We start from the raw sequence: 72,089 nt of genomic DNA on the forward strand, positions 1-72,089 counted from the left end.
TGTTCTCTGAATTCTTATATGCATGATTTGATATCTTTGCAAGTCTCTTCAAATTATCAGTTTGGTTTGGCCTACTAGATTGATCTTTCTTGCAAAGGGAGATGTGCTTAGCTTTGGGTTCAATCTTGCAGTGTCCTTTCCCAGTGACAGCAGGGGCAGCAAGGCACGTATTGTATTGTTGCCATAGAGGATAAAAAGATGGGGTTTATATCATATTGCTTGAGTTTATCCCTCTACATCCTGTCACCTTCCCTAATGCGTTACTCTGTTATTATGAACTTAATACTCTAGATGCATGCTGGATAGCGGTCGATGTGTGGAGTAATAGTAGTAGATGCAGAATCGTCTCGGTCTACATGACACGGACCTGATGCCTATATTCATGATCATGCCTAGATATCATCATAACTATGCGATTTTCTATCAATTGCTCGGCAATATTTTGTTCACCCACCGTAACATATGCTATCTTGAGAGAAGCCACTAGTGAAACCTATGGCCCCCGGGTCAACTTTACATCATATTTTCCCGTCAACTAGCCATCTTTGTCGCCGTTCATTTTGCAATATTTACTTTTCAATCTATACAAAAAATACCAAAAATATTTATCTTACTATCTCTATCAGATCTCACTTTTTTAAGTGACCGTGAAGGGATTGACAACCCCTTTATCGCGTTGGTTGCGAGGTTCTTGTTTGTTTGTGCAGGTACTAGGCGACTTGCGTGTAGTCTCCTACTGGATTGATCCCTTGGTTCTCAAAAACTAAGGGAAATACATACGCTACTTTGCTGCATCACCCTTTCCTCTTCAAGGGAAAACCAATGCATGCTCAAGAGGTAGCAAGAAGGATTTCTTGCACCGTTGACGGGGAGATCTACGCTCAGGTCAAGACATACCAAGTACCATTCACAAACTCTTATCCCTCGCATTACATTATTTTCCTTTTGCTTCTCGTCTTCCTCTCCTCCACTTCACCCTTGCCGTTTTATTCTTCTCTTTTCCGTTTGCTTCTTTTCGCTTGCCTCTTGTTTGCTTGTGTGTTGGTTTGATTGTTAGTCACGATGGCTCAAGATAATACTAAATTGTGTGACTTTTCCAATACCAACAACAATGATTTTATTAGCACACCGATTGCTCCTCTTACCGATGCTGAATCTTGTGAAATTAATACTGCTTTGCTGAATCTTGTCATGAAAGATCAATTTGCTGGCCTTCCTGGTGAAGATGCCGCTACCCATCTAAACAGCTTTGTTGATTTATGTGATATGCAAAAGAAGAAATATGTGGATAATGATATTGTTAAATTGAAGCTATTTCCATTTTTGCTTAGAGATCGTGCTAAAACTTGGTTCTCTTCTTTGCCTAAAAATAGTATTGATTCATGGAATAAGTGCAAAGATGCTTTTATCTCTAAGTATTTCCCTCCCGCTAAGATCATCTCTCTTAGAAACGATATTATGAATTTTAAGCAACTTGATCATGAGCATGTTGCACAAGCTTGGGAGAGGATGAAACTAAGGATATGTAATTGCCCTACACATGGTTTGAATTTATGGATGATTATACAAAAATTTATGCTGGATTGAATTTTGCTTCTAGAAATCTTTTAGATTCGACCGCGGGAGGCACTTTTGTGGAAATCACTTTAGGAGAATCTACTAAACTCCTAGATAATATTATGGTTAATTATTCTCAATGGCACACTGAAAGATCTACTAGTAAAAAGTTCATGCGATAGAAGAGATTAATGTTTTGAGTGGAAAGATGGATGAACTTATGAAGCTGTTTGCTAATAAGAGTGTTTCTTCTGATCCTAATGATATGCCTTTGTCCACTTTGATTGAGAATAATAATGAATCTATGGATGTGAATTTTTTTGGTAGGAACAATTTTGGTAACAATGCGTATGGAGGAAATTTTAATTCTAGGCCGTTTCCTAGTAATTCCTTTAATAATTATGCTAATTCCTACAACAACTCTTATGGAAATTTTAATAAGATGCCCTATGATTTTGACACTAGTGTTAAAGAGTTTATGAATTCGCAAAATAATTCCAATGCTTTGATTGAAGAAAAATTGCTTAAGATTGATGAGTTGGCTAGGAACGTGGATAGAATTTCTCTTGATGTTGACTCTTTGAAACATAGATATATCCCACCTAAGCATGATATCAATTAGTCTCTCAAAGCCTTGAGAATTTCCATTGGTGAGTGCAAAGAAAGAACCGCTAGGATGCGTGATAAAAAAGATTGCTTTGTGGCTTATGTTTTCTTACATCTGAAATAAATTATATTATCATGGATCATCCAACATGTTGAGCTTGCCTTTCCCCCTCATGCTAGCCAAATTCTTTGCACCAAGTAGAGATACTACTTGTGCTTCCAAATATCCTAAAACCCAGTTTTGCCATAAGAGTCCACCATATCTACCTATGGATTGAGTAAGATCCTTCAAGTAAGTTGTCATCGTTGCAAGCAATAAAAATTGCTCTCTAAATATGTATGACTTATTAGTGTGGAGAAAAAAAGCTTTGCACGATCTTGTGATCTGGAAGAAATAAAAGCGAAGGACTCCATAATAAAGGTCCATATCACAAGTGGCAATATAAAGTGACGTTCTTTCACATTAAGATTTTATGCATTCAACCATAAAAGCACATGACAACCTCTGCTTCCCTCTGCGAAGGGCCTGTCTTTCATTCTTGTCTATTACTTCATATAAGAGTCATGGTGATCTTGACCTTTCCTTTTGACATTTATTCCTTTGGCAAGCACAATATGTTGGAAAGATCCAGATATATATAGCTAATTGGATGTGAGTTTTCATGAACTATTATTGTTGACATTACCCTTGAGGTGAAAGGTTGGGAGGCAAAACTAAAAGCCCCTATCTTTCTCTGTGTCCGATTAAAACTTCATACCCATAAGTATTGTGTGAGTGTTAGCAATTGTGAAAGACTAAATGATAGTTGAGTGCGTGTACTTGCTGAAAAGCTCTTATATTGACTCTTTTTGATGTTATGATAAATTGCAGTTGCTTCAATGACCGATATTATAGTTTGTTAATTTTCAATGAAGTTTATAATTCATACTTGAAACTGTGAATGAATTGCTACTTTAGCATAAGAAATCATATGACAATATATATGTTGCTGTTTTAATAATGATCATGATGCCCTCATGTCCGTATTTTATTTTATTGACACCTCTATCTCTAAACATGTGGACATATTTTTCGATATCGGCTTCCGCTTGAGGACAAGCGAGGTCTAAGCTTGGGGGAGTTGATACGTCCATTTTGCATCATGCTTTTATATTGATATTAATTGCATTATGGGCTGTTATTACACATTATGTCACAATACTTATGCCTATTCTCTCTTATTTTATAAGGTTTACATGAAGAGGGAAAATGCGTGCAGCTGGAATTTTGGGCTGGAAAAGGGGCAAATATTAGAGACCTATTCTGCGCAACTCCAAAAGTCCTAAAACTCCACGGGAATTATTTTCAGAATATATAAAAAATATTGGGCCAAGAAAGTACCAGAGGGGGGCCACCCACCGTCCATAAGGGTGGGGGCACGCCTCCCTGCCTTGTGGGCCCCCTGGCAGCCCTCTGATGCCCATCTTTGGCTATATGGAGTCTTTCGTCCTGAAAAAATCATAAGCAAGCTCACGGAACGAAACTCTGCCACCATGAGGTGGAACCTTGGCGAAACCAATCTAGGGCTCCGGCGGAGCTGTTCTGCAGGGGAAACTTCCCTCCGGGAGGGGGAAATCATCACCATCGTCATCACCATCGATCCTCTCACCAGGAGGGGGTCAATCTCCATCAACATCTTCACCAGCACCATCTCATCTCAAACCCTAGTTCATCTCTTGTATCCAATCTTTGTCCCAAAGCCTCAGATTGGTACCCGTGGGTTGATAGTAGTGTTAATTACTCCTTGTAGTTGATGCTAGTTGGTTTATTCGGTGAAAGATCATATGTTTAGATCCTTTATGCATATTAATACCCCTCTGATTATCAACATGAATATGATTTGTGAGTAGTTACGTTTGTTCCTGAGGACATGGGAGAAGTCTTGCTATAAGTAGTCATGTGAATTTGGTATTCATTCGATATTTTGATGAGATGTATGTTGTCTCTCCTTTAGTGGTGTCATGTGAACGTCGACTACATGACACTCCACCATTGTTTGGGCCTAGGGGAAGGCATTGGGAAGTAATAAGTAGATGATGGGTTGCTAGAGTGACAGAAGCTTAAACCCTAGTTTATGAGTTGCTTCTTAAGGGGCTGATTTGGATCCATATGTTTCATGCTATGGTTAGGTTTACCTTAATACTTCTTTTGTAGTTGCGGATGCTTGCAATAGGGGTTAATCATAAGTGGGATGGTTGTCCAAGGAAGGGTAGTACCCAATCACCGGTCCACCCACATATCAAATTATCAAAGTACCGAACGTGAATCATATGAACGTGATGAAAAATAGCTTGACGATAATTCCCATGTGTCCTCGGGAGCATTTTCCTTTATATAAGAATTTGTCCAGGCTTGTCCTTTGCTACAAAAAGGATTAGGCCATCTTGCTGCACTTTATTTACTTATTACTCGTTACAAATTACCTTATCACAAAACTGTCTATTACCGATAATTTCAGTGCTTGCAAAGAATGCCTTACTGAAAACTGCTTATCATTTCCTTCTGCTCCTCGTTGGGTTCGACACTCTTACTTATCAAAAGGACTACGATAGATCCCCTACACTTGTGGGTCATCAACCCACCATAACATATGCTATCTTGAGAGAAGCCACTAGTGAAACCTATGGCCCCCGGGTCTACTTTACATCATATTTTCCCGTCAACTAGCCATCTATGTCGCCGTTTATTTTGCAAACTTTACTTTTCAATCTATACAACTAAAATGACAAAAATATTTATCTTATTATCTCTATTAGATCTCACTTTCGTAAGTGACCGTGAAGGGATTGACAACCCCTTTATCGCGTTGGTTGCGAGGTTCTTGTTTGTTTGTGCAGGTACTAGGCGACTTGCATGTAGTCTCCTACTGGATTGATACCTTGGTTCTCAAAATCGGAGGGAAATACTTACGCTACTTTGCTGCATCACCCTTTCCTCTTCAAGGGAAAACCAACGCATGCTCAAGAGGTAGCATGGCCCTACATTCTTGTCCATCTGCCATGCTATACTATTGGGCCATGATCACTTTGGGAGGTGATCACGGGTATACACTATATACTATTACATACTTATGTTACTGTTCGGATATGGGGGCTGAAGGGGCAGGTGGTTTGCTACCTCTTGAGCTTGTGTTGGTTTTTCCCTTGAAGAGGAAAGGGTGATGCAGCAAAGTAGAATAAGTATTTCCCTTAGCTTTTGAGAACCAAGGTATCAATCCAGTTCGAGATAATGCACAAGCCACCGAATACCTGCACAAACAAACAACAACTTGCACCCAACGTGACAAAGGGGTTGTCAATCCCTTTATGGTTATTTGCAAAGTGAGTTCTGATATAGATGGATAAACGGTAAAGTAATATTTTTGGTATCTTTGGTTTATAGACCAAAAAGTAAAAGATAAAGAAAGTAAATAGGAAACTAAAATTATAGATCGGAAACTTATATGATGGAAAATAGAAGATTTTAAGATGGAAAATAGACCCCGGGGGCATAGGTTTCACTAGAGACTTCTCTCAAGATAGAAAATATTATGGTGGGTGAACAAATTACTGCCAAGCAATTGATAGAAAAGCGCAAACTTGTGACGATATCTAAGGCAATGATCATGAAATAGGCATCACGTCAGTATCAAGTAGACCAAAACGATTCTGCATCTACTACTATTACTCCACACATCGACCGACTCCTACCTGCATCTAGAGTATTAAGTTAATAAGAACAGAGTAACACATTAAGTAAGATGACATGATGTAGTAGGATAAACTCAATCAATATGATGAAAACCCCATCGTGTTATCCTCGATGGCAACAATACAATATGTGTCGGTTGCCCTTCTGTCACTGGGATCGAGCACCACAAGATTGAACCCAAAGCTAAGCACTTCTCCCATTGTAAGAAAAACTAATCGATAGTTCGAAGAGACTTGCAAAGATATCAAATTATGCATAAAAGAATTCAGAGGTGATTCAAATAATATTCATAGATAAGTTGATCATAAATCCACAATTCATCGGATCTTGGCAAACACACCACAAAAAAGTATTACATCTAATAGATCTCCAAGAACACCGAGGATAACATGGTATTGAGAATCAAAGAGAGAGAATAAGCCATCTAACTACTAGCTATGGAGCCGTAGGTCTGAAGTAAACTACTCATGCCTCACCGAAGAGGCAATGGTGTTGATGTAGAAGCCCTCCGTGATCGAATCCCCCTTCGACAGGACGCCGGAAAAGGCCCCTAGATAGGATCTCACGGGTACAGGAGGTTGTGGCGGTGGAAAAGTGGTTTTGTGGCTCCCCTGGAAGGTTTTGGGGTATTTGTGAATATATAGGTGGAAGAAATAGGTCGATGGAGTCACAATGGGCCCACAAGGGTGGGGGCGTGCCCTCCGTCCTTGTGGGTCCCTCGTGGCCTCCCTAATGTGTACTCCAAGTCCTCTAGATGTCTTCTGGTCCATGAAAAATCATCGCGAAAGTTTCATTCTGTTTGGACTCCATTTGGTATTCATTTTTTGTGAAACTCTAAAACTAGGAAAAAACAGGAACCGACAATGGGCTCTCCGTTAATAGGTTAGTCCCGGAAATCATATAAAATAGTATATTAATGCAAATATAACATCCAAAACAGATAATATAATAGCATGGAACAATCAAAAATTATAGATACGTTGGAGAAGTGTCAAGCATCCCCAAGCTTAATTCCTACTTGTCCTCGAGTAGGTACATGATAAAAACAGATTTTTTTTATGTGGAATGCTACCTAACAGACTTATCAATGTAATTCCCTTTATTGTGGCATGAATGTTCAGATCCGTATGATTCAAAACAAAAGTTAAATATTGACATAAAAACAATAATACTTCAAGCATACTAACAAAATAATTATGTCTTCTCAAAATAACATGGCCAAAGAAAGCTTATCCCTACAAAGTCATATAGTCTGGCTATGCTCCATCTTCATCACACAAAATATTTAAATCATGCCCAACTCCGATGACAAGCCAAGCAATTGTTTCATACTTTTGATGTTCTCAAACTTTTTCAACTTTCACGCGATACATGAGTGTGGGCCATGGACATAGCACTATGGGTGGAATAGAAGGTGGTCGTGGAGAAGACAAAAAAGAGGGAGATAGTCTCACATCAACTAGGCGTATCAACGGGCAATGGAGATGCCCATCAATAGATATCAATGTGAGTGAGTAGGGATTTCCATGCAACGGATGCACTAGAGCTATAAGTTTATGAAATCTCAAAAAGAAAACTAAGTGGGTGTGCATCCAACTCGCTTGCTCACGAAGACCTAGGCAATTTGAGGAAGCCCATCATTGGAATATACGAGCCAAGTTTTATAATGAAAATTCCCACTAGTATATGAAAGTGACAACATAGGAGACTCTCTATCATGAAGATCATGGTGCTACTTAGAAGCACAAGTGTGGTAAAAGGATAGTAGCATTACCCCTTCTATCTTTTCTATCATTTTTTTTATTTGGGCCTTCTCTCATTTTTTGCCTCTTTTTTTCGTCCGGAGTCTCATCCCGACTTGTGGGGGAATCATAGTCTCCATTGTCCTTTCCTCACATTGGACAATGCTCTAATAATGAAGATCATCACACTTTTATTTACTTACAACTCAAGAATTACAACTTGATACTTAGAATAAAATATGACTCTATATGAATGCCTCCGGCGGTGTACCGGGATGTGCAATGAATCAAGAGTGACATGTATGAAAGAATTATGAACGGTGGCTTTGCCATCAATACGATGTCAACTACATGATCATGCAAAGCAAATATGACAATGATGGAGCGTGTCATAATAAAAGGAACCGTGGAAAGTTGCATGGCAATATATATATCAGAATGTGTTGGGAATATGACTACCAGGTATGACCAGCCCAGGAGGGGCCGGGTCAATCCTCATGGCGGGTTACTAAAAGATGCTCAATGAATATACAAGGTGATGGTTTATTATAAGGCTTGTAGTAGGCCCAAGCCCAGAGGCGGCTTAAGGCCCGTAATTGTAAACCGCCATGTCTAAGTAAGACTTGTAAAGAAAGGCATGTAAAAGAAGTCACCAAGCCGGACACGTTGTATGAGCCGGCCGAGACTCTGTAGGCCGCCAGGCGTCACCCGTGTATATAAGGCGACGACCCGGCGGCGGCTTAGGGCAAGAAACAACAGATCGAGAGCCAAGCTAGCGTATTCGCTCCTTGGTTATCGAAACCTAGCAATACCACAACAACTGGACTAGGCTTTACCTTCACCGCAAGGGGCCGAACCAGTATAAACCTCTCGTGTCCCTTGTCCCGATTAACCCCTTTAAGCTTCCTAGTTGCGATGGCTCCACGACTAAGTCCTTTCACTAGGACATCTGCCGTGACAATTCCACGACAGAATGACTATGGAAATGCCATAATAGGTAGGTATGGTGGTTTTTTTTGAGGAAGGTATATGGTGAGTTTATGGTACCGACGAAAGCTACGCGGTACAAGAGAGGCTAGCAATGGCAGAAAGGTGAGAGTGCGTATAATCCATGGACTCAACATTAGTCATAAAGAACTCACATACTTATTGAAAAAATCTATTAGTCATCAAAACAAAGTACTATGCACATGCTCTTAGGGGGATAGGTTGGTAGGAAAAGACCATCGCTCGTCCCCGACTGCCACTCATAAGGAAGACAATCAATAAATAAATCATGCTACGACTTCATCACATAATGGTTCACCATACGTGCATGCTACGAGACTCACAAACTTTAACACAAATATTTATCAAATTCACAACTACTCACTAGCATGACTCTAATATCACCATCTTTATATCTCAAAACAATCATAAGGAATCAAACTTCTCATAGTATTCAGTGCACTTTATATGAATTTTTTTATTATATACCTCTTGGATGCCTATCATATTAGGACTAATTTTATAACCAAAGAAAATTACCATGCTGTTTTAAAAGACTCTCAAACTAATATAAGTGAAGTGCAAGAGTTCATCAATTTCTACAAAATAAAACCACTACTGTGCTCTAAAAAGATATAAGTGAAGCACTAGAGAAAATTTGCCTAGCTCAAAAGATATAAGTGAAGCACATAGATTATTCTAATAGTCTCTCAAAATATGTGTACATCAAGGGTGATTGTGTCAAACTAAAAACCAAAGACTCAAATCATACAAGACGCTCCAAGCAAAACACATATCATGTGGTGAATAAAAATATAGCCTCAAGTGAAGTTACCGATAGACGAAGACAAAAGAGGGGATGCCTTCCGGGGCATCCCCAAGCTTAGGCTCTTGTTTGTCTTTGAATATTACCTTGGGGTGCCTTGGGCATCCCCGAGTTTAGGCTCTTGCCACTCCTTATTCCATAGTCCATCAAATCCTTACCCAAAACTTAACAGAAAATCTCATAAGCTCCATTAGTATAAGAAAATAAATCACCACTTTTGGTACTGTTGTGAACTCATTCTTTATTTATATTGGTGTAATACCTACTGTATTCCAACTTTTCCATGGTTCATACCTCCGATACTAGCCATAGATGCATCAAAATAAGCAAACAACACGCAAAAAACAGAATATGTCAAAAACAGAACAGTCTATAGAAATATGGCGATTTAGAATACTTCTGTAACTCCAAAAATCCACAAAAATTAGGACAGCCTAAGCAATTTGTTTAGTAATCTTCCGCAACAAGAATTAGTATTTTATCATGCCTCTGCTAAAAATGAAAACTAATCTCCTGAGCACAAAAGTCTCTGTTTTTCAGCAAGATCAAATCAACTATCACTGTAAGCTATCCCAAAGGTCTTACTTGGCACAAAAAGTAACTAAAACATAAAGACCACCTCTAACCAGAGGATAGATAAATTATTTAATGCAAAACAGGACCTAAAAATCAAGAACAAAAATAAAATTGGGTTGCCTCCCAACAAGCGCTATTCTTTAACGCCCCTAGCTAGGCATAAAACATGAATAGATCTAGGTATTATTATCTTTGGCATGCAATTCTTTAATCTTACATCTATAACCATTAGGAGGATCTTCAATTTTGTTAATGACCAAACTCTTAGGCAAGAAATCAAGAAATTCACTTGTAGCAATTGGTTCCTTAATAATATCGAAAAAATTGGGATGAACACTTATTGTTTTGAGATCTTCATTTCCCTAAATAGAAGATTCACCCTTATTCTTAGGAACGTAAGTAAACTTGGAAATTTTAGTAGGAGGAAGATTTGGAGTACTTTTAACGGAGGAAAAAGCGGAACCCAAGTTGGTAATAATATCTTCTAGTTTGCCAATTCTAGTAGAATCTTGATCTACCTTTTCATTAACTATGGGTTCCTTTTCCCTAAAATTCTTTAAAGTAACTCCACCTTTAGATCCATATTGAGTAATCTGATTATGAATCTTTTTATCCAAATTTTTAATCAACTCTACAGTAGCAATTTTATTCTCAATAATATCAAGTGTTTGCATCACATGTTCCATGGTTAAAACAGTTCCATTAATCAAAAGAGGTGGGGGGCCTAGAAAATCTATCATGGAATTATAAGAATCAAAATTATGGCTACCCAGGAAATTTCCTCTGGTGATGGTATCTAGAACATATCTATTCCAAGGAGTAATACCCACATAAAAATTGCGAAGAAGAACGGCAGTAGATTGCTTTCGAGTAGATCTATTTTGAGCATTGCAAATTCTATACCAAGCATCTTTTAAATTTTCTCCTTCCCTTTGTTTGAAGTTGAGGACCTCATTGTCGGGAGTGATACAAGGATGGGAGGACTAGCCATGATGGTAGGATAAAAGATTTAACGCACAAGCGAACAAAGAGAAAAAGAAGAAGACGAACGGAAGAGGGGCGAAGAAAAAGCAAATATTTGCGAAAATCATTTTAGAAGTGCGGGAGAGGAAAATGAGAGGCGAATGGCAAATAATGTAATGTGAGGGATGAGAGTTGATGATGGGTACTTGGTATGTCTTGGCTTGGTGTAGATCTCCCCGGCAACGGCGCTAGAAATTCTTCCTGCTACCTCTTGAGCTTGCATTGGTTTTTCCTTGAAGAGGAAAGGGTGATGCGGCAAAGTAGAGTAAGTATTTCCCTCAGCTTTTGAGAACCAAGGTATCACTCCGGTAGGAGACAATGCACAAGCCACCGTACCTGCAAAAACAAACACCAACTTGCACCCAACACGACAAAGGGGTTGTCAATCCCTTCACGGTTATTTGCAAAGTGATATCTAATATAGATGGATCAACGGTAAAGTAATATTTTTGATATTTTTGGTTTATAGATCGGAAAGTAAAAGATTGCAAAGAAAGTAAATAGGAAACTAAAGTTATAGATCAAAAACTTATAGGATGGAAAATAGAAGATTATATGATGGAAAATAGACCGGGGGGCATATATATGTTTCACTAGAGGCTTCTCTCAAGATAGAAAATATTACGGTGGGTTGAACAAATTACTGCCGAGCAATTGATAGAAAAGAGCAAAGTTATGATGATATATAAGGCAATGATCATGAATATAGGCATCACGTCCGTATCAAGTAGACTGAAACGATTCTGCAGCTACTACTATTACTCCACACATCGACCGACTCCTGCCTGCATCTAGAGTATTAAGTTCATAAGAACAGAGTAACGCATTAAGTAAGATGACATGATGTAGCGGAATAAACTCAAGCAATATGATGAAAATCCCATCTTCTTATCCTTAATGGCAACAGTACAATACGTGTCGGTTCCCCTTCTGTCACTAGGATCGAGCACCGCAAGATTGAACCCAAAGCTAAGCACTTCTCCCATTGCAAGAAAAACCAATCTAGTTGGCCAAACCAAATCGATAGTTCGAAGAGACTTGCAAAGATATCAAATCATGCATAAAAGAATTCAGAGGAGATTCAAATAATATTCATAGATAAGCTAATCATAAATCCACAATTCATCGGATCTCGGCAAACACACTGCAAAAAAGTATTACATGAAATAGATCTCCAAGAACATCGAGGAGACCATGGTATTGAGAATCAAAGAGAGAGAAGAAGCCATCTAGCTACTAGTTATGGACCCGTAGGTCTGTGGTAAACTACTCACGCTTCATCGGAGAGGCAATGGTGTTGATGTAGAAGCCCTTCGTGATCGAATCCCCCTCTGGCAGGACGCCGAAAAAGTCCCCTAGATGGGATCTCACGGGTACAGAAGGTTGCAATGGTGGAAAAGTGGTTTCGTGGCTCCCGTGGAAGGTTTTGGGGTATTTGAGAATATATAGGCGAAAGAAATAGGTCGGTGGAGTCAAGAGGGGCCCACAAGGGTGGGGTGCGCGCCCTACCCCCTGGACGTGCCCTCCGTCCTTGTGGGTGCCTCGTGGCTTCCCTGACATGTACTCCAAGTCCTCTGGATGTCTTCTGGTCCGAGAAAAATCATCGCAAAAGTTTCATTCCATTTGGACTCCGTTTGGTATTCCTTTTTTGTGAAACACTAAAACAAGGAAAAACATGAACTAGCACTGGGCTCTCGGTTAATAGGTTAGTCCAAAAAATCATATAAAATAGCATATTAATGCATATAAAAAATCCAAAATAGATAATGTAATAGCATGCAACAATAAAAAATTATAGATACGTTGGAGACGTATCATGGTTCCACCCAGGTAGTGGTGGGCCTGGGTTCCCGACGGCCCCCGAGTGTTACTTTGTGGCAGAGCGACAGGGCAGGTTGAGACCACCTAGGAGACAGGTGGGCCTGGTTCCTGGTCGGCATCTGCGGTTACTTCAAATAAAATGCTTAACGAGATTGGGTATTTGATCTGAGTTGGTATTGACCTGTACGCACTAACCACCGCGCGGGAACGGTTATGGGCACTTGACGTCGTAGTATCAGCCGAAGCCTCCTAGACATCATCAGTTGAGCGGCGCGCGCTGGATTGGACTGGAATGCCTGCTCTGGTATTAGGGAGGCTAGGTCTGCTTCTGGCCGCCCTCGCAACATGCAGGAGTGCAAAGGGCAATGGGCCCAAGGCCCCCCGCGCTTAGAATTTAGACCAGCGTGCTGACCTCTTTGTTAGGCCTAGGTAGTGCTATGATGTGTTGATCTTTTGAGGTCGGGCATGACCCAGGAAAGTGTGTCCGGCCAGAGTGATCGCGCATGTTGGGTAATATGGTGCACCCCTGCAGGGAAGATTGATCTATTCGAATAGTGTGTCCACGGTAACAGGACGACTCGGAGTTCTATTTCGACCTCATGAAAACTAGAACTGGATACTTAATAAAACACACCCAGCTAAGTTCTAGAGATAACCCGGTGATCGCTTTCCCATAGGGCGGCGAGGGGAGGATCGCCGGGTAGGATTATGCTATACGTTGTTACTTGGTGAACTTACCAGCTACTCTCTTCTACATGCTTCAAGATGGAGGTTTCCAGAAGCGTAGTCTTTGATAGGACTAGCTATCCCCCTCTTATTCTAGCTTTCTGCAATTCAGTCCACTAATACTACCTTTTCATTGATACCGATGCATATGTAGTGTAGATCCTTGCTTGCGAGTACTTTGGATGAGTACTCACGATTGCTTGCTACTTCTTTTTCCCCCTTTCCCGGTTATTGCGATCATATGATGCAGTCCAGGAGCCAGAAGATCCCGAGGATGATTCTACGTGGATTTCAACTTTGAGGTGTAGTTAGGAGGTCCCAAGCAGGAGGCCTTGCCTTTTCGATCATTGTTACTTTTGTGCTAGCCTTCTTAAGGCAAACTTGTTTAACTTATGTCTGTACTCAAATATTTTTGCTTCTGCTGACTCTGGTGTATTCGAGCCCTCGAGTCCCCTGGCTTGTAATATAAAGCTTGTATTATTTTAATTTGTGTCTAGAGTCGTGTTGTGATATCTTCCCATGAGTCCTTAATCTTGATCGTACACATTTGCGTGTATGATTAGTGTACGATTGAATCGAGGGGGTCACAAGTTGGTATCAGAGCCGACTTCCTGTAGAAATCCCCCTTTCCAACTCCTTGCCGAAGTTGATTATAGTCATTGCAAAACTTTTACTAACATGGTTGTGTGGCTTACGGGCCCACATCGCCATTGGGTGGTATTAGGATCTTTTATTCCTCGTCTATACTCTAGGACTATGATCTGTCTTCTATTCGAGTTAAATGGTTTTACTAACTCTAAATCTAGGTTCTCATAACTACTTCCTCTCAGAGAGCCACTTATTACAAATGATCGCCTGCTGAACCAGAAGATTCCAAAGATACTCTATTATGTTCTCTCGAGACTTTGTGCCATCAATTTTGCAATTCCCTTCCATTGTTAAACCCCTATGGATAACCACATACACTTGCCATTCATACAATCATTCCCCATTGATCTTGTTATTACAAGATACCCCAAAATTCTCTCTATTGTTCCAAGAATACTTTGTGCCTGCTACCTTTCAGTTCTTTGTCACATGAATACCCCTACGGATAATTCCTCGCACTTACCGAATATCCGCTCATCCCCAATTGTTCATGTGTTTCACAAAGGTCTTCAAAATACTATTTGATCTTCTAAAAATCCTGAGCAGCTTATTGCTCTCGAAATTCTTGCTTGCTTGCATATGGTTAATCTCATAAGTATAGTATTCTTATTGGCATCCTGGGTCACTATCATTTTGACTCCACTGATTCAATAAGTTGCGAATGCTCGCAATCCTCAATCAGATCAGAGAATTCATCCTGCCAACTCAACCTTCATTTTAAACATGAGCTGGGTCTCGACTTATCCATCCTTAATTAGAGTGTTTGCTTCTGATCCCTTGATTTGAAAATCATAATTCCTTTGCATTTGAGCTTTGAATTAGTCAGTTGTTTCTATAGTCCAATGCCTTTACATTGTTTCTTCATCTAGTTGTGTGTCGATGCTCAGATCAACTCTGTTATAGACCGTCAGATCCTTTGTAGAACTATCATCCAATAGTGTCCTTCGTTTGCAAAACCCTCTAGCAGTTCTTTCCCTGATACATAATGCCATTGGTAATTCCTATTCTCTAGATTGGCCAGCCATGCTCTGCTTTTGAGCTGGCGATATTTACTCTTGAAGCTTGTGGTATATGCTTCTAAGATGGCCCGATGAGTTGAGCCTATGCCTTCCTTAATTTGTGTGAACCCGAAAGTTTTCACGGGTCATACTCCTCTGGTAATTCACCAGGTAGGTTTTCACACTCAAATCTTTTTAATAGAGCAGTGAATGAATGGTTATGCATTGGAGAAGTGTGAGTCGACCTTGAACTTTGTGTTCATGCCCGTGGACACAATGTAGATCTTATCATTAAATCTTCTCTTAAATTAATTATTCCCTTGGTATAAGTGAAGGAAATATGCCCTGGAGGCAATAATAATGTTATTATTTTATATTTCCTTATATCATGATAAATGTTTATTATTCATGCTAGAATTGTATTAACTGGAAACTTGATACATGTGTGGATACATAGACAAAACACCATGTCCCTAGTGATTCTTGACTAGACTAGCTCGTTAATCAAAGATGGTTAAGTTTACTAACCATAGATATGTGTTGTCATTTCATGAAGGAGATCACATCATTAGGAGAATGATGTGATGGACAAGACCAATCCGTTAGCTTAGCATATTGATCGTTAAGTTCTATTGCTATTGCTTTCTTCATGTCATATACATATCCCTTTGACTATGAGATTATGAAACTCCCGGATACCGGAGGAATACCATCTGTGCTATCAAACATCCCAACGTAACGAGGTGATTATAAAGATGCTCTACAGGTATCTCCGAAGGTGTTTGTTGGGTTGGCATATATTGAGATTAGGATTTGTCACTCTGAGTATTGGAGAGGTATCTCTGGGCCCTCTTGGTAATACACATCATAAGAAGCCTTGCAAGAAATGTGAATAATGAGTTAGTTGCGGGATTGAACTAGGTATGAAGATACTGACGATCGAATCTCGGGCAAGTAACATACCGATGACAAAGGGAATAACATATCTTGTCATTACGGTACGACTGATAAAGATCTTCGTAGAATATGTGGGAACCAATATGAGCATCGAGGTTCCGCTGCTGGTTATTGACCGGAGAGGTGTCTCGGTCATGTTTACATAGTTCTCGAACCCGTACGGTCCGCACGCTTAACGTTCGATGACAATTTTGTATTATATGAGTTATGTTATTTGGTGACCGAATGTTGTTCTGAGTCCCGGATGAGTTCACGGACATGACGAGGAGTCTCGAAATGGTCGAGAGGTAAAGATTCATATATAGGACGATAGTATTCGGACACCAGAAGTGTTTCGGGGTGTACCGGGTACATATCGAAGTATGGGGGGTTACAGGAACCCCCCCCCCCCGTGGGATTAATGGGCCTTATGGGCCATAGGAGGGGAGCACACCAGCCCACAAGGGGTGGTGTGCCCCCAAAGGAAGGAGGCTGAATAGGAGAAGGAGGAGGGGGTTCGCCCCCCCCCCCTTTCCTTCCTCCCCCTCTCTTCCCTTTTCCCCTTCCGATAATAAGGAAACAGGGGTATTTGGACTAGGGGCCCAAGAGGATTCCTCCTACTTGGGCTCCCCATAGCAGCTCCCCTCCCCCTCCCACCTATATATACATCAGGAGGCGGCACCGAGAACACACACCAACAATTGTTAGTCGTGTGCGGTGCCCCCTCCATAGTTTACGCCTTCGGTCATATCTTCATAGTGCTTAGGCGAAGTCCTGCGCGGATCACTTCACCATCATCGTCACCACGCCATCGTGCTGATAGAACTCTTCCTTGACACTTTGCTGGATCAAGAGTTCGAGGGACGTCATCGATCTGAACGTTTGCAGAACTCGGAGGTGCCATACATTCGGTGCTTCATCGGTCGGAACAAGAAGAAGTTCGACTACATCAACCGCGTTGTCAAACACTTCCACTTTCGGTCTACAAGGGTATGTGGACACACTCTCCCCCCCCCCCCCTCGTTGATATGCATCTCCTAGATAGATCTTGCATGAGCGTAGGATTTCATTTGAAATTGCATGCTATGTCTCCCAATAATAAGTCCATCTTATATCTTGGATCTCGCCTTTTGCAATCGTGGTTCTGACCATGTTCTCCTTTAAATACCATTTCTCGTGCAAGTTTAAGCACTTGTCTTCTGTAGATCAATACCCCAGTGCAACCTCTACTTTGGTCTGTCGTCGAGTATTAGCCCCCTAGTATCTCAAGATTATCACGGAACTGCATAACTTCTTATGAGTTCTTTATCAAGTACTACATTCTCACCCATTCCATTTTTTCACGGGTTCTGAGTTGTTAAACACTCAAGGACACCAATAACTGAATTGAGTCTGCACTCCGATTTAATAACTCTAAGTACTTTTTGTTGCTTACGAGTTTAATAATCCCTCGAGTCATTCCTAGCCTGATCGGCTATATCATATCGTGCTAAATCTTAACTATGCCACCTGGTCCTTATTCCCGGAGCACAACTTTCGACGATGAGCTAAGGTTACACCGATTTCCTCATCTTATCGTTCCACCTCGAACAACAAGCTTGATTCCGAGTTGGTGTCGTATCCGTGGATCCAATAATCTTTTGTTGCATCAGTCCTTTTGCTTGATGTAGTTTCTATGAGATTGCTTCTTCGTGGAGCCTTTTGACATAGTTTGGTGTGATCATCATCAACATTTTGACTCCTTCCAGGATATGAACCGAATTCATGTTGATAAGTGCCATCCTCATCCCTTGGTAATTTGAGTTACAATCGACAACATCCTTACCTTCCTTTCATCACAAACTTGTTCATGTTATGGATGCAACTTGCTATCCATCTTATATTATGTTCTACATTGAAGTGTTACTGTCTTTTATGTCAAAGATGTTGCGAGGATTGCTCCACCTCTTAAGCATTCTTGGTATAGTGATAGTTCTCACCATCACCATTCTTTCTTGGTCCTCATGTTGATTCTAACCGGGATACCAACAAGTGAATGGTGCTGCTTGGATTTTGTACTTATAGCAACCTTATTGCTTTGAATTTAATGGTCGGTAGTTCATTCTTAGACTATTGGTTATTGAATCACCATTCTAACAATGATCATACTACCTAAGCCCATGTCCCGGGTGCACCTTTCAACCAATGTTTAATTGTGTATGTTTTCCTCAAGAATACATCATTGTATCATTTGATCTGACAAATATTATCTCCTTGCTCACATAATTGTGGAATTCTCGATAAATTGTTGTTGAGTCCATCAGCCACATCCCCTTCATCTCCTTGTTTAATGATGAACTCTTGTTTCGGAACTCGCTTCCATAGTTCATTTCTAGAGAATCTTACAATGTCATCCCGTCAATTTGTGTTGCACCTTTTCTTGTTAGGCTTCCTGAGTCTAAGGTATCGTAACACCAATCAGATCTGAATCTCGGTTAGATATGATGGTTGGAACATATTTCCAAGAGTTATAGTGTTGGTCTTTTATATGACCCAATAAGGTGATGTCATGCCTAGCACACCTGGCCAGAGGACCAGTTGTTATAGTTTCCATTTTAGCAAGGTTAGCCATTCTGTCATAAGGAAATTGTAAGACTTATTCTATGAGTTGTTCCTGATGGATCCTTTGAGTATTCAACTTATGACCTTTGCTTGAAGACCATGTCAATGCTATCTCGAAGCATGTCTGTGGTACTCCGATTTTCAATAAGAACATTTGAAGCACAATGCTAAATTTTCTTAATCAATTATCCAAACACCGTTGTATGGGTAATGTCATGAAATTTCCCTCCCCTTACCTAAAGGGTTTTCTCCTTTCTATCATGTCATGGTTATCATGTTCTGCTTGTCCTTGGGAAGGATATAACCCTGAAATGTGTGTTTAAACACATTTTCCTTTCCGTTGTTCTGTTTAATATGATGATCACATTTTCCTTTCCATTATTTTGTTTAACCTTTTTTGTGATCAATATGATCTAAGCAGTAATATTCTTATGCTTATGTAAACACCTTGGTGAACAACCTTGTCAGTAAGACCCTGTTGCTTTTGTTGATGGTATTCCGATAACCACCGATGGACGAGAACTTTGCCTATTGGTCCGCCTCGTTCAACGAGCAGGAAAATGGTTCTCTTTGTCCCTCGCCCTTAGTACCAACGTTGTTGCCAACATAACTGACAGGCTATCCTCTAACATACCTTGCTATTTTAATCATGCAAGATGGCACCACTCTTTCTAGTTTTAAACCATGATACGTCTCCAATGTATCTATTTTTTTATTCTATGCTATTATATTATCTATTTTGGATGTTTTATATGCATTAATATGCTATTTTATATGATTTTTGGGACTAACCTATTAACATAGAGCCAAGTGCCAGTTTCTGTTTTTTCCTTGTTTTGGAGTTTCGCGGAAAAGGAATACCAAATGGAGTCCAAACGGAATAAAACTTCCGTGATGATTTTTCTTGGACCAGAAGACACCTAGGAGACATGGAGTGCAAGTCAGAAGAGCCACGAGGCGGCACAAGGGTGGAGGGTGCACCCTCTGACCTTGTGCGCCCCTCGGTGACCCCCTAACCTAGATCTTCCTCCTATATATTCTCAAATACCCCAAAAACTTCCAGGAGAGCCAGGAAACCACTTTTCCACCACCACAACCTTCTGTACCCGTGAGATCCATTCTAGGGGCCTTTTTTGGCATCCTGCCGGAGGGGGATTCGATCATAAAGGGCTCTACATCAACACCATTGCCTCTCCGATGAAGCATGAGTAGTTTACCACAGACCTATGGGTCCATAGCTAGTAACTAGATGGCTTCTTCTCTCTCTTTGATTCTCAATACAAAGTTCTCCTAGATGTTCTTGGAGATCTATTCGATGTAATACTCTTTTGCGGTGTGTTTGTCGAGATCCGATGAATTGTGGATTTATGATCAGCTTATCTATGAATAATATTTGAATCTCCTCTGAATTCTTATATGCATGATTTGATGTCTTTGCAAGTCTCTTCGAACTATCAATTTGGTTTGGCTAACGAGATTGGCATTTCTTGCAATGGGAGAAGTGCTTAGCTTTGGGTTCAATCTTGCGGTGCTCGATCCTAGTGATAGAAGGGGAACTGACACTTATTGTATTGTTCCCATCGAGGATAAAAAGATGGGGTTTTCATCATATTGCTTGAGTTAATTCCTCTACATCATGTCATCTTGCTTAAAGCGTTACTCCGTTCTTTATGAACTTAATACTCTAGATGCATGCTGGATAGCGGTCGATGTGTGGAGTAATATTAGTAGATGCAGAATCGTTTCGGTCTACTTGACACGGACGTGATGCCTATATTCATGATCATTGCCTTAGATATCGTCATAACTTTGCCCTTTTCTATCAATTGCTTGGCGGTAATTTGTTCACCCACCGTAATAATTTCTATCTTGAGAGAAGCCTCTAGTGAGACCTATGGCCCCCGGGTCTATTTTCCATCATATAATTTTCTGATCTACAATATTAGTTTCTTATTTACTTCCTTTGCAATCTTTTACTTTCCATTCCATAAACCAAAAATACCAAAACTATTACTTTACCGTTTATCCATCGATACCAGATCTCACTTCACAAATAACCGTGAAGGGATTGACAACCCTTTTATCACATTGGGTGCAAGTTGGTGTTTGTTTGTGCAGGTATTCGGTGTCTTGTTGCGTTGTCTCCTACTAGATTGATACCTTGGTTCTCAAAAGTTGAGGGAAATACTTACTCTACTTTCCTGCATCACCCTTTCCTCTTCAACGGAAAAACCAACACAAGCTCAAGAGGTAGCAGAAAGACTTTCTGGCGCCGTTGCTCGGGAGATCTAGGTCAAGCCGAGACATACCAGTTACCCATCATAAACTCTCATCCCTCGCATTACATTATTAGCCGTTTGCCTCTCATTTTCCTCTCCCCCACTTCCAGAACGATTTTCAAAAAGATTCGCCTTTTCTTTGCCCCCCTTCCGTTCGTCTTCTTCATTTGCTTTTCGTGTGCTTGTCTATTGGATTGCTTGCTTTGTCACGATGGCTCAAGATCATACCAAATTGTGTTACTTTTCCAATACCAACAACAATGATTTTATTAGTACTCTGATTGCTCCCGATGCTAATGCGGAATCTTGTGAAATTAATACTGCTTTGCTGAATCTTGTTATGAAAGATCAATTTTCCAGCCTTCCCAATGAAGATGTCGCATCCCATCTTAATAATTTCGTTTTGTGTGATATGCAAAAGAAAAAAATATATGGATAATGATATTGTTAAATTGAAGCTATTTCTGTTCTTGCTTAGGGATCGCGCTAAAACTTGGTTTTCATCTTTGCCAAAAAATAGTATTGATTCATGGAACAAGTGTAAAGATGCTTTTATTTCCAAGTATTTTCCTCCCGCTAAGATCATCTCCCTTAGCAACGATATTATGAATTTTAAGCATCTTGATCATGAACATGCTGCACAATCTTGGGAGAGGATGAAATTAATGATTAGAAATTTCCCTACTCATGGTTTAAATTCGTGGATGATTATATAAAAAAATTATGTCGGATTGAATTTTTCTTCTAAAAATCTTTTAGATTCGGCCGCGGGATGCACTTTCATGGAAATTACTTTAGGAGAAGCTACTAAAATCCTAGATAATATTATGGTTAATTATTCTCAATGTCATACTAAAAGATCTTCCACTAGTAAAAAAGTGTATGCGATTGAAGAGATTAATGTTTGAGTGGAAAGATGGATGAGCTTATGAAATTATTTGCTAGCAAGAGTGCTCCTATTGATCCTAATTTTATTCCTTTGTCTACTTTGATTGAAAACAATAATGAAACTACATATGTGAATTTTGTTGGTAGGAATAATTTTGGTTAGAACGCGTATAGAGGTAATTTTAATCCTAGGCCGTTTCCTAGTCATTCCTCTAATAATTATGGAATTCCTGCAACAATTCTTATGGAAATTATAATAAGATGCCCTCTGATTTTGAGTATAGTGTTAAAGAATTTATAAGTTCGCAAAAGAATTTCAATGCTTTGATTCAAGAAAAATTGCTTAATATTGATGATTTAGCTAGGAACATGGATAGAATTTCTCTTGATGTTGATTCTTTGAAACTTAGATCTATTCCACCTAAGCATGATATCAATGAGTCTCTCAACGCCATCAGAATTTCCATTGATGAGTGCAAAGAAAGAACCGCTAAGATGCGTGCAAAAAAAGATTGGTTTGTAAAAGCATGTTCTTCTAGTTTCCATGAAATAATGATGAAGATGTTAAAGTGATTGATGTGACTCGTATTGAATCTTTGTTTTCCAATATGAATCTTGGTAAATATGGGACTGGAGATGTTAAAGTGTTTGGATTTCAAGGACTCTAATTATGATATTGTTCTTTAATAGATTGTATTTCCTTGTTGCAATCCATGTTGAATTGTCCTCATGCTTATAATCAAAACAAAGCTTTTACTGAACATATCGTTGATGTTGTGATGCAATCTTTTGAAGAAAAGCTTGAATTGGAAGTTTTTATCCCTATAAAACTTTATGATGAGTGGGAACCTACTATTAAGATTAATATTAAAGATTATGGATTCTATTCTTTGTGTAATTTGGGTGCTAGTGTTTCCATGATTCCAAAAACTTTATGTGATGTGTTAGGTTTCCATGAATTTGATGATTGTTCCTTAAATTTGCATCTTACAGATTCCACTATTAAGAAACCTATGGGGAGAATTAATGATGTTCTTACTGCTCCAAATAGGAATTATGTGCCTGTAGATTTAATTGTTCTTGATATAGATTGCAATCCTACATGTCCTATTATTCTTGATAGACCTTTCCTTAGGCCGATTGGTGCAGTTATTGGTATGAAAGAAGGAAACATTAGATTTCAACTTCCGTTAAGGAAAGGCATGGAACACTTTCCAAGAAAGAAAATTAAATTACCTTATGAATCTATTACAGAGCCAATTATGGATTGCATGCCAAAGATGATAATACTTAGAGCTATTCATGTTTTATGCCTAGCTAAGGGCATTAAACAATAGCGCTTGTTGTGAGGCAACCCAATTTTATTTTTGTTTTTGCTTTTTAGGTTCTGTTTTGCAATAAATTTTTCATCTAGCCTCTGGTTAGATGTGGTTTTATGTTTTAATTAGTGTTTCTGCCAAGTAAAACCTTTGGGATAGCTTACGGTGATAGTTGATTTGATCCTGCTAAAAAACAGAAACTTTTGCACTTAGGAAAACAATTCTCATTTTTAGCAGGAGCATGATAAAATGCTGATTACTTTTGCAGAAGATTAGTAAACAAATTTACTAGGACTTCCTAATTTCTCAGGATTTTTGGAGGTACGGAAGTATTTGAAATATACATATTTCCACAGACTGTTCTGTTTTTGACAGATTCTGATTTTCCCATGTTGTTTGCTTATTTTGATGAATATATGGCTAGTATCGGGGTGTATGAACCATGGAAAAGTTGGAATACAGTAGATATTGCACCAATATAAATAAAGAATGAGTTCACAACAGTACCAAAGGTGGCGATTTATTTTCTTATACTAACGGAGCTTACGAGATTTTCTGTTGAAGTTTTGTGTTGTGAATTTTTCAAGTTTTGGGTAAGGATTTGATGGACTATGGAATAAGGAGTGGCAAGAGCCTAAGCTTGGGGATGCCCAAGGTACCCCAAGGTAATATTCAAGGACAACCAAGAGCCTAAGCTTGGGGATTCCCTGGGAAGGCATCCCCTGTTTCGTCTTCGTCTATTGGTAACTTTACTTGAGGCTATATTTTTATTCACCACATGATATGTGTTTTGCTTGGAGAGTCTTGTATGATTTGAGTCTTTGATTTTAGTTTGCCACAATCATCCTTGTTGTACACACCTTTTTGGAGAGACACGCATGAATCGTGATTTATTAGAATACTCTATGTGCTTCACTTATATCTTTTGAGCTAGGCAAAATTGCTCTACTACTTCACTTATATCTTTTTTGACCACGGAGTCGGTTTTATTTTATAGAAACTGATGAACTCTCATGCATCACTTATATTATTTTGAGATTATCTAAACAGCATGGTAATTTTCTTTGGTTATAAAATTAGTCCTAATATGATAGGCATCCAAGAGGGATATAATAAAAACTTCCATATAAAGAGCATTGAATACTATGAGAAGTTTGATTCCTTATGGTTGTTTTGAGATATGAAGATGGTGATATTAGATTCATGCTAGTGAGTAGTTGTGAATATGAGAAATACTTGTGTTAAATTTTGTGAGTCCCGTAGCATGCACGCATGGTGAACCGATATGTGATGAAGTGGGAGCATGATTTATTTATTGATTGTCTTCCTTATGAGTGGCGGTCGGGGACGAGCGATGGTCTTTTCATACTAATCTATCCCCCTAGGAGCATGCACGTAGTACTTTGTTTCGATGACTAATAGATTTTTGCAATAAGTATGTGAGTTCTTTATGACTAATGTTGAGTCCATGGATCATACGCACTCTTACATTTCCACCATTGATAGTCTCTCTAGTACCGCGCAACTTTTGCCGGTACCATAAACCCACCATATACCTTCCTCAAGACAGCCAGCATACCTACCTATTATGGAATTTCCATAGCCATTCTGAGATATATTGCCATGCAACTTTCTACCGTTTCATTTATAATGACACGCTCCATCATTGTCAAATTGCTATGCATGATCATGTAGTTGACATCGTATTTGTGGCAAGGCCATCATTCATCATTTTTTATACATGTCGCTCTTGATTCATTGCACATCCCGGTACACCACCGGAGGCATTCACATAGAGTCATGTTTTGTTCTAAGCATCGAGTTGTAAATTTTGAGTTGTAAGTAAATAAAAGTGTGATGATCTTCATTATTAGATCATTGTCCCATGTGAGGAAAGGATGATGGAGACTATGATTCCCCCACAAGTCGCGATGAGACTCCGGACGAAAAAAAAGAGGCCAAAAAATGAGAAAAGGCCCAATAAAAAAATGAGAGAAAAGAGAGAAGGGGCAATGTTACTATCCTTTTACCACACTTGTTCTTCAAAGTAGCACCATGATCTTCATGATAGAGAGTCTCCTATGATATCACTTTCATATACTAGTGGGAATTTTCATTATAGAACTTGGCTTGTATATTCCATGATGGGCTTCCTCAAAATGCCCTAGGTTTTTGTGATAAAGCGAGTTCGATGAACACCCACTTAATTTTCTTTTTGAGCTTTCGTAAACTTATAGATCTAGTGCACCCGTTGCATGACAATCCCTACTCACTGTAATGCCCTGAGACTGATGCGCCAGGTGTCTTCCGTTTATTCACCGTCGTTGCCATGTCATTCGCTTGCGTGCTGCACCTTGACATGTCATCATGTGCATCTCAATTGCCTTCTTGTTCGTCTCTTGCATCCGGTCTTTTTCTCCATTGTCCGTTTCGAAATCCGACACTCCCGCACGCGCCTGTCGCACCTCCCAGATCTTGTTTCGTGAGTGGGAGAAAAACGTTCTTAGAATGGGCCGAGAGTTGACGAGTGGTCTTGGTACATCACCGGGAGACCGCCTGTCAAATCTCGTTCAATTTGGAGGTCGTTTGGTGCCCCAATGGTTAACCGCGTCAATTGTCGGACCCCTTTCTCCTTGCATCCCAGCGCCCGTCCACAACAGCCCACTAGCCCATCTAAACCCCCTCCATGCTCTTTGCCGTTGCATCACGATCGTGTGGGCGAAAACCGCACCTCAATAGCCCCCTCCTAGCTCCATCTACCTATATATTAGCCTCCCCCGTCCTCAAATCGCAGTTAAAACCCTAGCCCATCTTCTTCCACCACGCCGGACATGTCCATCGCGTCGTCGGACGCGTCCGCCGCCGCCCGCACCAACCGCCCGCCACCACGTGGCCCTCGCACTGCCGCTAAGCGCCGCGGCCCGCCCGGGCCCGAGCCGCCGTCGCCCCGTCGACCCCGCCGTCCACCACCACCGCGCCCGTCACCGCCTCCTTGCACCACGGGCAGCCCGCTGGCCGCCGCCCGGGAACCGGCCGGATCCGACGCCCCGCCATCGCCAGAGAGCCTCACCGGCACCGCCTCCTTGCCGCCTTGTCGCGTCGAGCATCTCCCCGCTCGGATCCGGTGGACCTCTCGCCGATCCACTCCGTCCTCTGTTTTTTTCGCGAGGTGAAATTTCCCTAAGTCCATGATCTATGAATTCTTGTGTGCATGTTTGTCATATCATAACTTTGTGCATGTGGCTCCGATTTGTGTGCATGATATATCAAATTGTTCATCTCTGAATGATATACATGGTCGTATAGTTTGAATGCATGTTATTGTTCGTCTTGGTTTCTTAATCCTTGTTGCAAAAGTGCTAAATGATATAAACTACTGAAGATTGTTGTAACTTGCCTATTTGTCTTTTTGATAGAATTTTGTGTGATCTTCTTTTGAGCATCATGTCAACATGTTTTACGAGCATAATCATGCCATATTTAAAGTGGTGCAATCCATGTATTTTGATATGCCTTGTGGTAACTAGCACAAGCATGCAAAGTAGGGGACTTGCTATTCCTGATTCCAGAAACTTTGTTTTCTGCTATGTCTGAATCTGCTACATAATGTTGCCATGTCAACTTGATGCTACTAGTGAATCCATGCATATTTTGGAGATACTCAGTAAGCTTGTTTTGAAGTTCATGTTATGCTCTATACATCCATGCCCTTTTTACAATCATGGCCTGCTGTAGCTTGTTGTTATCATGCTCTAGAATAGCTAAATGATGTTTCTCCCAGCCTGTTAACAGTAAGTTCATTTTTGCCATATGAATCTAGTGTTCTATGCATCCTATGACCATGTTATTACCATGAGTAGTTGAACAAACATGTCTACATGCTGTTGGGTGTATTTGCATGACATGAAATGCTTAATGTGAGTGGCATAAGCTTGTAAACATGCCTACTTATCGCTGTTTCTGCCATGTCCAGTAAATTTCACTAAGTCTGAAAGCTGTCATCATTTGCAATTTTTCCATGATGTTTTAAACATATTCTAGTGGTAATTAGCAGTAGCTCAGTGATCATGTTTTATAGTGCTTGACATGTACATGATTGCCATATCCTTTGATGCCATGAGATGTTCTGTAGCATATACTTTTGTTGTCTCAAAGTATGCATCATGAATCTGTTTTCTGCCATACTCTGTTTTCACGAAGTCTGAGAATCTATTATAACTTGCAATATTGTCTTGATAAATTCCATTGATCTAGAGTATATATGGAGATGCTTAGTAATCATGTTTTGCCATGTATAACATGTACTTTAATTCCATGCTTTTGGTTGCTATGATATTACAATGTAGCATCATTGTTTCATGCCTCCAACATGTCAACATGTTATTCCTGCTCACATGTATGCCCTGTTCTTAACTGACATAATCCGTGTTATAGAGTTTCTTTTTGCATTGATCATAATGGATTAATCTCGATGCCTATCTACCTGAACCTTGATGATAATTGAAGCATGTCGTCTGTACTTTAAGTGCATGTCATATTTGTGCCCATATAGTTCCCGTAGCATGTTGTTTTGGTGATTGCAAAGTGCCTAGTTGGTGTTTTGGGCAAATTGTGGTTATATCTTGTTTTGAGTGTATGTGTTGAACCGTTGCCCCGTTTTCATCATGTTCTATATGAAACTTGCTTGGTTTTGCATGTAGTTTCATCATGCCATGTTGCATACATGTTTTGGAGTGTTTGCGATTGAGTTTTGCTTGCATTTGCATCAATGCCATGTTTAACTTGTTTTGCTCACATCTTCTAGGTTGTAGCTCCGAATTAAACGAACTTTATATGTAACTTGACTAGAATGACGCGTAGATCATCATGGTGCACTTTAACTTGCTGTTTAACAACTTCAACATAATGTGTTATTCAGATCTGGACCAATTTTGAAATTTGCATATGAGGAGTTACCGGAGTTATTGTATGTTGTTTCCGGGCTCATTTAAACTTGCTTCGATGTGATGTTCTTGTATGCATCATCTCTCGCCATGAGTAGCATCATGTAGCCTTGTCATGCATCATACTTGGTTGAGCATCATGTCATGTTTATGTGTTGTGTGTTTACCATGTTGTTTACTTCTTTCTGGTTGTGCTACTTCTCGATAGTCCCGGTTTCATTGCGATTGTGAGGACCCGTTCAACTACACTTGATTTGTCTACGACCGTTCGTATTCTTCATGGACTCGATCTTCTTCCTAGTGGGATTTCAGGCAAGATGACCATCACCTTGGATCTCACTACTATCATTGCTATGCTAGTTGTCTCGATGCTATCGCTATGTCGCGCTACCTACCACTTGTTTATCAAGCCTCCCAAATTGCCATGATAGCCTCTAACCTTTTTCACCATCCTAGCAAACCATTGTTTGGCTATGTTACCGCTTTGCTCAGCACCTCTTATAGCGTTGCTAGTTGCAGGTGTAGTTCCAGGTTGTTCCATGTTGGGACATGGATATCATGGATATCTTGGGATATCACAATATCTCTTATCTATATACTTGGTAATGGGTGGAAGGCTTGGCCTTTTGCCTGGTGTTTTGTTCCACTCTTGCCGCCCTAGTTTCCGTCATACCAGTGTTATGTTCCTTGATTTCGCGTCCATAACACGATGAGGATTTATGGGGCCCTCTTGACAGTTTGCTTCGAATAAAACTCTTCCAGGAAGACCCAACATTGGTTTTACCGTTTGCCTAATAACAACTAAAACTTGCATAGGGACTTTCCGGACCCCGAGGATTCTTAATCAACCCCCCGAACAGTGTTCCTCATGAGTGTTGGTACAAAACAGAGTCGTGTGTGGCTTCCCCCGGGGCAACTCGGGTCTCAGTTGTTGTATGATGTGCTCATCCGGTCGTGGCCTAAGACGAGATACGCGCGGCTACTATCTAGGTGTCGGCACGCTGGGAGGACTTGCTGGTTTTGTTTTACCATTGTCGAAATGTCTTGTGCACCGGGATCCCGAGTTTGATCGGATGTCCCACGATGGAGGATTGTCTCCGCGGATTATGAGCTTGTCATGGTCTAAGTTGGGACACCCCTGCAGAGTTTAAACTTTCGAGAGCCGTGCCTGAAAGTGCTAGTGATCGACTAGAGGGGGGTGAATAGGCGATTTTTATGTAAGTCTTCAATTCATGGAAGTTCCGAAGACAAACGATAGAAATAAACCTATTACCATGCAGCGGAAGGTAGACTACACTAAGCAAGCCATAGTCAAGTATTCAATGAAATGAAAGCACAAAGACTGATAGCAGCTAGGCAGTATAGATCAGGACGGAAGATAGTATGAAGCCAAGCAGAACAAGCAGTCACACAGTGAAGACAAATAGATAATGCAAACAGGCAATGACTTCACGAGGACCAATCTTCAAATAAAGAGATGGGAAGGAAAGAACTAGTGGCTCGTTGAAGACAATGATTTGTTGGAGCAGTTCCAGTTGCTGTGACAACTGTACGTCTGGTTAGGGAGGCTGACATTCAACTCAGAAGACCGCATCTTCACCTTATTCCCCTTGAGCTAAGGACACCCAGTCCTCGCCCAATCACTCTGGTAAGTCTTCAAGGTAGACTTCCAAACCTTCACAGACTTTCTTCACCGGCGATCCACAATGACTCTTGGATGCTCAGAACGCGATGCCTAACCGGCTGGAGGATTCACAGTCCTCAAGTGTAATAAGTCTTCAGATCACACAGATGGGAAGACTTAAGTGATGCCTAACACTCTTTGGCTCTGGGTGTTTACGGCTTTGTCCTTGCAAGGAATTCTCTCTCAAAGGCTTCAAGGTGGGTTTCTCTCAAACGACAAAAGCCGTACACTAACTCTGAGCAGCCAACCAATTTATGGTGTAGGGGGTGGGCTATTATAGCCACTAGGCAACCCGACCTGATTTGTCCGAAATGACCCTGGGTCACTAAGGAACTGACACGTGTTCCAACGGTCAGATTTCAAACACACATCGCAACTTTACTTGAGCTACAAGCAAAGCTGACTTATCCAGCTCTGAATAAGATTTGCTCTCATTGTCTTCGCTCGAAGACATAGGATTTTGGTTAAGCATCACTTCAGTCATTCTGACTGGTTCACTTGGACCCCACTTAACAATACGGTGGTTCCTATGACTCAACAAAGAAGAAAACGAAACAACGAAACAACTATGTCTTCGCGCTCCATAGTCTTCACAAAATGTCTTCTCTTGTCATAGTCTTCAATGTGAATACCTTCACATACCACCTTTGTCTTCAATGTCTTCATACATTTTTAGGGGTCATCTCCGGTAGGTAAACCGAATCAATGAGGGACTTCTACCTGTGTTATCCTGCAATTCTCACAAACACATTAGTCCCTCAACCAGGTTTGTCGTCAATACTCCAAAACCAACTAGGGGTGGCACTAGATGCACTTACAATCTCCCCCTTTTTGGTGATTGATGACAAACTAGTTGAATTTTTCAACGGGGAATAAAATACGTGAAATTGTAAAGGATAGGGTATTGTATTCATAAGTGACAAAGGCTCCCCCTGAAGATGCGCATATAAGTAATTTGCTTTTGGAATGCAAATGCACATGGCAGGTTGACCTTGTGGAGATCCTATTCAACTAATGATGACAATTCATCATGCATGATTTGATATAACGAAGATAATGACGTGCATAATGAAAAATGGACGTCTGCAAAATGACCTAAGTGCGGAAGTTATCATCACACATGCAGAATTTATCATCGCATCACAGAATAGCAAATAAGTAGTAGACGACCATCGAGTTTAAGTGTTACAACTCAATGAACCAAATGTATCAAAAAGCGAGAGTTGTGAGCACTTGGCAAAAGTAGAAAAAAGTAATGCAACCACCCATATGGACCCGCTTCAAGACTATCAACTCATATGCTTCTCCCCCTTTTGTCAGCAAGGACCAAAAAGGTTTGAAGACATTGAGCGCCTACTCGTTCCCATGAGGTGCAGGCGAAGCAGCAGGGTCATCATTGAGGTCCGGTGGTGCAGAAGAACTCGGTGCAGTGTCGACACGCGCTGAAGTTGGAGGAGGTGAAGTGGCATCATCTTGGTCATCGATGACTCTGGCATTCACCGTCGCAGCTGAGGACGAATAGTCAGAGTCTTCAAGTGAGGGAGTCCGACGCAAGTGAGCATTCCTTGGAGGAGTTGAGTCAAATTTGAATCCTTTTGTGAAGCCATCGTCTTGCAGATCAGCTTCAGCACTAAGCAATGTCAAACTCTTCCAAGACCTCCGACAAGTTTCATGTGTGACAAAGTAATTCTTTGTGGCAAGATTGCGAATGCGATTGACGTCCACCAAGAGGCTTTGCATCTGACGCTTAAGCCAGTTATGATGCTTATCCTGTTTCTGATGTAGCGCAACGAGAAGCTCTCAGTCATTGAGAACACGAGATCGCTTCTGTGGCCTTTTGGCAATGGTGCTTTTAGTGGCCTCAGTTTGAGCATGAGGGGCACATGTGTTACCAGCCAAGGGATAAACACGAGAGACTGCCTGAACTCCTTCAATGGGCTGGGTGAAGCTTTGACGATCAACATTGTGAAGATAAATCGGATCCTTAGCGGGCTCTGGGTAAATATCTTCAACAGACAGATCAACCTCTGGCAAGAAAACAAGATGATTGCGCGCAGACGGCTGATAGTTGAAGGCAGAGTGCAGCTTGATAAGACGCATTACCCATGGAGCATAGAACTTCAAACCAAAAATGTCGGAGCCAGATGCAGCCAATTGTCTGATGAAGAAGTCTTGAGCGTTGAAGCTGATGCCATTGAAGATATAGAAAACCAAAGTCTTCATTGCTCCTTCAAGCTTCGCTGCAGATGAATGTCCTTTGACAGGCCATAGAGTTTCTCTGATGATATGGTAAATGGTGCGAGGCAGATACTCTAAGTCTTCAACAAAGAATTCAGATGGGTAGTCAGTGTCGTGAGGCAAAGGCTTCATCATGCTCAACATTTGGCTAATGTTGGGTTCTGGCTTCTGAAAAATGCTCTCCAAAGCATTCTGGTGTTGTTGACAACCTGGTTCATAGTATTCACCAGGAGTGGGCAGGGCTGTGAGCTCAATGATATCAAGAGCTTTGGCTTCATGATGGACATTGCATGTCATCCACTCAAGGACCCAAGTCTTTGGATCCCTGTTGTAGCCTCGAATGTGCAGAGTTGCATAAAAATGTAATAGAAGCTCTTCATTCCAGTGTTCCTTGTCTGTGACAAATTGCAGGAGTCTAGCGTCTCTGACGAAATCCAATGCTTCTTCTAGACAGGGTAGCCCAGCTATAGCTTCAGTGTCGAGACGCATATGTGGAAATATGCGTCCTTGATTGTATAATACGCATGAATAGTAGCCGCGCTGCTGATAGCTCCAGAACCGATCCGATGAAATGCGAGGTTTGGAGTAAGGGTTCTTGGCGCTGTTGAAGAAGGTGTTATGTGCCATGAAGCCATTCACATTGAAGACCCCAGGTGAGGTTGCAGTGCCTGGGAATCTTGGAAGTCTTGGCTTGAGCTTCTGGACTTGAGGCATGTGCTCGACATGATAGCCAAATTGTGGACCCGCGGTGGAGGGACCAGAATGGGCCATCGGACCATAACAGGCTGACCACGATCAAATGCAAGCTCAACAGTATGAGGTCTTGGAGGGGGTATAGGAGCATTGGCATTTTCGTTGACATGGGCTGCAAGGGGCACAATAGCTTCAGGAGGAATGATTACGTTTGGTGCAGCATTGGCTTCAGGTACTTCATTATTGGCTTTGGGCATGACAACATCAGTGTCGTCAGCAGTGTTGTTGGTGGTGGTGACGTTAGCTTCAGGCGCCATATTAGCTTCAGCCATGACAACGTTATTGGCTTCAGTGTTGATGTTGGTGGCCGCCTCAGTATTGGTAACCTCCACCTCAGGAGCTGGAGGGTCGGACACGTTCTCCTCGAGAACAGCTTCAGGAATGGTTGGTGGTGTAGCAACTCTTTCTTCATCACGTGGTGCTTCTTCTTCATCGGCTGATGCAGCCGGAATATCTTTAGCCGTTTTGGCTTCAGACTCAGAGGCGTTCACAGTTGGAGTGGCTTCTGGAAACACTTGACGTGCAACAGATTGGTGGGGCACTTCTCCTTCTGGAACACTTGGAAGAGTGACTTGGGGCCTTGGTCCTTTGCGAAGCTTGCGTAACGCTGGCGACACCTGTGGAGATGGAGTTGGTTGTGCCTCAAAGTCATTATCATCTTGCACTGATGAGGTGACTGTTGGTTGGGGAGAACTTGGGGTGTCGTGTTGTTGTGGGTGATCAGCCCATGATGCATCCCGAGCAGTTGGCGTCAGAGGACGACCAATGCTGATGAGCTCATTGTGCGTGAGCACAGGCGATGATACCAAATTGTGCTCCATCTGAGGAAGGACTTCATCATCTTCAACATTATCGTGAGGACCAATGTCTTCAGCTGCGGCGGGGTCAACAGCTAGATTGTCTTCAGCTTCAAGAGCCTTTGTGGAAGCAGGCTCATGAACTATCAACTGGCGCTCTCGATGTTCAGACGCAGGACGAGCAACAGAAATTGGCTCGACAAGAAGGGGCTCTGTGGGAGCAGCCCGGTCTCTCTTCTTTGTTTTACTTTTCTTGGTTGGGGGAGCATCATTAGTGGTGGCTTTGGTCTTGCGCTTTCTGGCTTCGGCTTCAGATGCTCTAGTTTTCTTGAATTCTGATGCCATTGTGGTGACCTTAGGCTTCAAGCCTGTCATACTGGCTGGGAACACAACGCGAGGTTCTTCCTGCCTTGATGCTTCTGGTTCTGCCACAGCTGGCTTCTTCTTCTTGGCAGCCATTCTGGGGTCGATGCCTGGTCGCCCCAAGGCCTTGCGCTTTTTAGCTTCGTTGTAGCCTTGAACACATTTGGCAGCAAGATTCTTCACGCACTCACGAGAACCTTTTGCTTCTTCTCATTTCTTGTGGAATGCTTCCTTGAGCTCATGCATCATGACCTTGAAGTTTTGAATGTCTTCAACATTGAGCTTGGCCATGTGCTTCTTGAACTGAGCCTTTTCATAATCGATCTTATGCTTCAGCTCAACAATTTTCCGAGCAAGAGCCAGCTCAGGAGCAATGGCTCCGTGGAAGGCGACGCTGAGGCCAATGGGAAGGTGAAGACCATCAAAGCTGACATCTGGGCTGTCAAACCACTCATCAATAAACTTGTTTAAGATTTCCACATCAAAGAGAGGAAGATCATTGAAGATTTCCGCCTCTTGCTTGCTCTTGATCAACTGCTCAAGAGCGTCATCGCCAAGATCGTCGTCGCTGGACAGATCAATGGCGTCATTCTCGTTTCTCAAAACAGCAGGGGTCAGTGCTTGACCAGTGGGTTGCATGAGCTTTTTCAACTTGGCAGACTTGGAGATGTGTGAGAGATCTTCAGACTGCACATTGGCTTCAGGAGGTGCAGTGGCCAGAGGCTTCGCCCGTGAGACCTTTGGTGCAGATGAGGGCTTTGAAGCCTATGGTACTGAAGAGGGCTTTGAAGCCTTGGGTTTCATTTGCTTCATAGGCTTCGGTGGTGCAGGTGCTTCGTCAGAATCAGCGTCGTCTGCAGGTTGATCCACGTCTGCCCCTTGAACCATTATGTGTGTGATGAGACCTTCTAAGTTGTAGAACGGCCCAACCAGATTGGGTTCAGCTTCACGTGTACCATCAGCACGTGGCGCAGAGGGGCCTGGGTTGAAGTCTAATCCCAAAGACTTCTTGTTTTCCTTGGCCGAGTTCTTTGCAAACTGATAGTTGCGCTTGAAGAGATTATCTTCACGACACCATAATAGTGAGGATGGGTCGGCCTTTGCAGGCTGAGGTCCACGAATCATGCAGGGGTAGAAGCCTTGAGCAATAGCTTCGGACTTCGACTTGGGCTGAAGACCTTTGTATATTATATCTCCCCAGGGGACCTTGATGGCACTCTTCTCAGCATATTCTTCAGTGACGAATCTGTACTTGAACCATTCCTCTGCCCAATGTCTTCGAATCCATTGGGTTCGGTTCTTGCGTTCTCCATAGGTCTCTTTTGGATCTGACTTCTATAGCTCATAGAGATCTGGTGGCAGGTCCTTAGCAGTGTTTCCACGGCGCTGCCTGCCGCCCTTCCTGACTGATTTTTCTGTTGCCATGAAGTTTAGACTGAAAGGCTTCAACACTGTCAAAGTCTTCCGTCTACTAGTCAGACAAGAACTGACTTCAGGAGAATTTATATGATGTTGTAAGAACTCTGCAAATGAATGCAGACTATGGGAACCAAGGGATTCTCCCACGGACATGTACCTGTGACAGCATTAAAGGTGCGAGGGAAGGGGAAGAGGTCATATGCATTCTCAGAAGATTTTGAAGATAAATCAGTTTAGAAGACATTGACCTCATAGTGCGAAGACATTCACTCATATGTAGAGAGTTGGTTCCAGATTTGTACGAATCCACGAATAAGTACAAGTGAGGAATCTAACTACTTTGTGAAGCATAAGTGAACATACTAGGCATGCTATGAGATGCAGAATGAGATAGATCCAACTTGTGGGAACAGAAACCACTTGTGGTTGAAAAGGATGAATCTATCGGATCAAAAAGACTGTAAAAAGAGGTTTTATTTACCACACGAGGAACTGCTATACGGAGTGGGAGAGGAGGCCGAGCAGTTCGATCTTCCGTGCCCTAACTTGGCGACGAAGGACACTACAGCAAGGGCGGAGAAGACGATGTCCGTGGCCGGCGTGAGGACGGCGTCGGTGAGGTCGCGGGAGGTAAGCGCTTTGTCGCTGGCGTCGTCGAGGGCTGGCGGTGGCACTAGGGTTTGTGCTAGAGTTGAAGAAGAGATAATGACTGGGGTGAGGCGTGTATTTATAGAGACAGGGACGGCACAACGTTATTACGCAGGTGCCCCTGGAAGTTCACATCTGAAGGACATGTGGCGATCATGCAACACATTGGAGGTTTTTCCACGTTCCCACGCACGCCTGGATTGTCGGGTGGTCGTTCCCGCTTCTCCGGGTTTCAGGTAAAAAGGATTGAGCATTGAAAACAGATTAATGTTTGTCTCTATGTCTCCTGCTGACAAGGACTCAGCGAAGACATTCGACAGTTTCAATAGAATGCATATGATTTGGATAGATAGACTTGAGACGGGAGCATAGAAAGGTTAGGGTCCGATCACATTCACTTAGTTCAAAAGATTCAACGTGAATACATAGCTATAAGTGAATGCTGTAGAGGACAGAAACCAAATCAGTACATTGAAGATAAACACGAGGCCATGTTAACATTGAAGACAAACAAAATGCGAAGACTTTACAAATGTAACGCCATGAGGAAAACACTTCTAAGGGAAGAATTTTGTGGTGGCGCTACCCACCGTATAGGAAGTATTAGACCCAGACACAGTGCACAATTATCGTGGCGCTCCGAAGTCAAATTCCATGTTAATGTATTCACAATTAGAATGTAAGTCTTCATTGATTGAAGATATACTTTACTTTGTGTGTTGCACATGTAAGTCTTCAACATGCATAAGTGTTAGGATGTGTGCCTGATCACAGGACATTTGAGGATTCCAAGATATTTAGCTCATACCGTAACTTGCAAAACCTGTTCTCATCCAAGGGATTTGTGAAGATATCTGCCAGTTACTCTTCAGTGTTGACGTGTATGATATCAATATCTTCCTTCATGACATGACCTCTGAGAAAGTGATGACGAATTTCAATGTGCTTTGTCTTCAAGTGCTGAACTGGGTTGTTAGCAATCTTGATGGCGCTTTCGTTGTCGTATTAGAGTGGCACTTGCTTCAGATGAATGCCATAGTCTTTGAGTGTTTGCTTCATCCATAGAAGCTGAGCGCAGCAAGATCCAGCAGCAATGTATTCAGATTTAGCAGTGGAGAGAGATACACAGTTCTGCTTCTTTGAAGACCAACATACAAGTGAGCGTCCCAGAAAGTGACATGTGCTTGATGTAGACTTGCGATCCACCTTGTCAGCAGCATAATCAGCATCCGAGAATCCAACTAGATCAAACTCTGAGCCCTTTGGATACCATAATCCTAGTGTTGGGGTGTGAGCCAAATATTGAAGAATTCGCTTCACAGCTAAGTGATGTGATTCCTTTGGTGCCGCTTGGAATCGGGCACACATGCAAACACTAAGCATGATATCTAGCCTAGATGCACATAAATAAAGCAAAGAACCAATCATGGAGCGGTATACCTTTTGATCGAACTCTTTACCATTGTCGTCGGGACCCAGATGGTGTTTAGCTGGCATTGGCGTCGTGTAACCTTTGCAGTCTTGCATTCAAAACTTCTTCCGGCAATCTTTGAGGTATTTCTCTTGAGATATGAAGATGCCGTTGCGTTGCTGTCGTATTTGAAGACCAAGGAAGAACTTCAACTCTCCCATCATGGACATCTGATATTGCTCTTGCATCATGTACCCAAACTCATCACTGTATTTCTGAATAGCGCAACCGAAGATAATGTCATCCACATATATTTGGCACACAAACAGTTCACCATCATATGTCTTCATGAAGAGTGTGGGATCTAGGGAACCAGGTTTGAAGCCTTTGCTCTTCAGGAAGTCTTTGAGTGTGTCATACCAAGCACGAGGGGCTTTTTTGAGGCCATAAAGTGCCTTGTTGAGCTTATACACCATGTCAGGATGTTTTGGATCTTCAAAGCCAGGAAGTTGTGTAACATACACTTCTTCTTCAATCTTGGCATTGAGAAAAGCGCTCTTCACATCCATTTGATACAGAAGAATGTTATGATGATTTGCATAGCCACAAGAGCAAATGTTTCATCGAAGTCAATTCCTTCAACTTGAGTGTATCCTTGAGCAACGAGACGAGCTTTGTTTCTGACAATTTGACCATGCTCATCTTGCTTGTTGCGATATATCCATTTAGTGCCTATGATATTGTGCTTACGAGGATCGGGATGCTTGACCAGTTCCCATACATTATTCATCTCAAATTGTTGAAGCTCTTCTTGCATAGCTTGAATCCATTCAGGTTCCATGAAGGCTTCATCAACTTTCTTGGGTTCAGATATTGAGACGAATGTGAAGTGCCCACAGAAATTTGCTAGTTGTGTTGCCCTTGAACGAGTGAGTGGACCAGGTGCATTGATGCTATCAATTATTCTCTCAATCTGTACTTCATTTGCATCCCGAGGATGAACAGGTCGAAGATTTTGCTCTTGCTGATCATTGTCGTCATTAGAAGGATTGTCTTCAGGCTGAGCATTGTCTTCAGGTTGATCAGGTGCAGAGATGATGAGTTCCTCTTCGGGCTGTGCATCAGACGGTATGATTTCTCCAGTTCCCATAAGCTTGATGGATTCACTGGATGGAACTTCATCTAGCACATTTGGCAGGTGCTCTCTTTGCGAGCCGTTAGTCTCATCGAATCGCACATCCACAGTTTCAACCACTTTATAGTGAAATAGGTTGAAGACACTGTAGGAGTGCGAATCCTTTCCGTATCCAAGCATAAAACCTTCATGTGCCTTCGGTGCAAATTTTGAAGTGTGATGTGGGTCCTTGATCCAGCACCTGGCACCAAATACTCTGAAGTAACTGACATTTGGCTTCTTACTAGTGAGAAGCTCATAGGATGTTTTGTTCAGAAGCTTGTGAAGATAAACACGGTTGATGATATGGCATGCAGTATCAATGGCTTCAGGCCAGAACTTTCTTGGAGTCTTGTATTCATCGAGCATCGTTCGAGCCATCTCAATGAGTGTTCTGTTCTTGCGTTCCACGATGCCATTCTGCTGCGGCGTGTACGGAGCTGAGAACTCATGAGTGATTCCCAAAGTATCAAGATAAGTGTCGAGGCCGGTGTTCTTGAATTCAGTGCCATTGTCACTTCTGATGTGCTTGATCTTGACGCCATAGTTGTTCATGGCTTGATAGGAGAAACGTCTGAAGACATCCTGCGCTTCAGTCTTGTAGAGAATTATATGCAGCCATGTATATCTTGAATAATCATCAACAATGACGAAGCCATAGAGACAAGCAGTAGTAGTAAGAGTTGAGTAGTGAGTGGGACCGAAGAGGTCCATGTGTAGCAGTTCGAAGGGTTGAGTCGTTGTCATGATTGTCTTCAAGGGATGCTTGGCCCTCATCATCTTTCCAGCTTCGCAGGCACCACATAAGTGATCCTTCTTGAACTTGACGCCCTCGATGCCTATGAGATCCTTCTTCTTTGCAAGAGTGTGCAAGTTCCTCATGCCAGCATGCCCTAGCCTCCGATGCCAGAGCCAGCATTCTGAAGCTTTTGCAAGAAGACATATGGCAAGATGTGGTCCTGCTGAGAAATCTACCATGTACAAATCATCTTTTCGATACCCTTCAAAGACTAGAGACTTGTCAGATTCCATTAGAACAAGGCAACGATATTTTCCAAACATCACAATCATGTTTAAATCGCAAAGCATTGAGACAGACATTAATTTCAAACCAAGGGATTCAACAAGCATCACTTTATCCATGTGCTGATCCCTTGAGATTACAACTCTACCTAGACCCAATTCCTTGCTTTTACCAGTATCAGCAAATGTGATGTGACTCTTGTCAGATGGACGTAAGGTTGAGTCCATGAGAAGACTTCGCTTGCCAGTCATGTGATTAGTACATCCACTATCAATAATCCATTCTGAAGCAGCTGGTGTCATACCCTACAGTGCAGTTAGGGGGATAGGCTTCACGAAGAGAATTGTGAAGCATAAACATTTGACGAGCAAGTGGATTATGAAAGCTTAGATCGAGGTTAGGACTGATAGGGCAAGTAGGAAGCGACTCAGGAACAAAATACATAATAAGACAATTTGGGCATTTGATCTTGCGCCCTACAAGATGTTTAAGGTCCCCAGCAATAGCTTCAGACGCATTTGATTTTCGGCTGGAGACCCTTCCCTGCTGAAAAAAGTTAAGATTTCTTAGCCACCCACATCTTCAAGGGTGGCTTCGAAGCAATGAGTCTAAGTGCAGCAGTTGAGAACTTCGGCTTTGGAGCCCTATCAAATAGTCTTGCAGGTGGACAATAGTACTCATAAGAATAAGCAGAGTAGTTCTTGGTCTTATGAACATGGCGGTTTGATGAAATGCGCTTATATTCATAGGCCTGAGTATGGTTTCCCTGCAAAACATTTGCGTTAGTGCGACTCAGGTGAGTCCTCTGTCCGTATAAAGCCTTTCGACCATATGAAGCCCATGGTTTGGGGTTTGTCTTCTTCACTTGTGGTGTCATGACGACATACACAGGAAGATTTTCCAAACACTTTTTCGGCACCCAGACCTTCTTCATAGGTGGCCCATACCTGCAGTTAGTACCAATATACCTGGCAAACACTTCACCATTCTGATTCTTAAACACTTTATAGTTTGCATCAAAGGATTCATCAATAACAATGGGATTAGCACAAGTGAAGCCAGATAGGGTGGATGGATCCATTGAAGGTTCCTTAGCAGCAACCCATGTGCTTTTGGGGTACTGCTTAGGTTTCCAGTAAGAGCCATCAGCATTCATTTTCCTTTCGAACCCAACACCCTATTTCCTAGGGTTTCAGTTTAGGATCTGCCTTTTGAGGACATCACATAGTGTCCGATGCCCTTTGAGACTTTTGTACATCCCTGTTTCAAGCAATGTCTTCAGCCTAGCATTTTCATCAGCAATAGCAGTGGCATCCTCAGCAGAGGGGTTAGTTACCACATCAATAGTTGAAGATATTGCAACAGTAGCAGTAGTAGAACATCCAGCAACAGAAGTAGCGTTGTCACGCTCAATGCATTTAAGACATGGTGGTTCAAATCCTTCCTGAGCGGAACTGATCTGTTTGGCGCGTAGTGACTCATTTTCCTTTTGAAGATCTTCATGAGCCGCTCTCAATTTCTCAAGATCTTGCTTCCTTTGAAGATAATCATAGGAGAGCTTTTCATGAGTTGTTGAGATCGTTTCATGACGACTTTCAAGTTCCTCATACTTAACATGAAGATTTTTTATGTCTTCAATTAAGGACTGAGATCGAGTCATTTCAGCGTCTAACAGGTCATCGCTTTTGTCTAACAGTTTTTGAATATGTTCCATAGCTTTCTGTTGTTCAGTTGCAATTTTAGCAAGTGTTTTGTAGCTGGGTTTGGAACCACAATCAGAGTCATCTTCACTGGACATTTGATAGGGAGTAGTGCGCGAGTTTACCTTGGCACCGCGTGCCATGAAGCAGTAGGTGGGAGCGGAGTTGTCCTGGTCATTACCATCCGCGTCGGTGATGAAGTCATTGTCTTCAATGTTGAAGATGGACTTGGCAACGTAGGCTGTAGCCAGACTTGCAACGCCAGAATCGGACTCCTCCTCAGACTCCACCTCTGCCTCCTCAGAAGCAGACTCCTCCTCTGAATCCATTTCCTTGCCAACAAACGCACGAGCCTTGCCAGATGAGCTCTTCTTGTGTGATGAAGACTTTGATGAAGACTTGGAAGAAGACTTTGAGTACTTCTTCTTCTTGTCGTCAGAATCATATTCCTTGCTCTTCTTCTTCTTCTTGTTCTCATTGTCCCACTGCGGACACTCAGAGATGTAGTGACCAGGTTTCTTGCACTTGTGGCATGTTCTCTTCTTGTAGTCATGAGCAGAAGCTTCATCATTCCTTGAGCTGGATCGTGAGGACTTTCTGAAGCCTTTCTTCTTGGTGAATTTCTGGAACTTCTTCACAAGCATAGCAAGCTCCTTTCCAATGTCTTCAGGATCATCAGCACTGCAATCAGATTCTTCTTCAGATGAGGAAACAGCTTTTGCCTTCAAAGCATGAGTTCGTCCATAGTTGGGACCGTAGATGTCTATTTTCTCAGAAAGCTAAAACTCATGTGTGTTGAGCCTTTCAAGTATGTCAGATGAATCGAGTGTCTTGAAGTCAGGGCGTTCTTGTATCATCAGGGCTAGGGTGTCAAACGAGCTGTCAAGTGATCTCAGGAGTGTCTTGACGACTTCATGCTTGGTGATCTCAGTAGCGCCTAGGGCTTGAAGCTCATTTCTGATGTCAGTGAGTCGATCAAACGTGAGCTGAACATTCTCATTGTCATTTCTCTTCAAGCGGTTGAAGAGGTTGCGAAAAGGACACTGATTCTTTGATATCTTTGGGTTGAGACGCCTTCATTGACCTTGGAGAGCCAGTCCCAGACTAGCTTAGATGTTTCAAACTTACTCACACGGCCATACTGTCCTTCGGTCATATGACCACAGATGATGTTCTTGGCAGTGGAATCCAATTGAACGAACTTCTTGACATCAGCAGTGGTGACACCTTCACCAGCCTTGGGAACGCCATTCTTGATGACATACCAGAGATCAACATCAATGGCTTCCAGATGCATGCGCATCTTATTCTTCCAGTAGGGATATTCAGTTCCATCGAAGACTGGGCACGCAGCGGAGACTTTTATTATCCCTGCAGTCGACATAGCTAAAACTCCAGGTGGTTAAACCGAATCACACAGAACAAGGGAGTACCTTGCTCTGATACCAATTGAAAGTGCTAGTGATCGACTAGAGGGGGGTGAATAGGTGATTTTTATGAAAGTCTTCAATTCATGGAAGTTTCGAAGACAAATGATAGAAATAAACCTATTACCATGCAGCGGGAGGTAGACTACACTCAGCAAGCCATAGTCAAGTATTCAATGAAATGAAAGAACAAAGATTGATAGCAGCTAGGCATTATAGATCAGGACGGAAGATAGTATGAAGCCAATCAGAACAAGAAGTCACACAGTGAAGACAAATAGATAATGCAAACAGGCAATGACTTCACGAGGACCAATCTGCAAATAAAGAGATGGGAAGGATAGAACCAGTGGCTCATTGAAGACAATGATTTGCTGGACCAGTTCCAGTTGCTATGACAACTGTACGTCTGGTTAGGGAGGCTGAGATTCAACTCAGAAGACCGCATCTTCACCTTATTCCCCTTGAGCTAAGGACACCCAGTCCTCGCCCAATCACTCTGGTAAGTCTTCAAGGTAGACTTCCAAACCTTCACAGACTTCGTTCATCGGCGATCCACAATGACTCTTGGATGCTCAGAACGCGACGCCTAACTGGCTGGAGGATTCACAGTCCTCAAGTGTAATAAGTCTTCAGATCACACAGATAGGAAGACTTCAGTGATGCCTAACACTCTTTGGCTCTGGGTTTTTAGGGCTTTGTCCTCGCAAGGAATTCTCTCTCAAAGGCTTCGAGCTGGGTTGCTCTCAAACGACAAAAGTCGTACACTAACTCTGAGCAGCCAATCAATTTATGGTGTAGGGGGTGGGTTATTTATAGCCACTAGGCAACCCGACCTGATTTGTCCGAAATGACCCTGGGTCACTAAGGAACTTACACATGTTCCAACGGTCAGATTTCAAACATACACGGCAACTTTACTTGAGCTACAAGCAAAGCTGACTTATCCAGCTCTGGATAAGATTTTCTCTCATTGTCTTCGCTCGAAGACATAGGATTTTGGTTAAGCATCACTTCAGTCATTTTGACTGGTTCACTTGGACCCCACTTAATAGTACGGTGGTTCCTATGGCTCAACAAAGAAGAAAACGAAACAATGAAATAACTAAATCTTCGCGCTCCATAGTCTTCACAAAATGTCTTCTCTTGTCATAGTCTTCAATGTGAAGACCTTCACATACCACCTTTGTCTTCAATGTCTTCATACATTTTAGGGGTCATCTCTGGTAGGTAAACCGAATCAATGAGGGACTTCTACCTGTGTTATCCTGCAATTCTCACAAACACATTAGTCCCTCGACCAGGTTTGTCGTCAATACAACAAAACCAACTAGGGGTGGCTAGATGCACTTACAGTGCCCGCGGTTATGTGGCAGATGGGAATTTTTAAAACCCGGTTGTAGTGGACTTGAACTAAACTCAATTTAAAATACACCAACCGTGTGCGTAACCATGACCGTCTCTTTTCGAGTGAGTTCAAGAAGAGAATACGGTGGGGTTATGTTTGAACTTAAGTAGTTCAGGATCACTTCTTGATCATTACTAGTTTGCGACCGTTTGCGTAGTTTCTCATCTTATTCTTGTACTCGTAAGTTAGCCACCATACAATGCTTAGTCGCTTGCCGCAACCTCACCACCTATCCATTCCATACCCATTAAGCTTTGATAGTCTTGATACCCATGGTAATGGTATTGCTGAGTCCTCGTGGCTCACAGATTACTACAACAACAGTTGCAGGTACAGGTAATGCGATGATCATGGTGTGAGAGCGATGTTTACTTGTTTTGGAGTTCTTATTCTTCGTTGATCTTGGGATAGGTTCCTGGTCGGCAACCTGGGCTAGCAGGGTGGATGTCGTTTGAGTTTCTGTTTGTGTTTCATCCGTAGTCAGATGTTGTCCTCATGTATGGTGTATTGATGTATTCTTGTGGCATTTGTATGCCTTGTATGTAACCCCAGCTATTATGTAATGGTACGATGTAATGATATCCACCTTGCAAAAGTGTTTCAATATGCGGCTCTATCCTTGATGGGACCTTCGAGTTCCTCTCGGATGGGATCGCATATTGGGCGTGACACTCACTCACATTGATATCTATTAATGGGCATCTCCATAGCCCGTTGATACACCTAGTTGATGTGAGACTATCTCCTTCTTTTTGGTCTTCTCCACAACCACCGTCTATTCCACCTATAGTGCTATGTCCATGGCTCACGCTCATGTATTGCATGAAAGTTGAAAAAGTTTGAGAACATCAAAAGAATGAAACAATTGCTTGGCTTATCATCGGGGTTGTGCATGATTTGAATATTTTGTGTGATGAAGATGGAGCATAGCCAGACTATATGATTTTGTAGGGATAAGCTTTCTTTGGCAATGTTATTTTGAGAAGACATAATTATTTTGTTAGTATGCTTGAAGTATTATTGTTTTTATGTCAATATTAAAATTTTGTTTTGAATCATAATGATCTAAACATTCATGCCACAAATAAAGAGAATTACATGGATAAATATGTTAGGTAGCATTCCACATCAAAAATTCTGTTTTTTTATCATTTACCTACTCGAGGACGAGTAGGAATTAAGCTTGGGGATGCCTGATACGTCTCCAAAGTATCTATAATTTTTGATTGTTCCATGCTATTATATTATCTGTTTTGGATGTTTTATATGCATTAATATGCTATTTTGTATGATTTTTGGGACTAACCTATTAACCTAGAGCCCAGTGCCAGTTTCTGTTTTTTCTTGTTTTAGAGTTTCGCAGAAAAGGAATACCAAAGGGAGTCCAAACGGAATAAAACTTTTGCGATGATTTTTCTTGGACCAGAAGACACCCAAGAGACTTGGAGTGCAAGTCAGAAGAGCCACGAGGCGTCCACAAGGGTGCAGGGCGCGCCCAGGGGGTAGGGCGCGCCACCGACCTTGTGGGCTCCTCGGTGACCCCCTAACCTAGATCTTCCTCCTATATATTCTCAAATACCCTAAAAACTTCCAGGGGAGCCAAGAAACCACTTTTCCACCACCGCAACATTCTGTACCCATGAGATCCATCTAGGGCCTTTTCTGGCATCCTGTCAGAAGGGGATTAGATCACGGAGCGCTTCTACATGAACACCATTGCCTCTCTGATGAAGCATGAGTAGCCTACCATAGACCAATGGGTCCATATCAAGTAGCTACATGGCTTGTTCTCTCTCTTTGATTCTCAATACAAAGTTCTCCTCGATGTTCTTGGAGATCTATTCAATGCAATACTCTTTTGTGGTGTGTTTGCCGAGAACCGATGAATTGTGGATTTATGATCAACTTATCTATGAATATTATTTGAATCTCCTCTAAATTCTTATATGCATGATTTGATATCTTTGCAAGTCTCTTCGAACTATCGATTTGGTTTGGCCAGGTAGATTGGTTTTTCTTGCAATGGGATAAGTGCTTAGCTTTGGGTTCAATCTTGCGGTGCTTGATCCTAGTGACAGAAGGGGAACTGACACGTACTGTATTGTTGCCATCAAGGATAAAAAGATGGGGTTTTCATCATATTGCTTGAGTTAATTCTCCTACATCATGTTTTCTTGCTTAAAGCATTACTCCGTTCTTTATGAACTTAATACTCTAGATGCATGCTGGATAGCGGTCGATGTGTGGAGTAATAGTAGTAGATGCAGAATCATTTCGGTCTAGTTGACATGATCATTGCCTTAGATATCGTCATAACTTTGCGCTTTTCTATCAGTTGCTCGGCAGTAATTTGTTCACCCACCGTACTAATTTCTATCTTGAGAGAAGCCTCTAGTGAAACCTATGGCCTCCGGGTCTATTTTCCATCACATAAGTTTCCGATCTACAATCTTAGTTTCCCATTTACTTCCTTTGCAATCTTTTACTTTCTGTTCCATAAACCAAAAATATTACTTTACCGTTTATCCATCTATATCAGATCTCACTTTGCAAATAACCGTGAAGGGATTGACAACCCCTTTATCGCGTTGGGTGCAAGTTGGTGTTTGTTTGTGCAGGTATTCGGTGGCTTGTTGCGTTGTCTCCTACTGGATTGATACCTTGGTTCTCAAAAGCTAAGGGAAATACTTACTCTACTTTGATGCATCACCCTTTCCTCTTCAAGGCAAAACCAATGCAAGCTTAAGAGGTGCAAACCACATGGTGGGCCCATAACCCACAGTTCCACAGGATCGAAAGCTGACTCTCCTGTACACCCCTGTTTGCCAAAGTTATTCCTCATGTTTGACACCTTTTGTAATATGCGGGTCACCTTCCTAGAGATGATATATTCTGGTATCAGACATGATACTTATTGTCGCTGCTCTGAACCCCTTTCCGTGCCCTGTTACATGCGTCGAACGATTGCCTATGCGCTTGAAACTTCTAGTTTGCACCTTCTTACTTGCTCTCGATAATTTCATAAGTTTCAATTCGAGAGTGACTTTCCACCACCTTCCCTGATTTTATCTACCAGATAAGCAACATTGTAGAGGTCCGTCCTTTTGATGCTACCCCTTATCCTTGTAGTAAGTACGATGAAGATCACGAAGAAAGGATGCCTACTTCATCTTGATGACCTAAAGAAGAGAAATAAAGACATCAACGAAAAGGATCAACTACTTCAGGAAGAGCAACCAAGACCAAGAAGATCCGGTAGAATTTCATAACCGATTATTTCCCCTTGACTCCACCTCTAAAATCTTGGGACGAGATTCCTTGTAGTGGAGGAGATTTGTAATGCCCAGATAATTACGCCACAGTAATCACATACTAATGATGCCATGTCACCACTATCACTGTTGTTAATCTCACGTTAGTCCAAAACCGATTCGAAATTCAAATTTAAAATGAAGTCAAGTGGTAAAAGTTTTCAACATTAAAACTAAAATGTTCAAAATGGGACAAATAAATCCTATGTAATAATGGTGGAGAAACCACATTTTTATAAAATGTTTAAATACTCTAATGTAAATTAAAAAAGTAGAAAAAACAATTAATTAAATGCCTTTTGATTAATAAAATATTAAACTATTTTATTCAGTTGCCCAAATTTATGTGGCAGTAGTACATTTATCTAGACTAAATTAGGAACTAGTTATGTATTTCATTTAAACTAAAATAAAGTGAAAATATAATAAAAATATAAAAGAATAGAAAAAGAAAAGGAAGAAAAGTCCCCCCTGGCCAACTGGGCCAAACGGCCCAGCCGGCCAGCCCACTAGTCCAGCCCCCCCCTCACTCCCTTAACCCCCACGCTACCGAAACCCTAGACCGTAATCATTCTCGTCTTCCCACCACGCCCCGAGAGGATCTAGATCGGGGGAAACTGACGCCCCTGACCCCCCTCCCCGCCGCCGTCGCGCGCCATCTCCCCACTACCCTCGTCGCCGGCGGCCCGAACACTGCCCCGATCCCGTGGACCCGACCCCGAGCCGCCATGATGCCGTCAGACTCTGCCGGATCACCTCCTAGGCCTCCCCTTTGACGGATGATAATCCCCAAGTGCAAGGAATCATCGTAGTAATTTCCAAAGGTGCAAGTGATAAGTATGGAGTGTCAAACCCACAGGGATCTAAAGGTAAGATCAATATCCTCTTGAGTCCTATCTACCACAGATACGACTCTATGTACACCGAACGGTTGCTTCCATCTAGAAATGAGAAATAAAACTACATTCTGGGAATGACGAGGATAACTTTGCATGATATCGGAGAACTAAAATATAAAAATAGGTGTTGTTAACATAAAGCTAGAATATATTACTATATATTATAAATAGCGAGTGTGGAATAATGATGGATCGTGTGCGGAATTATCCTAGGCAATTGTTAACAAGATCAGTAGTCATTATTGTAATTTTATATGAGGGAGAGGCATAAGATAACATACTTCCTCTAGTTGGATCATATGCACCTATGATTGGAACTCTAGCAAGCATCCACAACTACTAAATACCATTAAGGTAAAACCCAACCATATCATTAAAGTATCAAGTCCCCTTTATCCCATACGCAACAACCCCCGTTCTCGGGTTTAAGCTTCTGTCACTCTAGCAGCCCACTATAAGCGAATCATGAACGTATTGCAACACCCTATAGCGGGGAACCTTCACATGTGCGCAGCACGGAAGGCACCATAGGACAACACCAAAACAAAACATACAACTCAAACCAATCTAGATCATCAATCAACCCAAAAGACAAAATAAATCTACTCAAAACATCATAGGATGGCAACACATCATTGGATCATAAATATGTGGCATAAAGCACCATGTTCAAGTAGGGTATTACAGCGGGGTGCGAGAGAGTGGACCGCCGAAAAGAGATGACGAAGGTGGTGAAGATGGTGATGTTGATGAAGGCGATCACCGCGGCGATGGTTCCCCCGGTGGCACTCCGGCGCCACCGAGAGAGAGGGGGAGAGAGTCTCCCCCTTTTGATTCCTCCTCCATGGCCTCCCCCTAGATGGGGAGAGGTTCTCCCTCTAGTCCTTGGCCTCCATGGTGATGATGGCCCCCTCCGGCTTCCTCTTCCATGGCCTCCGGTGATGATGCCCCCCTCCAGCAGGGTGTCGTAGAGGGCCTTGATTGATTTTTTGTGGCTATGGAGGCTTGCGGAGGTGAAACTTGCGATATAGGTTTCTTTCTAGGGGTTTTGGTATTTATAGGAATTTTTTATGTTGGTCTCACATCAAGGTGGTCCACGAGGCAGCGGCAAGACAGGAGCACCCTCCCAGGGGGGTGGGGCGTGCCCCTACCTTGCCATCGCCTCGAGACTCTTCTGGCCCAACTCCAATGCCTCGAGGGTCACTTTGGTCCATAAAAATCACCTTTAATTTTCAGCCCATTACGAGAACTTTTATTTATGCACAAGAAACGACACCACAGTAGTTCTGGAGAAAACAACGTCGGTACGGGTTAGTTCTAATCAAATCATTCCAAAACCATATAAAATTGTTGTAAACATAGCATGAATACTTCATAAATTATAGATATGTTGGAGACATATCAGCATCCCCAAGCTTAATTCCTACTCGTCCTAGAGTAGGTAGATGATAAAACAAATAATTTATGAAGTGTGAATGCTAGCATACTGCATAAGTTTGATCTGCGATAATTCCAATCACCTTTTCTAGCATCATTACATTTCATAAACAGTAGTTCATCTCATAAAACTTCTCATGATCAAGTAACAAGCTATTCACATGTTAAAGTATAGACCATAAAGTTTCTTGAAAACTAGCAAACTGTGTTCTGAGTCAACAAACAATTGCAATTCATCTTATTTTCAGGAAGGGTCTATATAAGTGCTTTGATTTAGAAAATTCCACGTACTCAACTATCATATAGTCTTCCATGATTGCTAACACTCAAATCATATTTTTAGAACAAATAGCATCCGTCGAACACAGAGAAGGATAGGGGCTTAATGTTTCGCCTCCCAACTTATATGTCATATAGATAATTGTCAACAATAATAATTCATGATCAAATATATTTGAATGGCCATATATGCTTGGATCTTTCCCCACCACATGATGCTTGCCAACTAAACAATAATTCAGGTTGAAATAAGAAGGAATACTACTGACTCTTGCATAAAAGTAAATACATGAAAGTAAAAGATAGGCCCTTCGTAGAGGGAAGCAGAGGTTATCACGCGCTTTTTAATCCTAGATGTGCAAACCCTTAATGCAAAGGAACGTCACGTTGTATTTCCCTTTGTGATAGCAACCTTTATTATGTAGTTCATCGCTTTTATTTCTTTACCATCACAAGTTCGTACAACGCTTATTTTCCCTTACAATAAAAGATCATACATATTTAGGAGCAATTTTATTGCTTTTTGCACTAATGACAACTTACCTGAAGGATCTTATTCAATCCATAGGTAGATATGGTGGACACTCATGGCATGAAATGGGGTTTAAGGGTTTTGGATGCATAAGTAGTATCGCTACTTAGTACAAAATTTTGGCTAGCAAAATATCCTAAGCAAGCACCACATGTTAGAGGATCCATAACAATATAACTTCTATGCAAATATACCCAAACATAACTCATTTTGTTGTCTTCCTTGTCCAACTTCAACTAATTTGCTCAAGTTTGAAAATAATTAATGGGGATCACAATCATAGAAGATGTCCAAGATAGTATATTTATATGTGAAATCTCTCTTCCTTCAATATTATTTCATGAATTGTTCCAGTGACCAATGTTGTGTTTGCTAACTTTAAATAAATTTTACCACATATACTTCATATATGTGAATTCATTACTCCCCATGGAACAAGCATATGAATCGTATATAATTTCACATTATCATATTCAATTCATTCAACCATTTACTCATACGATATAAGTGAAGCACGAGAGTAAATGACAAAACTACTCCACAAAGATATAAGTGAAGATCAATGAGTAGCCAAATAGTTAAATAGCCATGGGATGCCTCTCTCTCATTCAAGATTTCAGATCCAATGATTTTATTCAAATAGCAAGCAAAATGAAAATACAATCCAAGGAAAACACATATCATGTGACGAATAAAAATATAGCCCCGAGTAAGGTATACCGATAGTTTTGAAGAAAGAAAGGGAGGATGCCTTCTTGGGCATCCCCAAGCTTAGGCGCTTGAGTCCTCCCTGAATATTACCTTGGGATGCCTTGGGCACCCCCAAGCTTAGGGTCTTTCCACTCCTTATGCTCCTCATATCGACATCTTACTCAAAACTTGAAAACTTCAATCACACAAAACTTAACGGAACTTCATGAGATGGGTTAGTATGATAAAGAGTAAATCATTCACTTTGGTACTGTCAAGATAAGGTTCATAATTGTTCTCACACAATGCCTACTTTACCATATCATTTCTAAAATTTATATTGAGCAATATAAGCCATAGAAACTAGAAAACAAGCAAACTATGTATTGAAAACAGAATCTGTCAGAAACAGAACAGTCTATAATGATCTGAACAACAACCATACTTCTGCTACTTCAAAAATTCTGAAAATTAGGACAACATAGGCAATTTGTATATAAATCTTATGTAAAAAATTCAGATCAAAAGCACACTTCTGTGATTTTCTAAAATTCTAGCAATGAGCACAAAAGTTTTTGTTTTTCAGCAAGATCAAATCAACTACTACCATAGATCATCCCAAAGGTCTTACTTGGAACTTCATTGAAACAAAAGCTATAAAATATGATTACTACAGTAGCATAATCATGAGAACACACAAAAACAGCAGGGATAAATATTGGGTTGTCTACTAACAAGCGCTTTTCTTTAATGCCTTTTTGTTAGGCATGATATTTTAGTGATACTCTTCCAAGCCCAACTTTGATGATAATTTTATTCATACTCCAGAAGATATAAGTGAAGTTCATGGAGAATTCTACAATTAATATATATTTACCAACATGCAAGCTCAAAATATATAAGTGAATCACATGAAGCATTCTATAAAGCCATACTCAAAAGATTTAAGTGAAGCACAAAGAGCATTTTATAAAGCCATATTCAAAAGATTTAAATGAAGCACATGAATCATTCTATAAATCAATGAAGGGCTATATCATACTAGCATGGTTCATAAAGGAAAAGAAAAGGAAAATAAACACGAAATACGCATATCATGTGAACAAAACAAAAACCGAGGTATACCGATAATTGTTGAAGAAGAAAGATGGGATGCCAACCGGGGCATCCCCAAGCTTAGATGCTTGAGTATCCTTGAAATATTCACTTGGGGTGCCTTGGGAATCCCCAATCTTGAACTCTTGCCTGTCCTTATTCTTCTCATATCGATAACTCCTCGATCTTCAAACACTTCATGCACACAAAACTTAAGAAAAAACCTTGTGAGATCTGTTAGTATAATAAAGTAAATCACTACCTTTAGGTACTATTGTGAACTCATTCCATTTTCATATTAGCATTATATCTACTATATTCCAACTTCACCATGGTTCATACCCCGCAATACAACCCATAGATTTATCAAAATAAGTGAACAACACATAGAAAACAGAATCTGTAAAAAACTGGACAATCTGTAGCAATCTAGAAACTTCGTATACCTCAGTAACTCCAAAAATTCTAAAAATTTAGGACATAATAATAAACATGCATAGCAGTACTATGTAAAAATTTCGAGATTTTATCACGCTCCAGGAAAAATTGTAAATTCAATTACTACAGCAAAAGTTTCTGGGTTTTTTGTTGCACACACCAAACAAGCAATTTAAACATTTTAAAGCCAAACCTTGGCACATTATTTTTATAATACAATGGATATATATAAGGGGATAATTATTATTGAGAAACTTCCATCAAAAATTCTACATTGTTTCCATGAGCATGAACACAAGTGTTCAAGGTCGACCCTCACTTCTCCAATGCATAACCTTCCAATCACTTCTCTTTTTGAAAAAGTTTTTAGCCATAAGAGGCAAGTAATTTTTTTGTAGTTTGCATTCTTTTCAAAAAATGTTTGTTTTACCCACACCTAGAGAAAACAAAAGGGAAAACAAAATATACTTAGTGAAGAAAACAAACAAGCACACACGAGAATATCAACCCCACGCTATTGCTCCCCAGCAATGGCACCAGAAAAGAGCTTGATAATCCCCAAGTGCAAGGAATCATCGTAGCAATTTACAAAGGTGGAAGTGATAAGTATGGAGTGTCGAACCCACAAGGAGCTAAAGGTAAGATCAATATTATCTCAAGTCCTATCTGCCACTAATACGACTCTATGTACACCGAACGTTTGCTTCCATCTAGAAACGAGAAATAAAACTACGTTGTGAGTATGAAGAGGATAACTTTGCTTGATATCGAAGAACTAAAATATAAAAATAAGTGATGTTAACACAAAGTCAGAATATATTACTATATATTATAAATAGCGTGTGTGCAATAATGATGGATCAGTGTGCGGAATTATCCTAGGCAATTGTTAACAAGATCGGTAGTCATTATTACAATTTTATATGAGGGAGAGGCATAAGCTAACATAATTTCTCTACTTGGATCAAATGACCTTATGATTGGAACTCTAGCAAGCATCTGCAACTACTAAAGATCATTAAGGTAAAACCCAACCATATCATTAAAGTATCAAGTCCCCTTTATCCCACATGCAACAACCCCCTTACTCGGGGTTAAGCTTTTGTCACTCTAGCAACCCACTATAAGCGAATCATGAAAGTATTGCAACACCCTACAGTGGGGATCCTTCATGTATGCGCGGCACAGAAGGCACCATAGGACAGCACCAAAAAAAACATACAACTCAAACCAATCTAGATCATTAATCAACCCAAAAGACAAAAAAAATCTACTCAAAACATCATAGGATGGCAACACATCATTGGATCATAATATGTGGCATAGAGCACAATGTTCAAGTAGGGTATTAAAGCGGGGTGCGGGAGAGTGGACTGCCGAAAAGAGATGAGGAAGGTGGTGAAGATGGTGATGTTGATGAAGACGATCACCGCAGCGATGGTTCCCCCGGTGGCACTCCGGCGCCACCGAGAGAGAGGGGGGGAGAGTCTTCCCCTTGTGCTTCCGACTCCATGGACTCCCCCCTAGATGGGGAGAGGTTCTCCCTCTAGTCCATGGCCTCCATGGACATGATGGCCCCCTCTGGCTTCCTCTTCCATGGCCTCCAGTGATGATGGCCCCCTCCGGCAGGGTGCGAGAGAGGGCCTAGATTGATTTTTCGTGGCTACATAGGCTTGCGGCGATGGAACTTCCGATCTAGGTTTCTTTCTGGGGGTTTTGGTATTTATAGGAATGACACCACGGTAGTTGTACTCAAAACAGCGTCAGTCCAGGTTAGTTCTAATAAAATCATACCAAAACCATATAAAATTGTTGTAAACATGGCATGAATACTTCATAAATAATAGATACATTGGAGACGTATCACCGGACCACCCCGTCGTCGCTACTCGTCGCCTGGAGCTCCTCCGCCTTGTCGCGCCGACCTCGACTCCTCTCAGAGCCCGCTGCCAGTCCCCTATGGCCCCGCCGTGAGCACCGCGTCTCCCCTCTCTCCCCGACCTCGCACTCTCTATCCGCTCCTCGCCGTGATCCCCCATGCTGCTTCATAGTGTGTGTGACGCGCCCGACTGCCTCTCTGCTGCGCCGGCACCCGCGCCGCACTCCCGCACCAGCGCGCCACCGCTCCAACCCACAGCGGCCCACACCGCTCCCTCTCGGCCTACCTTGCCCCGCTACGCCGTCTGTCGTCCTGCTCGAGCCTGCTTTTCCATGGACTCACCCCCGAAGCATCATCGCTCGCTGCGCCCTTGGCCGTTTCCCTCTTGTGCCCCCTGCTTCCATGACTGTGCACCGCATAGATGCTCGCCTCGCCATCTGCCGATGCCGCTGCTGCCCCACGACCTCGCGTCACCGCGACCCCCTTCGCCCGCGTGCCGCCTCTGCCACCATGCCCCACGCGCCGCCGCTCCTCTGCGCCAAGACGCCTACCCGCCGTTGCCTTGCTCGACGTGCGCTGTCGCCAGCCGCCGCAGCTGTCGCCTGGGTTCGCCCATTAACGGGCTCCCGCCCGTCGCCCATTCGGGTTGTGCACGTCGCCCATGCCAGCTATGGCCCCAGGGGCCTATGACGAGTGGGCCCCTGCCCCAGAACGTTTTTTTAAGAATGATAAAAAGTGTTAAAATAAATAAATAATAAACTAATTAAGTTAATTAATTCTATTTAACTAAGCTAATTGAATTTAGCTAACCTAATCATTAGTTAAGCTAATTAACTCTGTTTAGTTAAAACTATGGCTATGACGGACGGCTCCCACCTACCAGGGTTGACCTAGTCAACCTATGGACCTGCTGACATCATGGTGATGTCATGCTGACTAAATAATTTCATTTTCTAATTAATTTAAATCGGTTAAATCCAAAATTGATTTAAAACTTTGAAAAGTAATATAAAATAAACTGTATCTTGGATGAAAATACTTTGTACATGAAAGTTGCTCAGAACGATGAGACGAATTCGAATACGAAATCTGTTTGGCAGCTACGCGTCCCTAGCATAGTGAACATGCAACTGACCCTCCACCCCTCTCCGTTTCATTTCCCCGAAAACGTCAAACACCGGGAATACTTTCCCGGATGTTTGCCCCCCTTCGCCAGTAGCTCCTAATACTGCGTTAGCTCACCCTAGCACCACTAAATGTCATGTCATGCATCTTAATGCATCTATTTGCATTGTATTCATTGTTTCTTCCCCCTCTTCCCTCCGGTAGAAAACGAGATTGACGCCGTTGATGCCCCAATCGACTACGGTGTTGACGACCCGTCCTTCTCTGCCAAGCTTCCAGGCAAGCAAACCCCCTCGATCAACCAGATATCGCCCACTCTCTTCTCTATTATTCTTGCATTATGTTTGCTACTATTGTTTATTTAATAGCTCCTATTCTGTTGCATAGCATGTCATTGTTGCCACTGTTGTTACCTTTACCTGCAATCCTAAATGCTTAGTATAGGATGGTAGTATTCCATCAGTGGCCCTACATTCTTGTCTGTCTGCCATGCTATACTATTGGGCCGTGATCACTTTGCGAGTTGATCACGGTTATATACTATATACTATTACATACTTATGTTACTGTTTAGATATGGGGGCTGAAGGGGCAGGTGGTTCCACCCAGGTAGTGGTGGGCCTGGGTTCCCGACGGCCCCCGAGTGTTACTTTGTGGTGGAGCGATAGGGAAGGTTGAGCGACCTAGAAGACAGGTGGGCATGTTCCCTGATCGGCGTCTGCGGTTACTTCAAATAACACGCTTAACGAGATTGGGTATTTGATCTGAGTTGGTATTGACCTATATGCACTAACCACCACGTGGGAACAGTTATGGGCACTCGACGTCATAGTACCAGCCGAAGCCTCCTAGACGTCAACGGTTGAGCGGCACGCGCTAGATTGGACTGGAATGCTTGCTCTTGTATTAGGGAGACTGGGTCTGCTTCCGGCCGCCCTCGCAACATGCATGAGTGCAAAGGGCGATGGGCCCAAGACCCCTGTGTGCTTAGGATTTAGACCGGCGTGCTGACCTCTCTATTAGGCCTAGGTAGGGCTGCGACGTGTTGATCTTCCGAGGCTGGGCATGACCCAGGAAAGTGTGTTCGGCCAGAGTATTAAGCGTGTTGGGTAATGTGGTGCACCCCTGCAGGGAAGATTGATCTATTCGAATAGTCGCGTCCATGGTAGCATGATGGCCTGGAGTTGTATTCCAACCTCATGGCATCTAGAACCGGATACTAAATAAAACACACACCGAGGAGAGGACATGAGGCGTCGCAGTGGCCAGGCGACGCAGACAGGCAGCCTGGTGGCGGGGCGCCCGTGTGCACGCCGTGCGCTGTCCCTCCTTTGTGCACTAGCAGAGGTAGGAGGTGACTAGCACCAGGCCAGGTGGGCCGGCCCGGTGCAGGTGTGTGGCCTCTGGCCTTTCTCTCTCTCTCTTTTTCTGTTTTCTATTTTTATATTTTTCTGCTGTTTGTTTTGATTTAGTAGAAATACTAAACAAGTTTATTAAATGCTGAAAATATTCATGGGCACTTCTGAATTTAATTCCAACAACCCAAAAATACTTTCAAGATTATTTGGACATTTAAAAATATTTATAGGATTTTCAATGTCCAAATTCAAATACTTATGAATTAATTCAAGAATCCAGAGTGTCCTAGAAAAGTGTGCACCATTTTTGGCAGAGGTTCTGGACCAATTCAAAAATGATGAACATTTATGAAGGGCATTTCAGGTTCATTGAAAAATATTTTAGTAAACCCTAGTTGGTTTAAGTGGTGCCGGGGGTTTCTGCCAGCCCCATTTCAACTTTTTGAGTAAAGTAGACATGATGCAAACCCTATAATGCATCCACTGACTAGGGTTGTGACACCACGATCTTGTCGTCGCCCCCGGCCTCCCGGACACCCTCCTCGTACGCCAGCAGAAAGGCCGCCGGATCCGCCGCACCATCGTAATGGGGCGGCATCTCTGGCTTGAACTTGTGCGGCCGCTGCACTCGTCGCAAGGCAGGGGTGAAGGCCCGGAGCCCCCCAGCGCCGTGAAGGGCGCCTGCCAATTCAGTCGGGGAAGGGGCGGCGTCCATGAGAGTCGGTCGGAGAGGTGAGGCCGTCGAGGGGTGAAGCTTCGGCGCACCCCTACCCGGCGCGCCAAATGTCGGATTTCGGGTTCTGGCAAAACCCTTGAGGTTCGAACATTGGGGTACGCATGAAGATCTCCCCCCCTCTCTAGCTCGCACACTCAACGATCTCATGACCTAGCTTTATGGACCCAACGAACATGAGACACAAGATTTATACTGGTTCGGGCCACCATTGTGGTGTAATACCCTACTCTAGTTTGGTGTGGTGGATTACCTCTTGGGCAAAGGATGAATAGTTACAAGGGAAGAACAGCCTCCTGAGGAGAGGTGTTCTTGTAGTGGTGGTTACGACCAGCCGCCACACCATCGTGCCCGCTTCGAAGGTGGTAGTGGGTCGTCTCGTCACCGCGCCTCTGTGAAGCGCGAGGAGGGGTCCGGCTGAGCTTAGGATGGCGCCAGGAGCCTGCCCCCATGGACTGCTGTAGGGGCAGGCGCCGCTTTTATTTTGTTCTTCCTTTCCTTCCTGCATCAAAAAGAAACCAGAATGGGCCCCGGAGGGGCGTGTTTCGAACTATGATCTCAATCATTATGCTATGTTTGTTGTTTCTGTGCTGTGTCATTATTTTGTGTAGAGGTAACTTAGCTTGGCACATTTGGGGTAGCCTCCTCTTCCAGAGAGACTTGCTTCCTAGTGCCTGTGAAGGCCTTCCTTGACTTGGCGGGTGCTAGGGAACTGCAAAAAAAACTCGTTAGGAGGCTCGCTAGGAGGCTTATCATTCACCCGAGCCTCGACCCAGCACTTCGTATCGCGATACCCAAGGGGCATGGATTAGGAGAGGTGCGCCAGCTTGTGGGCTCGAACGAGGATGCCTCACGAAAAAATGTCGAAAGGCAGAGAAACGGAGAAAGGGAAAATGCTTGCGAGGTCGCCTCCCTAGCGCCTTCGCGAGGTGTGCGAGAGAGAGAGTGTAGGTTGAACTGGAGTCGAAAACAACGATAAAAGGTGGCAACACCAAATCAGCAAAGAACTGCAGAAGAAAATTTCAATAGAAAGAGGGCGAGCCAACTACAAAAAGCAAATGAAAAGCCTATCCGGCACCTAGTCTAGTCTTGAAGTCTTCTCACCAGCGCGGAGCTAAGTGCTGCCACTTCGACATGGGAGGGAGCCCCCGAGGCCCGAGGGAAGCACTCCTGAGACTCTGGGGCGTGTACAGCCCCTCTCATTATTACGTGAGAGTGTAACGAGCGGCGATCTTCACAGGCGCCGGGCCTTTCTTCATGGGTAGAACTTCCAGAGGTGTTGGATGTTCCAGGCGTTCTGGATGGGTACCCCGTCCTGCGTCTCCAGGCGCGCGGCGCCAGGCCTGGAGACATGGACGACCTTGAACGGGCCCTCCCACATGGGTGAGAGCTTATGCAGCCCTTCCCTGGAGAGCACCCGCCTCAGGACGAGGTCACCCACCTCAAGAGTCATGGAGCAGACGCTGCGATAGTGGTACCGCCGCAGCGCCTGCTGGTATCTTGCCGCCCGTAGTGCAGCTTCACGACGGCATTCCTCCCCTAGCACGAGGTCCATCCCCCGCGTGGCGTCCTGCTGCGTCTCATCAAACGCCAGGACCCGTGTGGAGCGATGCTTGACCTCGTGAGGGAGGGCCGCTCCTGCTCCATAGACGAGGAAGAACGGGGTATCGCCCGTTGGCTTGCTGGCGGTGGTGCGGATTGACCACAACACAGACTGGAGCTCGTCGTGCCAGTCCCTACCGCGGGCTTCGCGTTTGCGCGTTTGGCTTGTCCATTGCTCCAGGGGTACGCCATTGAAGCGTAGCAGATCTACGTTCCAAGGTCAGCACAATATGTTTTGAAGAGATTACTGGTGAACTACGAGCCATTGTTGAGCGCCGTAGGACCTTGCAGGACTTCACCAGCTAGCTACGTCGTTGAGCACCGTAGGCCAGTAGAATCCACTGCGGAATGCCTTGCCGACAAGGGTTCATGACGACGAAAGGTGCCCGCAGTCCCCGCCATGTATGTCGGCTATCAGCACTTTCCCCTATTCCCTGGAGATACAACATAGTGAAACATCATTTGGTCGCTTCCTGTATAACTCACCATCTTGGATGCAGTATGTCGTGGCCTACCGAGCCACATGCTCCGCGTCCTCCTCCTTCTCCGGCAACATCCCTTGCATCAGGTATTCCTTGAATTCCTTGGTCTGGCATCCCTCCTGGGGCTCGAGCCCCAAGAGTAGGCGCACTCCCAAGGTCAGGTCACAGGCTGGGGCTCCTGTTGCAGGACGCTGCGGGAGTTCCTCCCGAGGCTGAGCTATTCTTGAAAGTGGTGGTGTTGCTGATGGCTTCAAGAGCCGCTCCTCAAAGACGCCAGGCTCTTGGGGCTGCCTCTTGGATGCCCTTCTGGTGATGCCGTCAGCTTCCTTGTTGGTGCCACGGGGCACGTGCTACAACTCCAGGCCCGGGAATTGCTTCTCCATCTTACGCACCTCCGCGAGGTATGCTTCCATGTGCTCGTCCTTCGGCTCGTATACCTTGTTTGAGAAGTCGACGAGGAGCTGGGAGTCTCCCCTAATGGTGAGGCGCTTCACCCCCAGAGTTGCCGCAGCTTTCAGTCCATCTATGAGGCCTTCGTATTGTGCGATGTTGTTGGAGACCTTCTCGCCCTGCTGAAAGCAGAGCTGCATAGCGTAGTAGATCTTGTCCTGAGTGGGTGAGATGAGCACCACTCCAGCCCCCACGCCTTGGTGTGCGAAAGCACCATCAAAATAGATGACCCAGCCATCAGGCGCCTCACTTCCCGATGAGAGGGACTAATCTTCGCCTATTTCAAGCGCCGGGGCGTCCGTCCATTCTGCCACGAAATCAGTGGGTGCGGCTCCCTTCATGACCCTGGTAGTGCTGAACTCCAACTGGAGTGCTTGCAACTCGATGTTCCACTCAACGACCCTTCCAGCAGAGATGGGGCTCCTGAGCACTCTCTCCAATGGGTAGGCTGAGATGACCTTGATGGGGTGGCCCTGTAATTAGTGCCGCAACTTACACAAGGCCACCTAGAGCGCGAGTAAGAGCTTCTGAGGCATGCGATATCATGCCCTTGCGTCCCGCAACACTGTGCTGACGAAATACATCGGGTGCTCGACGAGAGCTAGCGCATTGGTGAGGCTCGTGTCTTGCGGAAGTTGGGGCATCTCCTGACATAGTGGAACCCCCGATGCTTGATCACCTGTCGGGACCTCGGCGACATCGTCCTATCGAGCTTGGTCCTCTATTGATGTTGCTACGGCTCTTGCTGCACCTTCCTGGTCTTGCGTCATGTCGGCTGGTGGCATAGCTCAGCACGACGCGCCTTTGGCTTGGTGCTCTTCCCAAACCGCCACCAGAGCCACGTTGGCGGAGTACGGGGTGGCGGCAAGATAAAGCACTAGGGGCTCAAGAGGTTTTGGCGCCACCAACACTGGAGGGCTGGTCAGGTATCTCTTGAGGTCTTGAAAAGCTCGGTAAGCCTCCGGGGTCCACTCGAACAGGCCCTTCTTCTTCATCAGCTTGAAGAAGGGTAGGGCGCACTCTCCCAGCTTGCAGATGAAGTGCCCCAACGCAGTCACCCGACCAGCCAACTTTCACATTTCCTTGAGGGTCTGCGGTGGGCTCATGTCTTCAATGGCCTTGATCATTTCTGGGTTCACCTCGATCCCTCTGTGGGATACGAAGAAACCCAGCAGCTTGCCGGAAGGGACACCAAACACACACTTCTCTTGGTTAAGTCGCAAGTTCACCTGGCTTAGGCTCACGAAAGTCTCCTCCAGATGTTGGATCAAGGTTCTCGCCTCCCGAGACTTCACCACAATGTCATGGACGTATGCCTCCGTGTTTCTCCCGAGCTGCCGCCCTAAGGCGATGTGCATCAACCGCCAAAATGTTGCGCCCGCGTTACGCAGTCCGAAAGGCATGCAAGTGTAGCAGTACACCCCACACGGGGTCAGGAAGGCTGTCTTCTCTACATCTTCTACTGCCATCTTGATCTGGTGATACCCTGAGAACACATCCAAGAAGCACATCAGGTCGCACTCGGTGGTGGAGTCGATGATCTGGTCGATGCGTGGGAGCGGGAACGGATCTTGGGGGCAGGCCTTGTTGAGGTTGGTGAAGACGACGTACATTCGGTCCTTCCCGCCATTCTTTGGCACAACGACGGGGTTCGCCAGCCATTCGGGTTACCGAACCTCACGAATGGCACCCGCCGGCTCTAACTTGCAGGTTTCTAGGACAATGAAGGCCTGCTTCTCCGTGGACTACCGTCTCGCCCGCTGCTTCACAGGGCGTACATTGGGGAACACCCTTAAGTGATGCTAAATCACCTCTCTCGGGAGCCCCACCAGTTGCTCAGGTTCCCATGCGAATATCTCCTTGTTTGCGCTCAAGAACTTCACCAACGCTTCCTCTTGGCTTGGGTCGAGGTCAGCACCTATGGTAAAGGTGGCTCCCGAGGACCCGTCCTCATCGACCGGCACCTGCTTGGTTTCTGCCTTGTCTTGGGTGAACAACTGTTTCTTCTTGGTTGGTGCGTCTCCCTTGGGCCCGGAGGCGCTCGCGCCGGCGGGCTGCGCCGCCGTGGCGGTCTTGAGGGCAAGCTTGAGCGCTGCCAGGGCCTCCTTGGCACCCCCCTTGATGGTGAGGACAACCTTGCTCCCCGGCATCTTCATGAGGTTGTAAGACGGATGGGTTGCTGCCATAAACTGGGCCAGAGCTGGGTACCCGAGGATGGCGTTGTAAGGGAGGCCAATGCGAGCGATGTCGAAGTCGACTAGCTCAGTGCGGTAGTTGTCACGCATGCCGAAGGTGACAGGGAGGCGGATTTGTCCAAGGAAGTGGGCGGTGCCGCCGCCAACCCCTAAGAAGTACTTGATGAGGCGGAGATGCTCGAGCAGTACGTGCAAAAGGCCGAAAGCCTCCACAGAGAGCACGTTGAGGCCGGTGCCGACATCGATGAGGGTCTTGGTGACAACCATGTTGCAGATGGTGGGCGTGCAAAGCATGGGAAGTATGCCCGAGCCAACGTTAGAGGCGGGGTGGTCCCCTGCGTCGAAGATGAGGTTGGCCTCGGGCGTGGCCCAGCCCGGCGGGGCCCCCGAGCGCCTGGAAGCGGTGCCGATCTGGCGACGGAACAACTTGACATGACGATCTGAAGGCGGTGCTTGTGAACCGCCTAGGAGGCCGCGACCGCGTGGTGCACCGGCGCCGCGTAGCACGCAGTGAAGAGGCCGTGCAGCTCCTCCCAACATGCCACCGTGGATTTGGGGAGGTTGAGTAGCCAGGCGCGCGGTGCGCCAGTGAGGGCCATGGGAAGCCAGTTGGCCATGACCTTATCGTCGCCCCGGCCTTGAGGACGTCCTCCTCATACGCTATCAGAAAAGCCGACGGGTCTGCCGCGCTGTCGTAGCGTGGCGGCATCTCCGGCTTGAACTTGGGTGGCCACTGCTCCTACCGTAGGGCGGGGGCCAAGCCTAGGAGCCCCCTGGCCCCGCCGTCGGCACCGGTCGTTGGAGCCGGGAGCGAGACGCCTGCCATGAGGGCGAAGCGAGGTGGCGGCGTAGCATAGATCGACAAAAGGAAAGCTACGACGCACCCCTACCTGGCGCGCCGAATGTCAGATCTTGGGTTCCAGCAAAGCCCTGAAGGTTCGAACACTGGGGTGCGTGCAAAGAGCTCCCCCTACCGATCCATGTCCTAGCCTCGCTATGATCTGAAGGGCTAACTAGACGAACTCGCAACACAAAGGACACAAGATTTATACTGGTTCGAGCCACCATTGTGGTGTAATACCCTACTCCAGTGTGGTGTGGTGGATTGCCTCTTGGGCTGAGATTAACAGTACAAGGGGAAGAACAGCCTCATGAGGAGAGGTGTTTCTTGTGCTTGGTGACCTTGTGGTTGTTCGGATCTCATTTCCCTAGCTATGGTGGTGGCTAGTCCTATTTATAGCAGCCCTGGTCCTCTCCCCAAACATTGAGCGGGAAGGGAGCCAAGAACGGCCAATTTGAAAGGGGACAGCTAGTTCAGCTTATCCGGACAAAAGTAGTCTTCGCCTGCAAAAGTCTCTAGTGGTGACGCCGCCTTAGGCTCCATGGTGACCTCCGTCTTGCCGTCCTGCTGGTCATGGTCTCGTTGCACCGATATGGAAACCGTTACTTGATGCCTCGGTACTCTGTTCCTGCGCTTGCTTCCTTAGCACCAAAGATGAAACAAGGACACTGTGCGCAGTGGCGCCCGCCTGATCTTGATCATCATGGCTCACGTCATTAAAACCTCGCGAGGTTTGCCTTGCCTTGAACTCTCTGCCCCTTGCGAGCCAGCCTAGTGAGCATGCTCTCGAGGAGGTCTTGTGTCTTCTGCCTCGCACGGCTTGGCCCATCGCGAGGGTCTTGGATGCTTGTTGGTGAAGATGGGTCGTTCGGGCCCGCTCGCAGAGCCACGCCGTGGGCCGCAGGAAGGCAAGTCTGGGGACCCCCGTTCCCAGAACACTGACAACTAGACTAAGAGAGAAAAATGAAAATCTTTAAAGAAAGTTTTGCACGGATCTTGATGTAAGATCCGACAGACCTATATAGTATTGACTGCGACTTATAGCAAGCATGATGAATATAAGTATGACGACAGTGGATAATAATTGTCTTACATATTTAGGAACATAACTAGCACAATTTCCCGTGCGTTGCAACGGAAGAATTAAGCCCTCGCATGACAATGCACGGTCAGACGGAGTCTCCTGATTGATGTGGCCATTGCCAAGCTCATGTTGTGGCTGCTATAGCGGCTAGTGCAGCTGGGTATCCTTCATAGTTTTAAATAGCACGCTAAGTCTCTTAGCGATGGACTAATTCTAAACAGTATAGCATGCTATAGCGCCCTATTTAAAATGCCCGTTCATGTGTTTGGTCCAAAATTTCTTAGTGCAAGGCATGTTCTAAACGCAATAGTGTGTAGGCAGATGTTGTGTGGCAGCCGCGCCACCGCGAAAGTCGATGCTAGACAATAGAGTGCGGAATGCTAGCTTTGCTGTATCATGATGCGTCAAACAATTTATTTCTTCTGAGCGTGATCTTGCTGATCGACATGGACGCGCATGAGCTGACAGCATGGGCTTCAGCCCATTAGCTGGTTAGGGTTGCAGCAGCTCCGGCGGCACTATTTCATATCTAGCCGCCGCCACTCCTTGAGTCTTGTCCTCCGTTTATCTTTTTGCATTGTGCTCTTTTTTTGTGACGCTGCAAGCTGAAGAGCTGCTCAGGGAGGTTGGCGTCGGGGACGCATTAGAGCTGAACTGGTTACTGCAAGGGAGTTCATCGTCCAAGAACGGCGTTGCCGTGTCCGGAAGGTAGGGTGGTGGCGAGACATACATTGATCTAGGGTTTCAGGCTGGATGTATGTATGGGTTGTTCGAGTTAAAGTGCACCGATGCATGTATATATGCATGTGTAGGCGGCTCGGCTCAAACCAGCTGTACATAAGGACTTGTAGTTGGGACTGAATTGTGCAACGTATGGTTTTCTGGCTTGATGCATGCATATGTGCATTTTTTTGAAGGGATGCATGCACATTTGGATATGCAGGCTCCCCAAGCCATCAACCAGGCGAAATCTTCTAAGCCCACTAAAATTACAATCTGAAGACCACGTACACACTGTGGTCGCATATAGTTCGGCTTCCGTATGCTTTGACATACCAAAAAAGCCTATATAAAAAGACGGATGAAAATTTGGGCTATATAAAAAATTACTATGGACCAAACCAAACCAAGAATACCTATTTCTTTTAATAGTAGGTATAGATTAAAAAAAGCCACATGCGGTAACGCTCGAAATACACAAGGGCAAAAGAAGAAGGAAGACAATGATCTGGCTCGCTGATCTCTACTTTCTTGATGCGTTGCTGCAGGCCGCGGGAACTAGTATCCACGGCGAGCGGCGACGAGCTCTTTCTTGTCCTCAAGATGCTGCTTGAGAGCATCCACGAATTCCTCCACGACATTCTCATCCATAAGTTTCTCGATGATGATGCTAGTCCTCTTCAACAAGGCAGTGGTCTGCTCCTGCTGCTCCGCACTTCCGATGATGTTCACCCTCAGCAGGTCGCGCTCGGCCCAGAGCTTCGCATTGCTGTCATTTAGTTGCCGGATGATGTAGGTACACTATTCAAACGAGGCTTTCAGGTCATCCTGCAACCTCGTCCACCTAGAGATCTGATCCATCGGCCTAAGGACGTGGGCACGCATGCGCCTATAAGATTCCTAGCCTGCCCGCGAGACATTTTCCCAGGCCGTCGCTGTCGGTGTCAAAACCGGCAGATCTCGAGTAGGGGGTTCCGAACTGTGAGTCTGAGGTCGATGGTAACAAGAGACGGGGGACACGATGTTTACCCAGGTTCAGGCCCTCTTGATGGAGGTAATACCCTACTTCCTGCTTGATTGATCTTGATGAATATGAGGATTACAAGAGTTGATCTACCACGAGATCGTAATGGCTAAAACCTAGATGTCTAGCATGTATGATTGTGATTGGCTGTACGGACTAAACCCTCCAGTTTATATAGACATCGGAGGGGCCTAGGGTTGTGCAGAGTCGGTTTACAGAGGAAGGAATCTTCATATCTGAATGCCAAGCTTGCCTTCCACGCAAAGGAGAGTCCCATCTAGACACGGGAGGAAGTCTTATGTCTTTTATCTTCATGTCCCACCAGTCCGGCCCACGTCACATAGCCCAGACGCCTGAGGACCCCTTAAACCAGGACTCCCTCAGTAGCCCCTAAACCAGGCTTCAATGACGATGTGTCCGGCGCGTAGATTGTCTTCGGCAATGCAAGGCGGGTTCCTCCTCCGAATACTCCAAAGTAGTCCTCGGACACAGAAAACGTGTCCGGCTCTGCAAAACAAGTACCACACACAACCGTAGAGAGTATAATATTTCACCGGTCCCATCTACTCCCAACTTTTGTAGCGAGACGCCACGTCCCCGCCTGATCATTATTTCGAACCATTTTTAGCCTCCCGCTCCATGTTTCGAGATGCGGTTTTCATTGGCACGTCTTGTCAAAGTAGAGATCATGTCCCCTTATTGTGGATTTTCTCATCAATATGGGTGTGGTAATCCAACCATGTCGTCTGCACGGCCCTTGGGGAATAGGCAAGTTTTAAGGCGAATGGGAGACGCTTAATATTTGCTGCCTTTATAAAGAGATAAGGACTGACCCTTTCACCCACGACTTCTTTCTCTCTGCCCACCCATTCTCGAGCTCCAGCACCCAAGGTTCCATCCTTTACTCCTCAAAAAAGCACTTCGACCATGTCCGGATCTGGAGCACAGGGCTAGTGGATGGCATCCTCCGTCACAGAGAAGGACATCACGAAGCTCCGGGAGGCGGTGTACTTGGCTCAGGAAATCGCTCACCGGCTTTCGGCCAAGGGGCATATCGTCCGCACCCCAGAGCCTCATGAGAGGGTGGTATTCATCCCCCACTTTGTCCGCGGGCTGGGATTTCCTCTCCACCCATTTGTCCGCGGACTCATGTTCTACTACGGGCTAGATTTCCATGATCTGGACCCAAACTCCTTCCTCAACATCTCGGCCTTCATTGTCGTGTGCATGGCCTTCATCCGCATCCCACCCCACTTCCAATTATGTCTGAGGACCTTCAATGTGAAGCCGAAGGTGGTGGGTGGTCAACACGCACAGTGCGGAGGTGCTATGGTGAGCAAGATGTCCAATGTCTCATGGCCCAAAGGCACCTTTGTGGAGCCCGTCAAAGGGTGCCAATAGCAGTGGTTCTACGTCACAGAGACCCGTGACACCACCTGGGTCGCGGATCTGAATTGAAGTTCGGGGCCCCAATGCGGCTTACCTCCTGGCTAGAAAAGGGCCTGGACCGGGCGTCATCGGACGAGGTGTCCGCGCTGCAGACGCGCATCAAGAGCATGGTGGACAAGAACATCAAGCTTGTCAATGTGATCCAGGTGATGCTTTTTCGCCGGATCCTTCCTTGCCAAACCCAGACTTGCAATTTGTGGGAGTTCAATCCGGCCAAGCACCAGACCTTGCAGCAGTTCTTTGGCGCTACACATGAAGGCATCTGGAAGGTGCTTTTTAAGGCCAATGAGACGTGGCTGAAGATGACCGATGACCGTTGGTACAACCTGACCCATCCCACCAGTCCGGTAAGTTTTTCGTGTATCAAGGTGTATCCTTCACCTGTACATTCAAGAAAGATGTCTAAGCTTCCCCATGTGTCTTTCCAGGGCGGGACAAGGAAGGCGGAGCGGATCCAGTGTCCGGCTCCGCTGCTTGAAAACCCAGCAATTCCACTTCTGACGAAGATGCTGGTTCCGGCGCCCTACCAGGTGCCGGAGAAGAAGGCCTAGAAGAAGGGCCAGGATGGAAGAAGCGGCCTTCGCCGTAAAGGCACTTCGGATGTGACATTCGAAGACACCGAAACCCACTCCTCCCCCGCCACCGAGGACGACGACGAGGAGGAGGAAAGCAACTCTCGCCCTGAGGGGGAAGGAAGAAAAGGACAGCCCCCACATATCTGGAGGCAGAGGCGTCAAAGAAGGGGAGGGTCTCCCTTGCGGACAACTCCGCATTGGACACTGATAGCAGCTCCGAGTGGCGCCCCAGGGAGAAGCCCCTTGCTGAATTGTAAGTACTCAAAGGCACTTATATACACATATGTCCCACTTTTATACTTTGTGGTTTTAATATGTCGAATCAAGGAATACTCTCAAGTATTAGCAGCTGAGTTGCCAATTCAACCACACCTGGAAACTTAATATCTGCAGCAAAGTATTTAGTAGCAAAGTAATATGATAGTAGTGGTAATGGTAGCAAAAGGTAAAAGTAGTAAAAGTAATGTTTTTGGTATTTTGTAGTGATGATAGAAATAGCAACCGGAAAGTAAAATAAGCGAAGAACAATATATGGAAAGCTCGTAGGCAATGGATCAGTGATGGAGAATCATGTCGGATGCGGTTCATCATGTAACAGTCATAACCTAGGGTGACACAGAACTAGCTCCAGTTTGTCAATGTAATGTAGACATGTATTCCGAATATAGTCATACGTGCTTATGGAAAAGAACTTGCATGACATCTTTTGTCCTACCCTCCCATGGCAGCGGGGTCCTTACGGAAACTAAGGGATATTAAGGCCTCCTTTTAATAGAGTACCGGAACAAAGCATAACACATAGTGAATACATGAACTCCTCAAACTATCGTCATCACCAGTAAGTATCCCGATTATTGTCACTTCGGGGTTATCGGATCATAACACATAATATGTGACTATAGACTTGAAAGACAGGATCAAGAACACTAATATATTGATGAAAATATAATAGGTTCAGATCTGAAATCCTGACACTCAGGCCCTAGTGACAAGCATTAAGCATAGCAAAGTCATAGCAACATCAATCTCAGAACATAGTGGACACTAGGGATCAAACCCTAACAAAACTAACTCGATTAGATGATAGATCCCATCCAACCCATCACCGTCCAGCAAGCCTATGATGGAATTACTCACGCACGGCGGTGAGCATCATCAAATTGGTGATGGAGGATGGTTGATGATGACGGATTCCCCTCTTCGGAGCCCTGAACGGACTCCAGATCAGCCCTCCCGAGAGGTTTTAGGGCTTGGCGGCTGCTCCGTATCGTAAAACGCGATGATTTCTTCTCTCTGATTTTTTTCTCCCCGAAACTCAATATATGGAGTTGGAGTTGGAGTCGAAGAGGCAACAGGGGGCCCATGAGGTAGGGGGGCGCACCCCCACCCTCGTGGAGAGGTGGTGGGCCCCCTGGCCTTCATCTTTTGCAGGTATTTTTCATATTTTCTCAAAAGTCGCTCCGTGAAGTTTCAGGTCATTCAGAGAACGTTTGTTCCTGCACATAAATAACACCATGGTAATTCTGCTGAAAACAGCGTCAGTCCGGGTTAGTTCCATTCGAATCATGCAAGTTAGAGTACAAAACAAGGGCAAAAGTGTTTGGAAAAGTAGATACGTTGGAGACGTATCAACTCCCCCAAGCTTAAACCTTTGCTTGTCCTCAAGCAATTCAGTTGACAAACTGAAAGTGATAAAGAAAAACTTTTACAAACTCTATTTGCTCTTGTTGTTGTAAATATGTAAAGCCAGCATTCAAGTTTTCAGCAAAGATTGTAACTAACCACATTTGCAGTAACACATAGGTCTCAAGTTTACTTATATCAATTAGCATAATCAACTAGCGAGCCATAATAATAAATCTCGGATGACAACACTTTCTCAAAACAATCATAATATTATATAACAAGGTGGTATCTCGCTAGCCCTCTCTGAGACCGCAAAACATAAATGCAGAGCAGCTTTAAAGACCAAGGACTGACTAGACATTGTAATTCATGGTAAAAGAGATCCAGTCAAGTCATGCTCAATGTAAACTAACAATAATGAATGCAAATGACAGCGGTGCTCTCCAACTGGTGCTTTTTAATAAGAGGATGATGACTCAACATAAAAGTAAATAGATAGGCCCTTCGCAGAGGGAAGCAGGGATTTGTAGAGGTGCCAGAGCTCGGTTTTGAAACAGAGGTGAATAATATTTTGAGTGGTATACTTTCATTGTCAACATAACAACCAAGAGATGGCGATATCTTCCATGCCACACACATTATAGGCGGTTCCCAGATAGAATGGTAAAGTTTATACTCCCCCTGCCACTAACAAGCATCAATCCAGGGCTTGCTCGAAACAATGAGTGCCTCCAACTAACACGAGTCCCAGGGGGAGTTTTGTTTGCAATTATTTTGATTTAGTTTGCATAAAGCATGGGACTGGGCATCCCGGTGACCAGCCATTTATCTCGTGAGTGAGGAGCGGAGTCCACTCCTCTTGAGAATAACCCGCCTAACATGGAAGATACAGAAAGCCCTAGTTGATACATGAGCTATTAGAGCATACAAAACAGGATATTTATTTGAAGGTTTAGAGTTTGGCACATACAAATTTACTTGGAATGGCAGGTAGATACCGTATATAGGTAGGTATAGTGGACTCATGTGGAATAACTTTGGGGTTTTAGGGATTGGATGCACAAGCAGTAGTCCCGCTTAGTACAGGTGAAGGCTAGCAAAATACTGGGAAGCGACCAGCTAGAGAGCGACAATAGTCATGAACATGCATTAAAATTAATCAACACCGAATGCAAGCATGAGTAGGATATAATCCACCATGAACATAAATATCGTGAAGGCTATGTTGATTTTGTTTCAACTACATGTGTGAACATGCGCAATGTCAAGTCACTTAAATCATTCAAAGGAGGATACCACCCTATCATACCACATCATAACTATCTCAATAGCATGTTGGCACGCAAGGTAAACCATTATAACTCATAGCTAATCAAGCATGGCACAAGAAACTATGATCTCTAATTTTCATTGCAAACATGTTTATTCCTAATAGGCTGAATCAGGAACGATGAACTAATCATATTTACAAAAAACAAAAGAGGTCGAGTTCATACCAACTTTTCTGATCTCAGCCAGTCCATCATATATCATCATAATTGCCTTTCACTTGCACGATCGAATGATGTGAATAATAATAATAGTGCATGTGCATTGGACTAAGCTGGAATCTGTAGGCATTCAATAAACAGGAGAAGACAAGGCAATATGGGCTCTTTTGTCAGATAAACAATAATGCATATAAGAGCCACTTCAACAATTTAATTATGGTCTTCTCCTATCGACCCCAAAGAAAAGAAAAGAAATAAAACTATTTACACGGGAAAGCTCCCAACAAGCAAAAGAAGAACAAGAGATATTTTTGGGTTTTCTTTTTAATTACTACTACAAGCAAGGAAAGTAAACTAACTAAAAGCTACAACTAATTTTTTTTGGTTTTTTCTTAAGGTTTATTAAACACACAAGAAGAAAGCATAGAAAAGGGAAATAAACTAGCATGGATGATACAATGAAAAAGTATGAGCACCGACATCTAGCAATGAGTGTGTGGACATAAATGTAATGTCGGTGGGA

The sequence above is a fragment of the Triticum urartu genome, chromosome 4 (genome assembly GCF_003073215.2).
Source record: "Triticum urartu cultivar G1812 chromosome 4, Tu2.1, whole genome shotgun sequence".
Lineage (NCBI taxonomy): Eukaryota > Viridiplantae > Streptophyta > Magnoliopsida > Poales > Poaceae > Triticum > Triticum urartu.